The sequence below is a fragment of the Panicum virgatum genome, chromosome 5N (assembly GCF_016808335.1).
Source record: "Panicum virgatum strain AP13 chromosome 5N, P.virgatum_v5, whole genome shotgun sequence".
In the NCBI taxonomy this organism is placed as follows: Eukaryota; Viridiplantae; Streptophyta; class Magnoliopsida; order Poales; family Poaceae; genus Panicum; species Panicum virgatum.
Genome location: NC_053149.1, coordinates 56,943,730 through 57,010,770, shown reverse-complemented (window position 1 = coordinate 57,010,770; position 67,041 = coordinate 56,943,730). Strand labels below are relative to the sequence as shown.

Here is a 67,041-nt window from a genome sequence, read left to right as displayed (position 1 = left end):
TCCGGCGAGAAGAACACTCGGCCGGTGGGCCCCGCGTGATGTTGCGGAGGAAGAAGATAAGGTGGCCAGCCAGGGAGAGGCAGGTGCGGCAGCCGGCTGTCCCAGCTGCTAGCTGCCTCGGCAGATTAAGAAGAAGGGCTTTGATTATGGCAGTGCCTGGCCTTTGATTAATTATCGCGGGGATGGTTTGCGTGTGGTCTCTGTCAGGCGCCAGCTATTTTATCCCGTTTATGGCGTAGCTTGCCGCACCTGCCGCGGGTGCGCGCATCAGCATCAGCTCATGTGCTTGTAGCCAGCTAAACAGGCAAAGCATGAGGACGCCTACGCAAGCATGACGATACCGGCCGCTATATTAGGCGCGTTGGAAAAGAGAAGGTAACCTCATTATTAAGCGTTTGCATGCAAGTTAATCTTTTTTGGTGAAGCTTTGAAAGTTATAATATCTTAATGCAAACTAGCACTTCAACTTACTAATGTGCAGACGTTAGCAAAGTTTTACAATAAATGACCAATATACTGTGATTTATGATTTTATAGTCAATGATAGTTGATAGGCGCGTATTATCATTACTATATTTACTATAATAAATTAACGCCTTACACAAAGTTATTTTCTTGGTTTTCCTCATGTTCACATCATATATTCACTATATGTTTGTGACTATATATCGTGGCATAGTGTTTCCTTTTCTACCATAATCTGGAAGAAAATATTGGAGGTACCTTGAGTTTAAAATCTTCATAATGGTGGGTTCGAGAATTTGGAAGCATGTATTTAGGAATTTTTGGTTATTTTTTCATGATGGTGGAACGAGTAATTTAGAAAGAGGTATTAGATGTTCTTTGGGTTACCATTTTCTGATGACAAATTATTTAGAAACATAATAGATCCAAGGGTTTTGTTGTTATGCTAATTAGAGTCCATAAAGTTAATAGTCAGATAATATGTTTCTAGAGTCCCACGTATTTTGCTAAGAGTTCTTGAACTTTGGAATAGACTTCTAATCAATATAACGTAGCAACAATAATAAAGCATGGCCAGTATGTGGCTTTAAAAGAAAATACAGTGCAGCATGTTGTGGGTACATAGTTAAGCTCCCTTTAATTTGTAAGCTACTCACTCGTTTCAAATTATAACTCATTTGACTTTTTTTATTCTAAGTTTGATCACTCATCTTATTAAAAAAAATTGTGTAAACATAGTCAAATTTAAGTCATTCTTGAAGAGCTTGTATTAATAAAGCAATCCACAATAAAGAAGTGAGATTTTGTACAAATTTTGAATAAGATGAGTGGTCAAATTTGAGGTAAAAAAAGTTAAACGAATTATAATTTGGAATGGAGAGGGTATTGATACTCCCTCCGTTCCAAATCAGTAGTTGTTTTGGTGTTTTCTGAATGCATAGCAAAATCTATGCACCTAGAAAAGCTAAAACGACTAATTATTTGGGATGGAATAGTTCATTACGACAGATGCGACAGAGCGAGGAGGCTTCAAAATCATGGTAATTAAGATTCGAGATGCCTTTACAACTCTCGTTTGGACAAAAGGAAACGGCGGCCATGCATGAAGCACATCATAATCACATCCTCCTCCAAAAGAAAACAAAAAAAGGAACATAATGATCACATCGCACATTATTACTTATTTTAGAGATTCCGATATTGGTGCACGTGGGAACTATTACGTCAAAAATATGTTTGCAACCTGCGCTACAGGGAACAGTTCAGAAGCTTATTTATCTAAGAAATACTTGTCCACCATCAGTGGTGGATCTAGGGTAATTTTTGGGGCTTTCTAAACAACTTCATTCTCTCTTCGCAGTGCATCCATGATAAAATATATATGTGCGTTGGGGAGAGAGGGGGCTTCATGGGTCTGGCGGTAGTAGGAGGGATTAGAACCTAAAATATTATACCATCATATATAGGACAACTATAAGCAAAAGTTGCGTAAAAGAAAAGAAAAAAGATAACAATGTGACTAAAGAGTTTTACTACCACCCAGGCACATGTGGTGGTGTAGTTTTCGAATTGAGTAATTGACTGTCACTAGAGTACAGTGTATGCGCGCCTCTATGCAGTCTCCAGATGACCGTGTGTATTCTGGTTGTACAGATGCCAGGAGTGCTCAAGATTTTGTATCCATTTGATGTAGTTTCTTTTGAAAATCAATGAAGCTACCTTCGTCTTGGAAAAAAAAGCTTAGTCTATTCTAACATCGTATAACAAAAGTTAGTACATTCTAATGCTCCTATGTGTAGTTTGAGTCATACTATTCCAATGCTCTTCGTTTCCTTTTCTGGTTGTACACAGATGCCAGGAGTGCTCAAGATTTTGTATCCATTTGATGTAGTTTCTTTTGAAAATCGATGAAGCTACCTTCGTCTTGGAAAAAAAAGCTTAGTCTATTCTAACATCGTATAACAAAAGTTAGTACATTCTAATGCTCCTATGTGTAGTTTGAGTCATACTATTCCAATGCTCTTCGTTTCTTTTTCTTCTTCTCTTCTGCATCAATACATCACACTTCGATTGCATTGCCGGTGCCCAAAATCTAGACACTAGTGCAACATTGGTGAAAAAGAGCGTTGTCGGTACCCTGCAACTGGGGTACCCACTCCTACTGTGCCAATACTCGCGTAGTTATCCGTAACTACGCCCTAAGCAGCTAAGCAGCCGGACCCCTGGGGTCCGACTCCATCTCACCGGACCAACGGTCCCGGACCCGCTTCCCGCTCGGGGATGGGTCCGGTGTCACCACGTGTTCTAGAGGTGGAAATGCTCAGTACCTGTGGCCGAGGACCCGGACCCCCGCTGGTGGGTCCAGGACCTCCACAAGCCATCCGGACTCCCGCAGATGGGTCCGAGACCTCCACGTGACTATCCGGACTCCCGTGAGCTCTCGGCTCAGCTAGCTGCTCAGGAGGGGTCCGGAGCCGCCACGTGTCACGCAGACGCGGGCGCGGGCGCAAGCCTTCCGCTGGAAGCTCCCTCACCCACCCGCATTAAGTGCGAGTGGTCGAGGGAGGCTCTGCTGCCTCTGGGCACGGGGCAGCTTTTGTCAGTCCACACTGTGGATCGCCAGTTACCGAGGCGGCTTGTCAGTTACCAAGACAAGCATTAAAGACTCAGCGCCGTGCGCATGCGCGACGAGTCATGATGACCAGCTACTGACTGAAGCAACAGTGCACACTGCTACAGTGGACTGAGTCAGTAGTTCGGCGCTTCATCATGGCCTCGACGCGCGGCTGCAGAGGCTAGACTCTACTCTGACAGGACAGCTCAAGACCATCCCGGTCAGAAGCTACGCACGGAAGCCGACGACAAGATTCCCGGATCTGAGGCATTGAAGGCCAAAGTGTAGTTTATAATACATCGCCGGGTCCACATGTCGGGGCCCCGCTCAGTGTACGTGCTCCCATTGGACATAAAAAGGGGGGGAGAGAGACCTCAAGCTCTACACACACCAGCCCTGCTGAGTTCGCCCACTCTCGTGGGAAGGCAATACAACTCACAGTGGACGTAGGGTATTACGCTCCGGCGGCCCGAACCACTCTAAATCTTGCTGTGTTCATCTTGTTCTTGAGTGAGATCGATCTAAGACTAGCTAACCCCCGAGTACACACCCTCTGGGCTAGGGCGGGTGCCTTCCGCCACCCGGCTGTGGTTTGCAGCACCACGACATTTGGCGCGCCAGGTAGGGGCATTTAGCTGGTCGCAGTTCATCTCTTCCTCGTCTCCATGGTTCGTGTGGACGACGTGGAGATGACAGAGGGTGTGGCGTCATCCGCGCCACACGCCTCTCGCCTTCCTGCTCCAAGGGCAACCGTGCCTATGGTGCAACCATCGTCGGCGACGGCGCGCGCTGCTCGCCGGCAAGAGTCAGGGCGCCCATCAAGGGCCCCCTCACAAGCTGCGAGCGGCGGAGCGCCAAATCCCAGCTCGCAGCATACCTCACTCATGTGAGGAAGCCCGCTTCGGCGGAAAGCCGACTCCGGTCGCACCAAGCCCGCTCCGGCGGAAAGTCGACTCCGGTCGTACCCCCGACTCTACATCTCTGTAAGTCCTACCCTTAGAGGCCCAGCAGGGAATAAAACATTTTCCTTTGTAACTAGGTAGTACTTCCGTGTGGTCCAGTCCGGTGAGCCTCCCCCGTGGAGGGGTCCGGACCTCTGCAAACCAGGTTCAGGGAAGCGTACTCACCCTCCGGGGAGGTCCGGAGCCGTGTAGCCGCTTAGCCTGGTTCCGTACCCTAAGCCTGCATGCTCTACCTCCCTAGGGCGAGTACCGTAGTACCTAAGACTGGGGGCTCGGAGGTCCGGACAGCTCCGGCCTCATAAACCCGTGTTCTGGCTTACATCGCACATCTCATATACATCTAGTTATAAAGGAAAAGTTTATTCTCAGTTCGTCTCTAAGGATGTTACATTCCAATTTCAATCTACGCATTATGTTTGCGCTAACCCCCACGTGGCTTCTTACTCTTGTGCGGTGATTGTGGTCCGAATTGAGTTGGCTAGTTAGTGATTTAGCTCGAGACCCCTCATGGAAGAGAGGGGTTCGGACCCCTGGGAACCTGCAGGTTCAGGGAAGCGCACTCATTCTCCGGGGAGGTCCGGAGCCGTGTAGCCGCTTAGCCTGGTTCCGTACCCTAAGCCTGCACGCACCACCTCCTGTGAATGAGTGCCGTAGTACCTAGGACTGGGAACCTGGAGGTCCGGACTTTCTCTTAACCTAAAGGCTGGCCCCTTGAGCTCCGTTCACTGAACCTAGCTGTCTATCTCAAAGGATTACAGCCAACAGGATTTGGGACCTGTGGGCACGCTACTAAGCATCTACCTTGAGTCATGTGCAGGTCCAAACGTGATGATGCAGCAGGTGACCCAAAGGATGGACGATGCAGGACAAGACCCTTGCGGCGCGCACCGCTGGGCGCCAGAAGCAGCCAAGTTGCTCACATTAGTGGCCCCACCTGCGGGTTCGTTGCCTCTCCCGAGGCGGGCCCGGGGGCCTCTGTCGGTACCCTGCAACTGGGGTACCCACTCCTACTGTGCCAATACTCGCGTAGTTATCCGTAACTACGCCCTAAGGAGCTAAGCAGCCGGACCCCTGGGGTCCGACTCCATCTCACCGGACCAACGGTCCCGGACCCGCTTCCCGCTCGGGGATGGGTCCGGTGTCACCACGTGTTCTAGAGGTGGAAATGCTCAGTACCTGTGGCCGAGGACCCGGACCCCCGCTGGTGGGTCCAGGACCTCCACAAGCCATCCGGACTCCCGCAGATGGGTCCGAGACCTCCACGTGCCTATCCGGACTCCCGTGAGCTCTCGGCTCAGCTAGCTGCTCGGGAGGGGTCCGGAGCCACCACGTGTCACGCAGACGCGGGCGCGGGCGCAAGCCTTCCGCTGGAAGCTCCCTCACCCACCCGCATTAAGTGCGAGTGGTCGAGGGAGGCTCTGCTGCCTCTGGGCACGGGGCAGCTTTTGTCAGTCCACACTGTGGATCGCCAGTTACCGAGGCGGCTTGTCAGTTACCAAGACAAGCATTAAAGACTCAGCGCCGTGCGCATGCGCGACGAGTCATGATGACCAGCTACTGACTGAAGCAACAGTGCACACTGCTACAGTGGACTGAGTCAGTAGTTCGGCGCTTCATCATGGCCTCGACGCGCGGCTGCAGAGGCTAGACTCTACTCTGACAGGACAGCTCAAGACCATCCCGGTCAGAAGCTACGCACGGAAGCCGACGACAAGATTCCCGGATCTGAGGCATTGAAGGCCAAAGTGTAGTTTATAATACATCGCCGGGTCCACATGTCGGGGCCCCGCTCAGTGTACGTGCTCCCATTGGACATAAAAAGGGGGGGGAGAGAGACCTCAAGCTCTACACACACCAGCCCTGCTGAGTTCGCCCACTCTCGTGGGAAGGCAATACAACTCACAGTGGACGTAGGGTATTACGCTCCGGCGGCCCGAACCACTCTAAATCTTGCTGTGTTCATCTTGTTCTTGAGTGAGATCGATCTAAGACTAGCTAACCCCTGAGTACACACCCTCTGGGCTAGGGCGGGTGCCTTCCGCCACCCGGCTGTGGTTTGCAGCACCACGACAAGCGTTGACTATGAGTTTGAATCAGTGGCAATGTCTTCCTCCATGGGCATGGATTGTCCCTAAACCTTGAATCGTCTAAATCAACTGGATGTTTAAGAGTTTAAGTTGAAATTGTGACTCCTGCAGTATGTGAGTTTAAAGTTGGAGGCTCTATAATATAAGCATTTCTAGCTATATACCAGATTCATAACATCTTTTATGTATTTGGATAAGTACTTGTCCAAATACATTAGAGATGCCATGAACCTGGACATCTAAAAAACATAGCTAGGAATGCTTATATTGTGAGGTGGAGGGAGTAATTTACACTATAAAACATTTGTGTCTGACAAATATAAACTCGAGCTGCGAACAGTTGATATTAGCCATGACAGTATTAGTATAAGATTGCAACTTTAAAAAATATTCAATATTAGTGTAGCTTTCTAACAATGCACATGGATCATTAATGAGTGCGTGAACCAAGCTGTGGCACATCCTACTTGGCTGTACTCTCTATCCCTAGGGGCCCGGCCGGTTTCTTTAGTCCCACTCCCACATGTAACTACCGTAGTTTAGATGAGTAGTACATGTGAGGGATCTGGTCTCAATAATCTTCCAAGTACGAGCAAAATATTCTAATCGACGCGTACGTACACTTGCAGCAAGGAGCAGTCCTTGCAAGTTTATTTACCGATCTCTGAAATCTCATTGGAACAGAGATGCCAGTTGGTACATGCTGCAAACAACGAGTGACTCACGATCGAACGAAAATGAAAAAAAAGAAACATTTACTAGGTTACTTTTCGAGTTTTTACTGCTGGAGTAAAAGGAAAGTGATACCAAGAAAATAAAAGCAACAATGATTAAATCACGTGAAAAATAAAACAAAACGATTTTTTAATTGCATATGACATTTCTAAGTTTTAACCTTTCAAATCGACGATTGCACTTGTTTTATGATGTATCCCTTCCATCCATCTATGCAATATGTTTTACTTTGACAAAGACTCTAACTTTATAGTTTTGACCAATAATTAGTTAATTAAATGTCATTTAAGTGTACAAAAGTTGTATCAATGAATTAATATCTGAACTATTTTCTGATATTATGTTGATTTTGTAGAAACTGATAATACAATGTAGATCCACCATACGGTGTTTTCTGTCGATTTCTAACTAATACTTATACGCATTTATGACATATTTTTATTTTCGATCTGTTCATAATATCGAGGCCATATTCATACATGATAATATCGTATTCCAATTCAATAAATGTGAAACCGACAACGATGTAAGTCTGTCCCGATCTTATACAACCGTTTTTGTCTCTGAAGTATTTCACTTTGATTTTTCGAAGCAAGAATATTTCAATTACTGAAAAGAACTTATGCTATTTGTTATTTTTATTTTTTAACTATTTGTTATCCCGAAAAGGAGGCCTGGCAACGTCTGTATGTATACGATCACGGACCAGACGCACAAACAGAGTACATGCATTCGTACATGCATTGTCTTTGGCAATAAAGTGTACGCGTATCCGCACATGCACGAAAAATGTGCGTGCACGGGCGGAGCGAGGGCAAAACAAGTCCATGATTGGCCCGGGCGGAGTGGTTAGGGCGGGGGCGGGGGCGGTCGCAGCCTCCACTAGTTTAATCACGGCTCCCCATCCGGCCCGGCACCAGGACGTCGCTCTCCGCCTCCGGCCCGCCACCCCTGACCCCTCTCTCTCTCGTCTCCCTCCTCTCCTCTCCTCTCCTCCCCACCGAGACGCAACACTGATGAGAGCGATCCGATCCAAAACGAACACCAATATCCAAGGCCGCGCCAAGGAAAAAAAAATATCCCTCCGCGCACCCGGCCTGCCTGCCGCTGCCCGCTCTCTCCCTCGCCCGGCCGCCCGCCCTGCCCCGGTGCTCCCCGATGACAGCAGCGTCGCCCGCATAAAAAAGGCGCCCACTAGCGCGCGCACCCGCATATACAAACACGAGGGGGAGGAGGAAAGAGAGAGAGAGAGGGATCATTGAAAACTGCACCCATCATCGATCCGCCCCGGCCCGTTTGTTCGCCACCATTTCTCCCCCCTCGACGAACCCCTCCCTCCCGTCCCTCGCTTTCCCCCTCGTCGGAGCAGGAATTTTTATGCGCGCTTTGGGAAAGCGCGAGTTAGTTTTGCTCTGAAGCAGCCTGCTTTTTATCCATCCGGAGCCGCGGGCGTTGGGGGAGGCGAGGCGAGGCGGAGCTCCGTGCGCTGCTCCGGCCGGGCGGGCGTGGGCACCGAGGAGGCGGCGGCGAGCGAGCGAGCCAGGGATCTACCCATGTCGTCGGCGGAGGACGGGTACTGCAGCTCGGATTCGCCGCGGGCGGAGTCCCCCGAGGAGTCGCAGGCGGCGGCGGACGCGGAGTCGCCTCGCACCGGGGCCAAGCGCGAGCGCGACCTCTGCGACATCCCCGCCTCGCCGTCGTCGCCGCTGCCGGCAGCTAAGCGCAGGTACGGACGGGATTCATCATCTGTCATGTCTCATGTGCGCCTCCCTCCTATGTTAGTGCATCTGTGCGCCCGTGACCCCTGCTGTGCGGTGCCGCCGCGCTACGGGAATCTAGAAATCGGGGCTACTACGAGCGCAGATCGCTGATTAGCTGTTTGTCCCCTTGTGTGCGAGCAGCCGGAGATCGGTGGAGAAGCGGGTCGTGTCGGTGCCGCTCGCCGAGTGCGGGGACCGGCCCAGGGGCGCCAGCGGGGAGGGGCCGCCGCCGTCGGACTCGTGGACGTGGCGCAAGTACGGGCAGAAGCCCATCAAGGGCTCCCCCTACCCTCGGTAAGCAGCCGCCGCGCCACCTAATTTCCCTGCTGATTACTGCTCTAATTCGTCTGTTGATTGCTGGTTTGATTTCCGGTTGGTTAACCTGTGATGCTGCCTGGGCAGGGGGTACTACCGCTGCAGCAGCTCCAAGGGGTGCCCGGCGAGGAAGCAGGTGGAGCGCAGCCGCGCGGACCCCACCGTGCTGCTCGTCACCTACACCTTCGAGCACAACCACCCGTCGCCGCAGCCCAAGAGCCACAGCTGCCACCAGCAGGGCAAGGCGTCCCCACGGCCGGCGCCGAAGCCCGAGCCGGCGGTCGAGCAGGCTGAGCTCGGTCCGGAGCATGAGCTGAAGACAGAGCCAGAAGCGCCGGAGCAGGAGCTGGAACCGGAGCAGGAGCAGAAGGCCCTCGCAAGTCTGGTCGAGCCGGAGACGGCAACAACCGCAACGGTGGCTCCGGTGGCCGAGGAGGACGAGAGCTTCGACTTCGGGTGGTTCGACCAGTACCCGACGTGGCACCGGTCGGCGCTGTACGCGCCGCTGCTGCCGCCCGAGGAGTGGGAGCGGGAGCTGCAGGGCGAGGACGCCCTGTTCGCGGGGCTCGGCGAGCTGCCCGAGTGCGCCGTCGTGTTCGGCCGCCGGCGCGAGCTCAGCCTCGCGGCTACCGCGCCGTGCTCCTGATGGCAGCTTCTTCTCCTTTTCCCTTTCACCTTCCTTCTGGGTTTTTAGTTTTACTCGGAGCAATTTGGAGGTTCTAGTACATAGGTCGATGCGCGGGGGGATTATCTGTTCGAGGCCGGCTCCTGCCTTGCTTTCTCTCACCGTGTTGGTTGGGTGCGCGCGCGCGTGCGTGCGTGCGTGCGTTCGTTCGCCATCCAAAGATTGTCCCGTTTCAGAAGTGGCTTGCGATGTGATTCCAACCCAGAAAGCAGCGAAAGGTTTGGCATTTTTTTTCTCTCCCCGGGCGCCTCGTCTCGCCATTTGTGATCATCCGATGGGGACACGGCTCGCGACACCACGGCGTGGTGCGCTCCGCCTGCGCTGCCGGCCGCCGGCAGCGCCGAGCGCGAGCAGGCAGGCCTCGTCCGATGCGGAAGCGGAATCTGGCCGCCTGATCCTGACGGCAAGTGGTGGCGCGGTGGCGGCAGGTGGCGACGCGGTGGTTGGGGTTGGGGGCCAGCGGGGGAAACACGCGCGCGCGATCGAGGCCACGTGCGGCGCGGAGGATGCGGGCGCCGCGACGGAGCCACCCCCAGCTCTCCCTCCCCACCTGCGGGGCGCGTGCCGTCCAGCCCCTCCTGCCGGTCGCGGCCGGCAGCTCGATTTGTTTTTGGGAAAATTGGATTCTTACCATCAAAAGAATCGATATTTAGATATATACCATCAAAAAATTTGATGTGAAATATATACCATGGAAAGATGCAACATTATAGCTATCTACCATTTTCCTTGCCTCCTGTCAGTTTTGCCGTTACCGCTGTGCTCTTTCACCTGGTGACTGCCACCGCCTCGCCTCGCGTCCCCCGCAAGTGCCGGCGTCCTCCCGGCCAGGGCGGGGGCGGTAATCGCCTCGTAGGCCTCGGCGGCGCGGCTGAGCGTCGGGTGCGCTCCCTCCCCGCGCCGGCGTCCTCCCGGCCAGGCGCGCTCCCGCGCCGCGTCCGTGCCCCCAACGCGCGCCGCGTCCGCCCCTCCCGTGCCCCTGCACGCCACTTTCCCGTGGTGCTTCTGGCACAAGCAGCAACATGGATTTGCAATGCAAGTGACACGAGCTGCAGCCGATTCTACAGCATGAGCTCACCTCGTCGATTTCGAGTCGTAATTTGTTTCTGGATATGGTTTAGAAGAAGTGTTGCTCTCAAGTGCGGTTCTGGGCTCCTGGCAATTGGATTGGTGAGCTGAGCTAGCTGGAGAGGGGAGAGGAATAATGCCTCCTGATGCGATGGATGTCAGGAACTGTGGAGGAGCGGCGCGTGGGGGGCGGCGCCGCTGTCGCTGCTGCTGCGGGGAGGTCGGGTCGAGGACGGCGGCGTGGCGGGCATGCTTGCGGGCCGCGCGGAGAGCTCGGACTCGGGCTCTGCTGCCGCGCCGGCGGGTGTGGGAGGCTCGCCGGCCATCAGTGAGTGGGGAGGGGATGGCTGGCGGTGAAAGAGCGACGGTGGCAACGGCAAACCTGACGGGAGGCAAGAAAAATGGTAGATAGCTATAACGTTGCATCTTTCCATGGTATATATCTCACACCAAATTTTTTGATGGTATATATCTAAATGTCCGTTCTTTTGATGGTAGTTTTTGCGCCACGAGCGCAGAGCCGGCCCGGGCCGGCACCCCGCACCCGGCAGCAGGCCGGAGCGAAACCGCGGCGCGGCAGCGGCGGCAGGCTCCTCCCGATCGCAGCGGCTACCGCGCGGCAGTGATCGGGATGGATGGATGCGTCGGTCGAATTCGGCCTGCGTCTCTCTGCGCCGCGTGGGTGTCGCGTCGCACACGATGCCGTCCGTGCACGGCCTTCCGAGAGGGAATTTGCGAGCACGGCGGACAACGACGTGGAGATGAAATCTATCCATCCGGTGTGGAAAAGGAAACCGGAGGTTGCATCGAGTTCTAGCCTTCCTTTGGATGGGGCGGAAAAGCGAGCTCTTGGAGTCGCGCGTTCGTTCGCAACTCTCCACTTTCTAGGGACTAGCTATGGTGGATGCAGATGGAGTAGCGTCCCATAGGACGATGATTAGCTAGCTATCTTATCTTGGGAGCCAGGACGAACATGTACAAGTGGCTGGCTGGCTGCTCTTCATCTCTTCTACTACATCACACCCTTTTGCTGCAAGGAGAGATTCCCTCACTTGTGTTCCTGTAAAGAAATGCTCCAGCTGAGTATTTCTCCATCACATGGTAAGGAATCCAAGTTCCATCCCAGTGTTACAGTTACTCATGTAATATATGGAAGCATCATGTGTCACTCATGCAAACTTGCAGCTGGCGCCACATAATCTCTTGTCAGCATCCTATGATAAGATGTCTAGAAGTTAGTGTAAAAACTTAAACATGAGAGCTTTTAATAATATAAGCTAATATATATATGGCATGCGGTTTACACTGTAGGGCTCGCGATTTAAAATACTCTATCTTCTAGAAGGATAAACTAAATAAGTCGGTTTTAATTTTAAATGAGTAATACTAGCAGTATCCAACGAGTATAGGTGAGCGTGACACAAAAGATGAGAAGACATGTCAATAGGAATTTCCGGGATAAAGAGCTAAACGCGGGGGATATGATTGACAGCCTGACAGGTAAGATGTCATCTGAAACGCCATATCCAGCCAAAGCCAAGTTTGCAAAAAAAAAAAAAAAACAGATCGGACATATGAGGTTATCCTCATGTTTGGGGGTCTGTATCCGTTGCATAATCCTGCCACTCAATGGGAGGACAAGAGAGCAGAGGAGAGGGATCAAATCGGCAGGACAAGACACAGAAGTTGCTGTCATTGACGTCCCGAGAGAGAGACTTATCATCTGACAGGCCCGGCCCATTAATCTTTAGAAGCTGGGCTTGGGCCAGGCCGTATTTCCTGCACGGGCGGTGCATCCATGTAGGATTAGGAAGTACACAATTCAATGGAACTAAATGCTAAATGAAGAATATAAAACTCCTCAAGCCTTCCCGAGTCTTCTTTCCCCAGCTACAGTCTCCAGCAGCGACTCAGCGGCGATTTGCATTCCCCCGCCGATTTGGCCTCCTCCTCACCTCTGGCGCCCTCGCCGGCGTTGGAGGAGGAGGAGATTTGGCCGAATCGGTGGAGGATCTGTACAATCCCTACTGAATAGTATAGCTAGGTAGTAGGTTAGGTTACCGGCGGTGGCATTTCTTTGCATGCTGGTTCTTTTGTTCCTCAGAGCTGGCGCTGGAGTTTGTGGCGGCGGTGGAGTTGGCGGTTACATCATCATCACTGGTGCCTTCTTCTTCAGCGGTGGTCCTTTGAGGATAGGTTGTCCTTGGGCGTCGATGAGTTGCCGTCCAAGTTGTTGTTCCCTCCATGGTGGTGAGGTGGAGAAAGGCGGCGGTGACGCCTATTTCTCCGTCGATCCAGCTCGGAGGTTTGTTTTTCTCTTTAGTCCTGCTTCGTCGTTGTCTGGGCGAGGGTCGCCTGCGGTGCTTCAGGCGTCTGAGCCCGCATTCTTGGCGAAGTTATGGCCGTCGGCCATCAAGCATTGCTGGCAGGGGCGGAGACAGGGGGGCGGGCAGGGCCTGGCCCCCCTATGGTTCCCAAATTTACATTGAATATTTGAATTTTGATTAAACTTTTATATAAATTAGCATGGTTGCCCCTCCTAATAATGAAAAAAACAAATTCCTGGCTCCGCCCCTGCTTGCTGGAGCGTTCATCGATTTACAGGCACACCTTGTGTTGTGCTGACTCATGGAGCATCAAAAAAGGAAGCTTCTTCGTTGAGGTGGGTTCCGGCTTCAAGCTGCAACATCGGCGTTGGTCTCGACGTCGGGGGTGGCTCTGAGCTCCGGCGACGAAGACAACCGGGAGTTCTTTACAAGGACCAGGATGTAATTTTTATTTTTTTCAGAGGTGTCTTTGTAAGGATGTTTATGTAATCCTTAATAGGAATCAATAAAATCCTTCCCGGTTTTCTCAAAAAAAAAAATGCTACATGAAGAAATTTGTTTTAATTTAGAATATAGGTCTCCCAGTGCCGCTATACAATGGTTGTTGGTAAACAATGATGTATAGACATCAGGCATCCAACAAGACAACTTAATGATCAGACACCACTGTAAACATAATGTGCTGCATTTCCGCCGCTAGCTTGATCAACAGCCAGCCCTCTTTAGTGCAGGCACATCACCTTTCACGTTTATTGTATCCCCTCTGCTGCCTCCACTGTCTTCTTGCTCACAATTTGATAAGACTTGTGTCAAGACTTCTGAAAAGGCATTGTCCACATTGGTTGCATCCAGTGCAGATGTTTCCATGAAATAGAGAGACTTGGGCCAGCAAACATCTTACCGTCTTCAGTGGAAACAGCCTGTGCCGGAGATCGGATTTGTTTCCAATCAGCATAGTAGCAAAGCTAGGGTCAGTGTGATATGTCAGCTCTTTGCCTCTTTCAGCCAACACTCCAGACTGTCAAATGTTGTGCGACGATCGACATCGTAGACAAGCAATGCACACACTGCCCCCTGGAATTCAAATCAAAGGTTGGGAAATTTTTATATATACCAGGAAGTTAAAATGTGATGAACTGCTTGCAAATTCAGATCATTGCCATCTCACCAGCTGTTTCAGTTTAGGCATGCGCTCTGCAGATTTCAGGCTGTTCAGAAGGCGCTGTTCAGTAGTGTACTGCATGTTCCTTCAGAATTTCAGATAACGTAATCGTAACAAGGCGAAATAGTGACGGGCTGACGGCTATACAGAAATGAACAGCAACTGGCGCGAGCAAGCGGTGCATTTCACAAAAATCTCGGAGTAACAAGGCGAGCGAACAGCTCCGGCCGTACCGCTCGCGCCGCCGCCGCCTGCCCGGCATTCTCTTCCGCGGCTCTGCCAGTGCCTCTCGGAACTCACCTACCTGTGGTGCTAGGGCCTGGATCTCGCCGGTGTTTGAATGCAGCGCCGCTGCGGATGCGGCGGATGGAGAGCGGGGGGTTTTGATTTTTCTTTTTTCTTTTGAATTGCGTTGCTTCAGACTGATGGGGGTTATTGCACGCAGGGGCGGAGCTGGGCCAGCCCAAGGCCTAACACGACTCCATGGGCTGACAGTGCAACCTGGACTGGGCCTCCGTGCTACAGTACACGAAAATAGGCTGCAGACTAGGGCCATGGCCCTAGTTGCCCTAGTCTTTCCTCCACCACTGATTGCACGCTCCCTGCCGTAGGCTCAAACACGACCGTACTTTGCAGCTTGGTAGGTACAATTCAAACCTCTACTAGCATTTTCAAAGATTGAGTTAGCAAATTCTAGTAATTGAGGATTGACGAAGTCATCACAGATGTCTCGCTGTTGACAGAAACATCGTATAGCACTAAAAGCACAGCACATCTAATTTTGCTTATAATAATTTAACAGAACCACCGTAGAGCTGAGGTTGCTTGTTCTAGCGCGGAAAGCCCCCTCGGTGGACGATGGGCTGGCCGACTTCCAGACTTGCAGTCTGCCGATCCGCCATGCACCTACCAGTCTACCACGACCGCATTACCAGAAACGCCGAGAACAAGGCACGAGATTTAAACGTTTATTTAACTTCACAAAAAAATAAATGTTTAATACAGTAGCAGCGCTGCACAATACTTGATCATTTCCGACATTTTGTAGGTAACGGAAGACCGTGGATTAGGACTACGGACAATCGGACATGTTGGAAGTATGAACTAGTCGTACTCGCAGGTGCACAGTCAGTGTGCTTGGAATTTGACACTTCCAAACATCGATCATATCATTTGCTTTGACCGACCAGAAACCGGCTGGAGCAGACTGCGGAGAGACTGGAGATTTGGTTGGAGTTGGAATAGTATGTGTTTTCATTCAGCATGTGCGCGAAACACACAGTAGCATACGGCTCGCAAGCTCTCTGTGACTCCGGAAGCATGCGTTCGGGTGGTCAGTGGAGAGACCCCAAGACTCCACACACATGTCAGAAATTAGCACCAACAACGAAGGGAGTAGGAGGATCTGGTGTGGCCATCCAGCTCCGGTAAACAACAAGGCCTGCTCGATCAACCCGGCTTATCCGCCCGCTAAACAAAGCCCGTCCCGTCGCTGCGTTGGCAAACTCCATTTTCCACGCTCCAAACCAACCTACCTATTGCTACTCACCATTCTCCCGCCATTGTTTATGCCACGCATCGCCGTCGAAATGTCAACCGCGTGGGCACGGCATATCCACGGCTACGGAAGCATCTCTGCCTCCCTCGTTCCACCTGTCTGTCGACGTCCATCTCCATCCAAGAGTCGCGTTTGAACGCGGCGCCCCGGTGGGTGCGCAATGTTCTTCCGATAGGCGATAGCTAGCCTCACCTCCCTCCGCTCACCAACCACCTCCCGGCAGCGAGGGGCGAGCGCTCCCGCAGCCAATGGCCGTTTGACCTGCCGCGCTCGTTCGAGACCCACCTACTACTGCGTGTGCCTCTCATCCCATGCACGCGCTGAAGCCTATATATCGCGCCGGGAGCCGACTCATGTCGCGGCATCGAGTGATCATCAACCTTGAACCCCGCGCAAGCTAGGCAGAGCATACTCTCGCGCGTCTCGATCGGCAAAGCCACTCAAAGAGTTATTAGGAAGGAATGAAGATCACCGTGCAGTCGTCGAGGGCCGTCAGGCCTGACTACGGCAGCGGCGGCGCGGGCGCCGGCGCGGGCGCCGGCGTCGTGCCGCTCTCGGTGTTCGACAAGGTGAACTTCGACACGTACGTCTCCGTCATCTACGTGTTCCGCCCGCCGATGCCGCCCAACGCCGCGCTCGAGGCGGGGCTCGCCAGGGCGCTGGCGGAGTACCGGGAGTGGGCGGGGCGGTTCGGGGCGGACGCCCGGGGCAACCGCGCCATCCTCCTCACCGACGAGGGCGCGCGGTTCGTGGAGGCCACGGCCGACGTCGCGCTCCAGAGCGTGCTGCCGCTGCGGCCCACCAGGGAGGTGACGAGCCTGCACCCGAGCAGCGACGGCGCCGAGGAGCTCATGCTCGTCCAGGTCACGCGGTTCGCGTGCGGGTCCGTCACCGTGGGCTTCACCGCGCAGCACCTCGTCTCCGACGGCCGCGCCACCAGCAACTTCTTCGTGGCGTGGAGCCAGGCCACGCGCGGCGCCGCCGTCGACCCGGCCCCGGCGCACGACCGCGCGTCCTTCTTCGCGCCCCGGGACCCGCCGCAGGTGGAGTTCGAGCACCGCGGCGTCGAGTTCAAGCGGAAGCAGCAGCCTGCCCCGCGAGTGAAGAAGCCGGTCATAAGCGACGGCTACGGCGACGGCGACGGCGACGGCGAGGTGGTCGTGCACAAGGTCCACTTCAGCCGGGAGTTCATCTCCAAGCTCAAGTCCCAGGCGTCGCCGCCGGGCACGCACCGGCCCTGCAGCACGCTGCGGTGCGTGGTGGCGCACCTGTGGCGGTGCGTCACCGTGGCGCGAGGGCTCGGCGCGGGCGTGTCCACCAGCGTGTGCATCGCCGTGGACGGCCGGGTGCGGATGACCCCGCCGGTGCCCGAGGGCTACACGGGCAACGTGGTGCTGTGGGCGCGGCCCACGGCCACGGCGCGGGACCTGGTCACGAGGCCGCTGCAGCACGCGGTGGAGCTCATCAACCGGGGGCTGGCCCGGGTGAACGAGAGCTACTTCCGGTCGTTCGTGGACTTCGCGAGCTCCGGGGCCGTGGAGGAGGAGGGGCTGGTGCCGACGGCCGACGCGGCGGAGACGGTGCTGAGCCCGAACATCGAGGTCGACAGCTGGCTGCGGATGCCGTTCTACGAGCTGGACTTCGGCGGCGGCCGGCCCTTCTTCTTCATGCCCAGCTACGTGGCGGTGGAGGGCCTCCTGATCGTCCTGCCGTCCTACTTCGGGGACGGCAGCATCGACGCCTACGTCCCGCTCTTCAGCCGCCACATGGACAACTTCAAGAACCTCTGCTACTCCATGTCCCTCAACTAGCTCTGCGCTGCATGCTCTCTTGCTCGCCCTGCTGCTGCTGCTGGCGCCGCCGCAGCAAGTGATGTAGATGCACGTGTACTAAAAGTTGATTGTATTCGATTATAAGTTCTTTTTATGAGAGGAATGAAATTTTGTTGATCATCATATTCAATTATTCATGGACGTGCCACAAAGTTCTCAAGGCCAGCTGACGGGCACATGCATGCCCTCCCAGCCATAGACAAGAAGGCCGCTGCCGTCAACGAAAGGATCGGAGCTGGTATCATTCCCTGGAAACAAACCAGAAGGTCGCCACTCGCCACGCTACGTGTACCAGCCTGCAGAACAGTTAGGTCTCGTTCGGTTCTATCGGAACGAGACATATTCCACACGGATTGATTTCATCTGGTTTAAAATAAATCTGGTGCAACACAAAATAGCTGTTCAGTTCAGCTCGGAATAGAGCCGGCCTTGGTTTCATTCCAACCCATTTTGGCTATTCCGACCCCTTAGCCATCCCCACGTCTTGACCTCAGGAACTAATCCTCCTGGATCGAGTGACACGGTTGGTTCCACTCATTCCCCTCCATGCACGAATCCATTCCATGATTCAATCTGGAACAATCGAACAAAGCCTTAATCTGCTACCAGGAATCAAAATGGCCTACTGGTGCACAAGGAAATCGAGAAGGCTGACGGGGCCAATTTGGCACCGTGCTTTCAAGATACAAGAATCTCCAAACGGGGCCTAAAAGAGGGAGAACTTTAACGTGTGATGTTTGTACATTACACGGTATACATTCACATACAGGCACACAGCACTACATATCAACATTGTTTATTTTTATCTCAAGGGCGGGAAAGCCCCTGTCCCTACTCTCCTTCAGCAATCAGAACGCACTCCAAAATTGAGCTCTCACCTCTTCCAGTAAACTAAGGCTCCGTCCACTTCCCAAAAAGTTGCTACAGTAACTGTTACATCGAATTTTCGAACACATGCATGGAGCATTAAATGTAATTGAAAAAAATAACTAATTACACAGTCTAACTGATTAGCACGAGATGAATCTTTTAAACTTAATTAGTTCATGATTGGACATTATTTGTCAAGTAACAACGAACTGTGCTACAGTAACTTTTCAACCCAAAATCACGAAACTGAACGGGGCCTAAAAGTGCATAGCTGTATTTCGAGTTGTAACTGTTGGTATCGTGGACATACTGCACAATTCCTCGCTCATATATATGCACCATTTCTTTTATCTTGAAAGGCCAAAACTTTTGTACTGATACCGGATCCACGTTGAATGTGTCTTCCCAACAAGGCTGTTAATGCCACGTCCATACATGACAGTCCCGTGCAATCTTAGAGCACAAATATGAAATCAGTTAGCATGTGAAAGTAAGACGATTGTATCAATGCCTTGTGCAGGTACAGATTATCTTGCTCCTCTGGAACCACCAGGCATATAATAGTCTGCTTTCTGCAAAATCAGTGAGTCCAATTGTTAAAGTAACTGAAAACACTAAGAAATTTCCAAGAAGAAGTCCTATCTGACGTACAAATCTACTCATATTTTTTAGATCCTACCTACCACATTGAGTCAGCCTGTATCATCTTGATCTTCAGTATCATCATCAAGGATAACATATTTTGAAGTGCCATTGGAAGATTCAATATTTGTTCCAGCATCTTTATTGTGGTGGCCTTTTTTGAACCTCTTACATCTGCACACAGCACAAGAATAATCGGTAAATGCCGTTCATGCATTAGAAATAAGCATGTGTTTCCACTTCAAAGATTCAAAGTTGAAATTTTGTTTAGTCATTTACTAATTACGGAATTGTAAAAATAATAACATTCCCTCAAGTAATAACAACAACAACATGGAAATACAAATATACAGCATACGAAAGTTTCAACTCACTTGTACAAATTGAATAGACTGACGCCAAATATTATTATTGCCAGCCCAAGCGCCTTTAACCAGGTAAATGGGTCATTAAAGAATAGCACAGCAACCTGTATGTTTTTAATTGTAAATAAAGTCACAATCACATGAGTGAACTAGCATAGATGAATTGATATAAACTATCAAATTTTAGTTATACCAGAATAGTGACAGCTTCCTTCACGATTCCTGCAACGGTCACTGTTACAGCACTAGTCACAGAAACAAGAACATATTCTGTCAAAACCTGCAAGTGGAAGGATCCTGTCAACCAAGTTGTAGAGAATAATTCAAGATTGGCACATTGACAACAGGAATAAATGGCGACCATGTCTTAATAATAAATCAAAAGTAGAATCCATATAGAGAAGACTTGCTACAACTACAAGTATTGCTGGTTATTTTATATAATAATAAAAAAACTCCCTCAATAGTTGCACAACTACCTCATGCTGTCATGCAGACAAGGAGGCAGAGTTAACAGAATCAACCATGCTTCACCCCATTTCATGATATGTTTTAATCCCTCTACCTACTTCAATACTTCAAATCATTAAAACCAAGGGTACCAAACATAAAATAACACTGCTGGTTTCCTTAACAAACAGTTGCAAAATAACAAATTCCATTAGACTGGAAAGATATTTTGATCATCAGGGAGTAGTAGCTAACTTTAATAATTCCAAGTGAGAAGCAAGCATAAATATTATTCCCAGAAAAGGAGCACATGATACATACCATAAAAAAGGCCAAAGCACCACCTAGAAGCAGCAATAAGCTGCTCCTTATTATATGAGCAGTACTATCAAAAAAGTGACTTGCTCGGAAATCATGCCATGGATCCATGGCAATAGAAATAATTGCTGTTACTATTGCCATCACTGGGGTAACATGGCTCATCAAGGTAAAAGGATTTTTTAATCCTGCACAGTAAACAAATAAAACAAAATTATGATGCTGTAGAAATGGCAGTTAACATACTGATTGATTCATAATAGAATACATTGCTTTTGAAGTTATCGATTTTCATATTTCGGACCATAATGGTACAGATTCTAATGCAATGTATTCACAGTTTCACACAGATGTTAATGGAAAAGTTTAAGACGATAATGCAATAGCAGCAATAAATAGATCAGTAGTCATACTCCCAAAGAAATAAGTGCAAATCAGATGTATATGAATGTTTATGAACCTTGTATTCAGGCATGTGCCTGATGCCAGCACATGAATGAAAGGTGTAATAGTGTTCCTCTGAGTGAGTAAAATGCCAAAGATAGAATGCTTACCGTATTCCTCTTTCTTCAGCGGTTTTGGCAGACATAGGGGGGGGGGGGGGGGGAGGCAAAAGTTCAGTCACGGCTGGGATGAAATATTGAAATGAAAATACAACACAGATACACGAAACTAATAGGACCAGGTATCCTGTTATTAAAAAGAAAACAAAAATAAGAAAATTCTGAAAGCGTTATATTACAAACCTGGAGAAGAATCTGGGTCATCGACCAGCGGAAACCAGACATAACAGCAGCAAGCATAATAAATATAAATCCCCAAAGATTAAATTCTGTCTCTTTAGCAACTGCGAGGTAGAAAGTTAAACCCAGTTAAAGATGCTAACACAACTTTTGAACGTACATGGCATGCAGTTAGGAATTAAGATGCACTGTTAAGCCATAGATTGCACCAACCCTAAAATATAGCAAAACTCTAGTTCGAAGGCTATTTTCTTAGCCCTGAATATGTTGATGTAAGAATGTGTTACCTGTTAGTAGAACTCCAAACGAAACAATCAGCATGATTCCAAGAAGGCTAAAGCTGGGTTTCTCTAGCCTTCCAGAAAAAGAAAGTGAATTTCAGCTTATGACTTGAAAATTGAAAAATAATACAAAGCATAGCAGAAGTACAGGAAAAGATAATTCTAGACACAAATAACATATGAAAAACATACAAAGAAATTTACATATACGCAATGAAAGCAAGAAGCAGCTAAACTTGAATACAAAAAGGCATTACAACTAAAGGCAGAGTAGCAAGCAAAGTTACCTGAACATAAAAGCAAACAGAAGAATGAAAATTGGAGCAGCAGATTTGCACTACACAATAATATAAAAAGGAAAATTAGAATCTCAACTATTAATTAGTGGACCAAAGAAATAATGATCCTCATAGAAAGAATTATACCATTGTTGCAAATGTCACAGTAATGAAAACAAGTGAAATGTTGCTCAGGTTTATATCAAGAGCGGTAGCCAAAGCTGTTGGGACAACTGCAAAACAAATACTGAAAATATTATACAGCGAATGCAGAGTAAATATTGAAGTTACTATGCATTGAAACTTAAACAAGAAAATACAATCAAATAAGCATACGGAAATGTAAAAGCTAAAAAAATATTTCTCCTAGCTTTTTTAGTTGATAGAGTCAGAAGTGTTTCCAGATAATAGGCAATGGTCCAAATTAACTGAAATGTAATAACAAAGATACACGCAGCAAGCAGTGAGGAACCAAACTGTATTTTTCAGCAGATGTGGTTCTGTATCAGTTTCGATTCACATCATGGTCGTAAATGTGAGAGCGTGCCTACAACCTGTGTTTGATCCCCAAGCGGAAGCAGGGTGAGAATAGCCTTTTAGAAAAGGCAGCACAATTTATTGCACTTCTCCATCCTTCCTTAATCTGGCATATAAGTTGTTCTGTGTACACATTTGGCCTTACGGTTGTTTCATCACCAAAAGGCCTCTGTCCATCTTCAGTGCTCTTGTACCTGACCCCGAAAGAGCTAATTTCAACATGTGTTCCTCCATGCTAGTCATACTGTATTAAACACTCCTATTCAACATTAGTCCAAAATAGCCAAAACTGGTTTTGCTAATCATAAAGCACCGAAGTTTCCAATTCTCATGACATACTGCACTATATGTGAAGAGAACCGTCCTACTATCCTAACATCTGAATAGTATTTTACAAACAACAGATTACCCACCTCGTAAACTGTAATCCTTCCACGTCATTTTCCTGGCTCCTCCCTCCAGGCCAGGGCGCTGGAACCACACGATGGCCCTGGACGCCACGGCCTGCATCGTGAAATGCACCGTGTTCATCAGGAAGGGAGCCGGGAACTTCCACATGTGCTTCCCCAGCATTTCCTTGTTGTACCTGATCACACGCGCACGCGCACGGAATGAACACTAGCGACAAACGCATCCGCATACAAAGCTCGCCTGAATATCCGGATTGCAGTATTAACGAACAAAACGCGTTACTCACAGCGTCAAGCATGTGCTCAGCGTGTACCAACTCGCAATCAACCCGATGACCTTCGCAACCAACCACGGCGAGATCGACAGGCCCTCAGATCTCGCCGCCAGCCCCGCCTCAATGTCCATCGGTAAGCTGCTGTTGCCACCGCCGCCGGCAGCGGAGGGCAGGAGCGGCAGCTCGAACTCCTCGGAGTCGTCGCCGTCGCTGGTTGCCGCAGCGTCGAGGCCATTGGACGGGGCGGCGGCGGACGGGTCCCTGCACCACCGCGAGAACGACGGCTCCCTGCGGATCCCTCCCGCCTTCTTCCGCTGCCCGCTAGCCTCCTCCCGAGGCTCTCTCGTCCGCTCATCGAGCTCCGCGGCTGCCACCGGCGGCTCCCCCTCCTCTTCCTTCGGGTGCGGGTTTCCGCGCCCGTCCTCGACGGCGCAGTCCCCCATGGGACGGCGACGGCTGAAGCTTCTACAGGCGCCTGGATCTGGCTAGCGGTGCTGATCGCATCGGCGGCGTGGGCGCGAGAGGCACGGCGGCGGTGTCGGCGGCCGACGCGAAGCCGCGGACGAGGGGTTTTGCGGCAGCTTGGTTGGTCCGTTTCGATTTTTGGTAGCAAGTCAAAATCCAGCAGCTCGTCGCGGCGACTTCCGAGCGGGTAACTGCCCAACTCCGCGGCTGCTACCGGTAGTTTTGCTTGTGACCTTGAGGGTATAGGAGGAGGAGGAGCCCTTTCCCATTTTCTCTCGCCGCCCATGTGTACGTGCAGCGCGAGAACAATTCCAGTACTCCAGTGCTCCCAGGCTGATTTTAGTCCTACGATTAAATATTAAATATATGGACGAACGAGATCTGGTTGGTCCATTTTCTTTAAAACTTTATAGATAAGTTCTCTGGTGGAGATGTGATATTTCTATAAAGCACTTAAAGTAGTACACTTTTTGATTGCAGGTCCTCTCTATCACCTTCTGGATTATCACTGGTCTGTATCCTTATCCTAAGAAAGGGAACGGCGACCTCCACCGCCTGTGAGAAGTTTCTACCTGGATTTTTAGCTACTATCTACACCTTCAGCTCCTAGATCAATTCCAGTACTCCTCCAAAGCCTTCTGTTCACCTGCTTGCTCCCTCTCCCTCGTAGCTTCTTAGCAGCGAGACGGTCACGACCAGGGAGCGGCGCCACCCTTTGCCGGGTCTTTGTCGGGCCCTCCTCCGGTGATGAGCATTCACTAGGTGTGACTTCCCCGCTTACCTTCCTTTCCTCTTCTATTGTTCCAAACCGAGGTCAAACTGTAATGGAAGTTATTGCTTTTATACTAATATATTGAAAAAATCGGTCCACTATGATACTCCCTCCATATTTGAAAAGAATGTTATTTTGGATAGCGACACCGTCTCCAAAGCTTAACTTTGACTTTTTATTTTTATAAAAATATTTATCGCAAAGTGATATATTTATATTTTTATGAAAGTATTTTTCAAGACAAATATATTTATATGATTTTTGTATTTTGAAACTTAACAACTTAAAAGTTATTCATGATTTATGTCCCTAATGTTTGACCCAAACTTTATCCAAAACGACATTCTTTTCGAGTATGGAGGGAGTAATAGTGAAAGGAGAGCCCAATTTAATTGGTATAAAACGTTTTATGTAGTGCAGCTAAATAGAGTATTATTAAAAGATCAATTAATTTCATTATTTCATCTATTATATTAATAAATAAAAGGTGGTATAAAGTAAAAGAGAAAGAGAGGTAAAGAAATAAAAAAACATCACGATTAGCTGACCTGCTGAGCATCATAGCTCACCTCTATCTTTAAGTAGGGTTACCAGAAAAAGTTCAAAATTCACGAGATATTTATATTTAACTTGTCAAAAACTCAATTTAAACTAAGAAGTACTTGGAATCAAGCCAAGCTTGGATCTAACTTGGAGCTCGCGAGCTCCAACTACCTGAGATTGAGATATTCTATGAAGCTCGAGTATTTCGGTTTGCGTGCATATACTTGCACCCTTCTACCTCTATTAATTAAATTTCCAACCATAAAAAATTAAATAATATAGCTAGAGGCTAGAATCTTACATTAACTAGCGAGCTCCAACTACCTGAGATTGAGATATTCTATGAAGCTCGAGTATTTCGGTTTGCGTGCATATACTTGCACCCTTCTACCTCTATTAATTAAATTTCCAACCATAAAAAGTTAAATAATATAGCTAGAGGCTAGAATCTTACATTAACTAGCGAGCTATTGTGTTGCACAAGCTAAAATATAGTTCTTTCTCATCCTGGTACATTGAATAAGAAGAAGAGTCTTGCTTATCATCTCATTAATCACAACTCCTCATTTTAGATGTTATCGTATACTATTTTTTCCAAGAGAAGTTATTCTGCATGTGAATAGAATGAACATTCATACTATTCCAAGATATCAACTCAAGTGGGACTGTCATATCAAAAGAGAATAATTCAATTTTGAAAATGGAACTATCAAAAAAATTAGCTGGAATGAAGTTAGATATCCGGATATGCTTCTCCTAATATTTATTTATTGAGTTAAATCCTTCTTTTAGGCTAAGTTCAGTGTATAGTTTTGTTGCACTATTTTCAAAACTACACTCTGTTTGGTTGGTTTGTCAGTCAATCAGCCAGCAGTGTTTTTTCTCTTATACCAAATCAGCACTAGCCAGCCAGCAGTATTGTTCTCTCATAACAAATCAGCACCAGTCACCAGTCACAACTAAAAGAACAGAGTGTATAAACTTAGTAACTGAATCGGATAAGTGTTGTGAGAATGAAATTTGTCTCACGTTCCATGAAACTCCTCTCTCCTTGTAATGCCCTTGTCATATGAACAAATTTGTTGATTTGGCATAATATTTAATACTTATAATTTTTTTATGAAACTTCCACTGAGACTAGATTTATACACGCGCCTTCTTATCTTTCATCAATGTTGTTACCGAGAAATTATCGGTGGTTCTTCAGTTAGGTCAGCTTTAGTGTTTAATTTCGTGAAGGGTTTCATGATATTAAATATAGAGAAGAATGAAGTTTAATGAAATATGTGAAGAGTTTCATCAAAATAAAATATACCTAACGTAATTATTTAATTTTAATATAAGTAACTGTGAAACTGTAGATCGAGACTAGCCTTAAACATCTCGAGCTCGTGGTCAGATCGATCTCGGCTCAGAAATCAGAATCCTCTCGCTCGCTCGAGCTCGGCTCATTGACAGCCCTCCCGCTCAGAGGGCTCAGCCGCTCAGTGGCCTCAAGTTCATCTCCTCCCTTCTCTTGGACTCTCTCCTCCCTTTGCTCTTCCTTCCCTGCCGGCGGCGACTGGGCAAGCGGCGGCGCCATTTGTCCTGTCTTCGCCCAGCCCTTTGCCGGCGACGAGCGCATCCTCCAGGTACGCCGGCCCCTTCTCCTTCCTTCTGCTGTGCCAGACGGTGCACCCCCAAACCCTAACAAAACTTCGATTTTATTTGCAAGAATCATCGGGTGTACAAGTGTACACCCATGTCCTATGCTGGGTCAGCCCCTGCGGAATGGGCAACCAAGGTGCCCTGCCTCATGGGGATCGACGAGGCTGGCCGTGGCCCTGTCCTTGGTATACACTTCTGACTTCTCTCCCGACTCGCTGGTCAATGTTGCTTGAAATCTTTTGGGTTTTACAAGTTTTCAGTAGGCTAAAGTGAATTAAGATGAGCACTCGTGGAAATACGCAATGTTTCTTGAAATTGTAGTTTGTTTGAAATCATGGCATGCCATGAACAGGACACGTATTTGCAGGGTTTGAGCAGAAATGAAGTTTGCCGAAATTCACATCTTGTTACTGCTTGTGCAGGTCCAATGGTGTATGGATGCATGTACTGCGCGCGGTCTTACAACAATACTCTTGCCACCCTCAAATTCGCAGGTCATCTTCACTCCTTTTCTTCTTTATCTATTTTTTGCTTGGTGCCTTGGTGGCTATGTTAGTTTGCAAGGCACAGCTCAAAGCTTAAAGTTGTTTTAGTTCCAGAGACATGTAAATATAATTTAATTTCAAGTACATCATGAATGATTCTGTGACTGTGAGCCTGTATCGGAGAGAGAAATGGGCTAGCTTGGTAATAGTAACACCATATCTTTTCAAGTGCTGATGCATATATTTACGAACTTTTAAATTTGTGGACAACAAAATAAACACATGGGTAGGTGCATCAAACATATTTAGTCTTGGTACTTACTGATTTTTCTTCCAAACCAAAGGTGCGAGCTTGGTGCACTGCAGCCTGATTAGGTGCTGCTAAAGTGCTAACTGCAATCCTCTTCTTGCTTCCTTTGTTTGGCAAACATTCTTTTCTTTAATCCTCCCCCCCCCCCCCCTAAACTCATAAGTTGCAGCTGCTTCCATTGTGCATCCTTCTCGCTGTGCAAAATATCAGTTTTTGACATTTTAGAGTTGTGGTTGAGATAGCTCCTGTTTATATGTGGCATGCTGACATATTGCATGAATCCAATCTTTAGAGTAACCAAATCTTAAATCCATCTAGGTAGTTTGTGATGCTTACTATCGTAGGACGGTCCAGCTAAAAGAGTCGGCTGATATGTTACCGTCCATGGGCTTTGAAAAGTTCAAGAGTAGGTGTGCTATTAGGACATCGACTGATAACTAATGTAGCCTATTGGTCTTGTCTTCGTGGACAGATTCAAAGACCTTGAAGGAGGAACAAAGGGAGGAGCTATTTGAAAGTTTAAAGGTCAATAGCTCTATTGGGTGGGAAGTGGATGTCATATGTCCAAAGGATCTATCTGCTAAAATGTTAAAAAGGTATGTCTAGTAACCTTTGTACCTAGTGAACTGCAAAATTGATCTTTTACCTTAATTAATAGTCTCATTGTTTCAGATCGAAAGTAAATCTAAATGAAATATCACATAACTCTGCCATGGGCCTTGTTAGAAAAGTTCTTAACATGGGAGTACTACTGGCAGGAGTAAGAGCATATGTTCTTGAATACAAAAGGACCTCTTGTGCAGTTATCCACATAGGATTATCCACTACATTGTTTTGTAATTTATTCCTACTTGAAATGGTGTATATAGATACAGTGGGGGATCCTGAGAAGTATCGGATCAAGCTGACTGAAAAGTTTCCAGGCATTAAATTTGTGGTTGCCAAAAAAGCCGATAGCCTTTACCCAGTTGTTAGTGGGGCAAGTATAGTGGCAAAGGTTATGTTCCATATGAAATTTTCTCATGTGACTACATTTTTATAGGCTTAAATAGTTCTAATGTCTTAATGTTCAACTGCAGGTCACTAGGGACAGGGCCTTGCGAAACTGGGTGTTTGATGAAACAGCTCTAAATATGCACATGAAAACTGGATCAGGCTATCCAGGAGGTCATCCTCATTGTATGGGATTTTATCAAACTGTAATCATATGACTGTTTCATTAAAGAACATCCTAGTTTATGGTGCAGACCCTGATACAAAGCAATGGCTAGAAGATCACAAGCACCCGGTATTTGGCTTCCCGACCCTGGTTCGTTTTAGTTGGGGAACTTGCACACCCTTCTTCAAGGATGCAGTTGAGGTTACATGGTGTGTTCGAATTTTGAATTTTATGTTCCCATGCTTTCTTTGTTGAACAAATTTTTCCTCTGTGAATTGCAAAACGTGATTCTGATTGCTAGTATGATTTGTGCCACATGGAATGGACATGAAGGGAGTCCGATGAAGATGCAACTAACAATGGAAGAGCCAAGCGACAAGTCAAGCTTTCTAGCCTAGTGTAGCGAAAATGGCCTCTCATGCCATATTTCAATATAATGTTTTGGCGATTGATGACACACACAACACTTGGACTAATATGATTGTTAAGATGAACATTCCCAGGCTTTTAGGTTCAAGTGATGACAAAAAGAAGATAGGCGTAGCTAGGCCCGAAGGGCCGTCCCTACGGGGGTTCTGAAAGCTCTTCGGTCCAAAGGACAAGAATCGAAGAGATCGTGAAGAAAACCAAGTCAAAGAAATCAAGACAGAGACAATTTACTATCACTGGTTAAACCGACGATAGGGAAATTGTACTCACTGGTGCAACAGACTCAGAGAAGGCCAAATCAGCAGAGTACACCGGTTGAACCGACGCTAAGAAAATTACATACGTCGGTGCATTGACTTGGAGCACGTCTGGAATTTTGGTAACACCGGTTGAACCGACGTAAAGAAAGTTGAATACGTCGGTGCAATGAACTCAGCAGCTGAAGCAAAATCTATACACCGGTTAAACCGATGCTAGATATTGGTGAACGTCGGTGTAGTTGTCCAGAGAGTTAGTTTTTCAGCAACTACACTCACCGGTTAAACCGACACTGCATCGGTTGATTATGTCGGTCGATTGAGCTAGCCGTTGATGTTTAACGGCTAGTTGGAAAATGCACTCACCGGTTTAACGGGAGCATCGGTTTAACCGGTGATAGCACTTTTTGTCAGCCTTTTTCCAACGGCTAGTTTGGGGTGTGTGGGCTATATATATGCCACTCCACTGCTCATTTGAGAGTGCTGGAGACCAAGGAAGTATACAAGAGCCAAAGATCATCTCCAACCATCATAGTGCTTCATTGTACATCATATAGTCTTAAGCACACTTGTGAGAGTGCTTAGTGCTTGTAAATTGTAATAGGGATTAGTTCTTGCGAGAGCTCCCTTGAGAGAAGTCTTGCTGCGGCAAGCAATCCTTGTGATCTGTCGTGTGACCCTCCGACTTGGTGTGGAGTGGCAGCGACACTTTGTGCGGGGGAAGAGGAGACCCCCTCCTTGGTGGAGAAGTTCCGTAGTGGATTTCGGCCAGGTGACCGAGAGAGACGGTAGCGGTGCACGAGACTCGGTGTCTTGTGGGCACTTGCCTTTGCTTGCCGACATCGCCTTGGTGACGTAGTGCAAGACGGTGATCGGAAGAGCCTCGGTGTCCTGTGGACGTAGGCGTTTGTGCCGAACCACGTTACATGACCGTGTCTACTCGGGAGTTTGCATCCCCCTTGCACTTATCTTTTTACTTACCGTATTACGTTTCCGCATTTACTCTATCTTGCGTACCTTTACTTTCCTAGTTGGTTTGATTAGGTTTGACTAGGTTGCATGTCTTTTAGGGATAAGTAGAGAGTAGCATAGATAAACCTTAGTCATAACTAGCATGTGTAGTACGTGTTAGGTTTATCTTATGCAAATAGATTGAGCCCTGGGATAGAAAGCGATTAGCGATCATATTCACCCCCTCCCCCTCTAGAGCCGGACACCCCGGTTATCCTTACACCTAGGCTTTACTGGTTTCAGAAGGAAGACTGAAGAGATCGAATCGAGTGGAAAAGGCCGTTGCAAGTTCTTCCAGGCTCGCAAGCTTGAGCTGGTCAGGAAGTTCCAATGATGTGTGCTAACTTGGCATTTGGTTGTAGTAGAAAGTATTCTTCTGAAGTTTGATTTGAACACTCGCAACCTTCTGAAATCAAGCAGAAAGTCATGGATCATGGATCGAAACTTTCGTGGAGCAGCAAATGCTGGACAGGTGTTTGTCATGTATTGTAAGGAACTGGTAGGAATTGTAAGCTGAACTTGGCTGGGATGTGAATCAGTACTGGAAACGGATGGAATATATGGTCTTGCTCATAGCTACCTCTAACTTGTGCTCGCACGCAGCACCAGTGGGATGCTACTACTGCCTGCTAGATTGGAGAAGAGCAAAGATAAGAGTTTCGAGTGGACCATTCCCAGTAGATCCATTGTCGTCTAGTCCGGTTAGGATACCTGGCTTTCACCCAGGCGACCCGGGTTCAAATCCCGGCAATGGAATGCTTTTTTGCTCCCCGTCCCCCATTTTTTTTTTCTAAAATAGAGCCCCCATTCTTGTCAGCAGAAAATCAATGTTAATTGTTTCACCATCTCCCAGCTGCACAGTTTGACGAGCTGATAATAAACATGATAATTTCCGTGGGCATATCTAAGGATGCCATTAACATTGTACTTAATTTGCGTTTACAATCATCTGACATCTAGAAAGTGTATGCATATTTAAACAAGCTGCCCAAAAATGAAAGATATAATGTAGCAATAATGCGCATATGTGCACAATAATTTCCGAACAAGTTACCGTGGTGCTGTAGCAGCGGAGCGCGCATGCAGCAGGAGGCTCCGGGAGGGTGTGCGCCTCGCCGTCGGAGAGTCTCTGGAGCTGGAAGTGGCCGTTATTGAAGGCTTGAAGCAGACCCACGACAGCGGCGTGGGATCTGGACAAGCGGCGGCGGCGTGGGCGCTAGTGCATGATTTGTGAAATTGCAATTGCTTGATTTGTGAAAGTGGGATTTGCATTTGTTCATGATACAACTATCTTGCTACTAGTTTGCAGAATTTCACTAGCAGGTAGCACATTTTTCCCAGTGTTAGGGTCTGAACATGCACATAAATGTGCTAAATCATGCATTGTTTTGCATTGAATAAATTGGTACAATATAGATGTCTCTTCACTCTTGTTGATGGACAAAAGGAAACTTCAAGGATTTGTTTCCTATTGTTGTAATTGTCTGCTTATTGTATGGTGGATTTATTTGTATCATCAAGACTAAGAATTTTTTTTTGAACGAACGGGCACGAGATTGTGCCTATTTCATTGATATAGAAGGAGTGAAAATAGTACAAACGGAGTTAGTAGCAAAATTACAATCTCGCAACTACCGAGCCTAAATCTTTGGCTCCTGCTGTTATCCACAAATTAGCCTCCGCTTTAATTTTCTCCATCAACATGGTTGTCGAAGTTTCGTGTCGATTGAATACTCTGGCGTTCCGCTCCTTCCAAGACTTGATGCAAATCATGATGCAATTCACTTCTGCAGTATTTATTGAATTTCATACCACATCTAATGCTTGTTAGTGGGATATTTCGAAGGCATTCTCATTCTCTCGCCCTAGTTAATCTATTTGAGTTCATCATGCAAGTAATGTATCTAATCTTTTTTATTCTCATCTTTAAACTGGGATATTGATCCAATGGGTGGTACATCGCAAAGTGCCAGCTAACTGGTGTACAAATTGATGATGATCCTAATAGCAAATTGGAGGTAATTTATTAGAGCTATAACCTCATTTTATTCAGGTTGGAGAATATCACTTAGGACTTTGTTTTGCCATTGTGCTTAGATTCGAGAAGGGTTTGATGAAAATGATGCAGATGGCTATGAAACACCTAATGGGCAATGTGATCTGCCATATTGTGTAAGTATCATGTTTATTTCAATAGTTAGATTCTATTATGCAATTATTTAAGATTTGTCAATACTCTTCAGCGGGCAATCTACGAGCCTTGCAACCTTCAGTGGGTATGATATTCGATAGCTGGGAACAAGGCAAGTCATTCTACAAAGCATATGCTGATCATGCTGGTTTTTCAATTCGTACATGGACACAACACAAAGATGGTGATGTAGTGAAGTTGAAGAAATTTGTTTCTTCAAAGGAGGGCTGGAGGAAGGAGGGAAAAAAAAAGGAGAATGAACAAGTTGATCAGAAGCCCGAAAGAAAAATCAAAATTATTAGGGTTGGTTGCAAGGCAATGATTGAATTCAAGAGACAATCTGATGGTAAATATGAGGTTTCTCGGTTTGTTAAAACACATACTCATGAACTTGCCTCACCAAGGAGGAGGCATTTTCTTAGATCAAATAGAGAAGTGAGTGCTGAATTGAAAAGCACATTATTTTCATGTCATAAAGTACTTATTGGCACCTCTGCAACATTTCGACTTCTAAGCGTAGAGGAGGGGGGGGGGGGGGGGGGGGGGGGGGGGCGGCGAAAACATTGGATGCACAAAGCACGACCTAAAGAATTATGATCGAGTCAAGCACGCAATATGCCATGGGGATGGACAGATTTTGATTGACAGTGATATCTGTCCGTATCCGATTCGTTTACATTCCACGTGTAGATCTATGTTAGAGGATGTTTCCGTAGAGGATCCACTTCCATTAAGCAGACCCTGTTGTGGAGCAGCGGGCAGTTATGGGGCTACATACCTGCCTATGAGCCTATCTGAGCTGAGAGCGTTGTCATCAAGTACAGTGTGCAGCGCATTTGCATACGGCCGGCGTACACAGCACCCAGGCCAGTACGAAATAGAATACTATACGCATGTCACGGAGCAATGCATTGCGTTCATTGATACTGTACGTAAGATCTGCTACAATATTCCGGGTGTGTTTAGTTGGTGAAAAAGTTTGGGTTTTGGTACTATAGCACATTTCGTTGTTACTTGATAAATAATATCTAATTATGAATTAATTAGACTTAAAAGATTCAGCTCGTGCTAATCAAATAGACTGTATAATTAATTATTTTTTCAACTGCATTTAATATTTCATACATGTGTTCGAAGATTCAATGGGATGAGTACAGTGTAAAATTTTTTGGTAACTAAACAGGTCCGTCGCTGTGGAAACTGTTCGGAAGGCAGCCGGAGCCCGGATGAATACGATCACTGCCAACATCGAGCCGTCGACCGCCACCACAACTTGCACGAGGGCACGAGCCCATGAGGCGAGTACTGCTGCGGTCAAAGCAACGGGCCTACGCCTGTATCCCTGCTCACACAACAGTGTCCATTCTTGATGCGATTAGCAACTTACGTGACAATTTTTTCTCTGAACATTTGCAATCACGGAACTTCAGCGATCAGTCACGCATGGATGGCTTCGTGCCCCTCCCCGCGTCCACGAAATAAAACAGCAAGCGAACAAAAACAGAAACAGTAGCAATTTTTAGGACAAACTACTGTAGCAATTTTCAACCAAAAATTAGGAGGACTAAACATGATTTAATTGTAAATCTAATTACACGGATGGACAGAAAATCGCGAGACAAATCTATTAAGCATAATTAATCCATCATTAGAGATTGATTACTGTAGCATGACATTGTCTAATTATTGCATAATTAGGTACATTAGATTCGTCTCGCGATTTTGCCCGGAGTTGTGGAATGAGTTTTGTTAGTTATTCATATTTAACTCTCCTAATTAGTGGTTAAACGTTCGAAGTTACGTACAGAAAATTTTTGAGAACTAAACGGGCCAGTAAAACATAGGGAAACAGTGAGCCCAAGCCACATGTCAGTGCAGTACGCCGCGAACAGCAAGCACTGGCCACATCAACTGCTCACCCTTTCAAACAAAAGCCGGAGCTCGGCGGCTATTTGAATTCTAGAAACTGGAGACCTTGGAATCTTTCGCCATGCCATACATGCCGCCAAGTTACACGGCTGGAGCATTCGGATCCAAGTGAAAATAATGAAACCAATAGCCTTTGGCCGTGTTTAGTTCGGTAGAGTGTAACACAAAATTTTTGCGTTTCGAATCTTCCCAATTTGAAGCACTAAATGAAGTCTATTTACAAAATTTTTTGCACAGATGGGTTGTAAATCGCGAGACGAATCTAATGATGCTAATTAATTCATGATTAATCAATAATTAACGGATAGTTACTGTAGCATCACTGTTGCAAATCATGGATTAAGTAGGCTCATTAGATTCGTCTCGCGATTTATAGACCATCCATGCAAAAAATTTTATAAATAAACTTCATTTAGTACTTCAAATTAGTAAGATTCATTTTCACTTTAATTCGTTTACAATTTTTTTGCATTGGAACTAAACACAACCTTTGGCCTTTTTTTTGTCCCTTCCTTGCATTTAACTGACCCTGAAGCTGGGCTGGCAAACAGCCAAACACACATCACTCGAGAAACAGTTCTTCTTGAGCAGTAGTTTTTCACAGTAGCACATGCATAGTACAGGTACAACAGTTCCGTCGGCCAGCGCGCGCAGCGCAAGTCTCGCAAACAAGAAGGCCGCCTCAAAAGCGAGCGCGGCACGGTACCACGCCCCTCAGCTTTCCCCAGCCACGCGTGAAAAGGCCACGTCGGCACGTACGCCTTAAAAAATGCGTGGAAATCAGCGTCCACGTCGGCTCCGGACACGCCATGATGGATGCCGACACCCGCGGGGGCTGCCTGCCGATCTCGAGCTGCTGCTTCATGATCCTGCTGCATGGGCGTGCCTGTTGTGGTAGGCCGCTGGGCAGGCTCAGGTAGTCAGGTGCGCGGCGGCGGGGCGGCGGCGGCGGCACGGGAGGTGGCATTGTTGAGCTCGAACCAGACCTGGCGGAAGACCTTGACGATGCAGTCGTGGTGCTCGTCGGCGTTGAGCGACAGGTAGCACGCCAGCAGCGTCTCCAGCTCCTCGGGCCGCCCCACCATGCGCTTGCTCGCGATCATCTCCACCATCGACGCCCGGAACTCGCGCTGCGGGTCCCGCGTCCGCCGCACCACCGCGAACAGCTCCAGCTCCGACACCGCCGCCGCGGCGCTGCTCGGCCGAGGGGAGCGCACGCGCACCGCCGGCGCCAGGCGCGCCCCGGGGGCCCTCGCGGAGGAGAACGACCTCCTCCCGCTCACCACGCGGCGGTGCCGGCGCCGGCGGCTCCGCGGCCGCTTCTCCTGGTCCGTGTCGGACGGCAGCGGCGGCAGCACCGGCGTCAGCGTCCGCACCGGCGCCGGCGTCGGCGTGGGCAGCGCCTTCGGGGAGGCGGGGCGGGAGAGGGAGACGAGGTGGCCGAGCGGCGGGAGGTCGCTGTCGCCGCCGACCGAGTAGTGGCGCCGGCGGTACAGCTGCCGCGCGGCCGCGGCCTCGGACCCAGTGTCGTCGTTGCCCACCGAGCGGCGACGCGGGGCGATCTCCGCCGCCGTGGCCCCGGTGTCGTCGCGGCGCGGGACGATGTCAGGAGCTGCCTCGGCAGCGGACGATGACGAATCAGCCGGGCTGCTCCGCGACGCCGACGCGGGGCTGGGGCTCGTGGGCATGTGGAAGCACGACGGGAACGCGGTGGCGGCCTGAGCGGCGGTCTTCGCCGTGGGCGTCGCATGCCCGGGCCTAGCAGCGGCCGCGCCGTTCTTGGCCGTCAGCTTCGAGAGCCACGCCAAGGGCGAGAAGGACGAGAAGATCGCCTTGCTCTTCCCCTTGCCCTCTCGCCGCCGCTCTTGTTCTACTGGTGGCAGAGCCTCCCGCTGCTGTTGCTTACTGCTTCTAAGCCCCCACCTCATGGCTGAGCCACCGGTTTCCTGTCGAGCTGCGTTTGTGAGCTCGGAGGCTGGAGATGGAGAGTGAGAACTGAGGAGAGCTTGAGGGGCAGGGGCTTTTTAAACGGGAGGTTTTGGCGGTTCGCCGCGTGGGGAATGCGAGGTGGTGTGGGCCACTATTGGACATTTGCAACTTTCCGTAAACAAAATAAAGTAAAAAAGAAATGCGCAATGCAACTTTTTTGCGTTTGAACTTTGAAGTTCATGATCCATGAGAGCTTTCTGCCATGCCCAAAGAAGTAGGCGAGAAAGTGATTGTTCCCCTTTTCTTGGCGCTTCATGCGTGCCACTGGGCTACGCCTGATTGATTTCCGTGATTGGTGCTAGTGATTTCCCCAGCACGCACTCAGTGAGACAGTGTAGGAGCACAAGTGTACAACATGTTTGCTAATTGCTGCCGCCTCTCGCTTTTTCCAATAGGGCCATGCAGGTTAAAGAACAGGTGCCCGCAGTACCGCGAGTATGTGCGCGCGTGGTTTTCGGGTTTTCCAAGGCCCTGATCATCTTTACATCAATCAGATCAGGAGATTGGCTCACTGCCTGTGCATCACACTTGTTTAAGCTCAGCACTCGCACCCCAGATTCTATATTTCCGTGTGGTGTCTGGAGCTGAGCCACCAGAGATAGAAGAATGCCCCACGAAGATCCACCGATGCGCACCTGCTCCGGCTTCGGGAACAGATAGGATGCCGGGAGCAGGCGCGACGCGACCGGGGCTTTGGGTGCGTGCGTGCGCATGGATCTCCCGAGGGCCATACCGCGCGCTTCATCTTTGCGTGCCTGCGCGGCTGCGCCGGTTGCCGGCACCGGCGCGCAAAAAAAGCCGAGCAGCGCGCACGCCCCCACCGCGCGCCGGCCCCCATGCCGGAGCCGGACACAACGCAACGCACGGCGCGACAGAACCGCCCGAAGCGGCGAAAGTGGCAGACACGCGCAGGCGCGCAGCGCTGGAGACGGGTAACTCGGACAGCGCCGGGGGCAGGCGTTCTGCTGCTTGGTGCTTGCTATGCCGCCTGCTGGCTGCTGCCGCTGCCTTTCCTTGACAACCCGAGCGGCTCCCCCATGCTAACTGTTCCCGTTGTTTCCTGCCGCGCTCCGGCCGGGGCGGCGGCCTCTTTGTTTGAATTGAACGGCGTCCCCGCCACCTCGGGCTTTTGGACCGACGACACCACGGCGGCGCGCGGTGGACGCGTCCTGGCGACGGTGAAGAGTGAAAATGATCCGTCGATCTCTGGCACAGTGGGGGAAAATGTTCCTAGCAGATGCACCGTGTCAGCATGCCGTTTGCGATGTGAAAAAAAGTTGCATTGTTACAGTTTTTAGAAGAGGCCGCGTCTTTGGAGGAATAACTCAGCAATCCTTGCATTCCCTGCTGCTTGCTAGCGTGCGGCATTCGTCGAGGCACCTTTGATTGAACCAGCACTTGCGCTCCTGCGGCACAGAGGCATGCAGCTCGAGTCAGCTGGTCCATGCACCCCCAAAAGGGCAGCTTTTCCCTGCGCTCCGAGCGACTCCCTACCGGTGAAAGATCATTCATTCCTCTGCATTCCTAGCTACTCCCTTCCCCTGCTGATGCGAAGAGCTTCAATTCATCCATATCCATGCGCCAGACGCAAAACGATTTGTGCCTTCGCCTGGCTCGTCCATGTGCTCGGCCGCTTCGGTTCAAAAAATCGGGTCCCCCCTTTTTCTGCGGTAGCAAGCTGTAGGCTCACTTTTAGCCATGCCATACAGCGTGCCTCAAGGGCAAAGGCCTCAGCCTAGAGTTGGGGTCAGGGTAGAGACTAGGCCCTATTTAGTTCGTGCTAGAATTGTAGCGCGCTAGGAATAATAATAATTTTGACCACTAATTATGGTGTCAAACAAAGCCAGTTTACAAAACTAACTTCAGAACCCCGCGCTAGTGACCCTGAAGAATCTAATGAGGCTTTTGACCGCGCGATTAGAGGATGCTTACTGTAGTATCACTGTAGCTAATTATCGATTAATTACCGTCATTAGATTCGTCAAGAAAAATTACACCCATTCCTAAATTTTTTTTGTAAATAGACTTCATTTAGTGCAACATGCATGCGAAATTCTCTTCTCAGGAAATATGCACGCTAAGATTCTTGCACTTCCAAATAACGCCTAGAGAGAGGGGCACGCACGCAGCTGTCCTTCCCGTCCGGTTTTCTTCATGGCAGAGTACCATGATTTGAAATTTTGAGACGTGAGGACGTGAGGCGACGCAGGTCGTCGATAGCTGCAACCACGTAGTATAAATCTTTAGCTCGGAATACAGATAAGCTAGTTCTAGAGTAGCTGCTGTTTGTGCCCCTGTCTGTGTCAATTCGCCCGGCTCGTAGTTTTGATTTTCAGCTAAAAGTTCTGATTTGAAACGAAAAGCTGAAGGGAGTGACGATGCGACCTGGTCGGGGCTCGGAAATGTGCTTCTGATAATTGATGCGGTCCTTTCCCCAAGTCCTCCCTTTCAGGACAGAGTGGGGAGGCAAATTTTTACTTTCCCGGAAGAACATCGCGGTTTTTTTATTTTTTATTTTCGTTTTTTACAAAAATATATTTTTGTTTTCGAAATTTACAGAAACATACCCGGGCGCCCCGCTGCCGGGCGGCCGGGATCTGGTCGCCCCGCAGCAGGGGCTTTTCTGCAAAAATTTTCGCTGAGAATTTACGCTGAGGCCCTTGGAGGACCGGTCGCCTGGCAGCGGAACGACCGCCCCCCCTCCCGCCGCCGCCCGGCAGCGGGGCGACCGCCTCCCAGATGCCGCCGGCCCTCATTTGCTTCACCAAAAATTCAGAAAAAATTCTCGGTTTGTCGTAATACTATTCATATAACATATAATTGTCTAACAGTTCATTGGTACTGCAAAAGTGTACTTGCATTGCAAGGTAGCATAAACGAAGTTTGAGTACAAAATATGAAAACCAAGACGACATGTCCATAATAACAATAGAGAAATAAGTGGCAACAACTAACCATCCCTACCGTGCCGACCTCTCTTACGTTGTGCGTGTATGTGATCTGTAGGGTTGCTATGACGGTCCGGTGGCCTCACATCTCTGGCAGGATGACGTAACTGAGCCAGAGGTGTATGCAAGCTGGGATCATTGTCCTGGGCAGGCGTAGCAAACAACCGTGTAAAATCGTCGAAGGAGGCCTCGTCGTTGTCTTGAGACCACCCTACGGATAAAAAAAAAACCTTTTTTAAGCAATGTTAAATAGGTGAATGCAATTTCCGTACAAACGATTGTGTACCCTACGCTTTGCCTCTCCCTCACCCCTCCTCTCCCTCCCTCCCTCCCTCTCTTTTTTTTCTAGATTTTTAGTGATGCAAATGAGGGGGTGGGGGACAGCCAACCCCTTATATAGGGCCGGGGGAGGCGGTCGCCCCGCTGCCGGGTGGCCTGGGGGGCCGGCCGCTCCGCTGTCGGGTGACCGGTCCTCCAGGAGCTTCAACGTAAATTCTCCGCAAAAATTTTTGCAGAAAAACCCCTGCCGCCCCACAGCGGGACGACCACCTGCGACTGGGATATATTCCTGTAAATTTTGAAAACAAAAATATATTTTTGTAAAAAACGAAAATAAAAAATAAAAAATAAAAAAACTGCGAAGAACATCCCTACCTAAGGCCCAATTGTTCTGCTGGCCTGGTGGGCATGGATTCAAATGCACGGCCCATGAATACCTTTCTCCGTTTTTTCTTTTTAGTACGTGGGCCATTTATGATGTAACGCATGCCATCTCTTTTTCCTACTGCCTAATACCTCCGTCTCAAAATAAATACAATTCTAAAACCGAACACATAAATCAATGCTAGATGAAAATTACTAAATTGCCCCTTATCTTTTGTAACAAAAATCTAAACATTGGCTTGTCTTTTGTACAAGAAGTTTCCGGAGACTCTTGTCTTTTGTGGTTGATAAGTCAAAATTGTATTTTTTGTGGGACAAATTTTGAACCATAGAATTATATTTATTTTGGGACGGAGGAGTACTAGTATACGATCAACCCGTCAAAATAAGTACACATGCATTTATGATTGTACACGTAAGCTCCGAACACACGGTCCAGGGAACAAAAACGTGCGATGTCTGAAACCATCATCCTCTAAAGTCTAAACGGACCCGACAAGACACGAAATAAAAACGAAGACTTGCCTGCCAACGGTGCAGCCTTTACCGTCAAAATAATGCGGTCTGACCGGAGCCCTTGACCGGAGATTTTCGCCTTTTAAAATACGCGTAGTATCTTTGAAACTTTCGTGGTACACATACTGGCAATGCAACAAAAGCCCGGAGCCGTGGATCGACGAACACGTCAAGATCCGACGGCAACCTAGGTCTGCGTGCAGGCGTGCGTGCAAGTGCAACCACGCGGTCGCCACTCGCTATATCGCAGCATGTCGCGCGGCTCATGGGCTGGCGCTAGTCGCTAGATACGCGCAAGTTGCAAGTCTAGTTCAACCGTTTCGCGGGGGAGGATCAGCACGTCTGACTTGGAGTGGGAGAGCATCATCCCAATGGTCCTGGTCCAATCCCATCCGTGCTGTTTCTTTTCTTCATTTCCTACAGTTGCGCTGCCCGAGCCTGTTTCCTTGCGCCGACGGTCCGCCGTCGAAGCTGCAATCGCGTTACGACGTGTTCCAAAGGCATCGTATTTTACAACGAACCAGTTCTCTGCAGCGAGGGCATGGCTTTCCAAACAGAAACCACCGAACGGGGCGCCGGCGAGCAGTGGCGTCGAGGCCCCGTTTGGATGACACTAGCACAACTAGCACAAAAAGGAATTTTGTTTGCATAAAGCACTAAACGAAATTTATTTGCAAAACTTTTTTATGGATGAGTGTAACTTTTCGCGACGAATTTAATGACGGTAATTAATCGATGATTGACTACAATGATGCTACAGTAATCAACCTCTAATCGTGCGGTCAAAGACCTCATTAGATTCGTCTTGCGAAGTAACGCATGGATTGTGGAATTAGTTTTGCAAACTGACTTTATTTAGTACCTCTAATTTTTATTAAAATTTATGCTACCCAGGCTACTGCAGTACCCGATGAGAAGAGGCCGAAACCATGGCCGTGTTTGGTTAAAACAATGAAATACTGTAGCACCTTTGACCACTAATTTAGAGTATTAAATAAAGTCTAATTACAAAATCACCTTCACAACCCCCGTGTAAATCGCGAGACGAATCTAATGAGGACTTTGACCGCGTGATTAGAGGCTGATTACTATAGCAAATCACCCCCTGATTACCGTCATTAGATTCGTCTCGAAAAATTACACCCATTTCTAAAATTTTTTTTGCAAATAAACTACATTTAGCACTCCATGCAGATGTTCGTCTTTTTGTGTAAATTTGACATGACACTTAACCAAACACGGCCCATGGCGGCCACAGGGAGCACGAGCGCGCAGAGGGAAACCAAAAAATCCCCGCCGCCGTGCCGTGGTCCCTGCAATTCTGGAAACCATAACCATCTCAAACACTGCCAAAAAAAAATCTCGCGCACGGCGTGAAGAAAAGAAACCCGGAGCCGCCGCGCGGTTCCTGTCCGCAGCGCAGCAGGAGCAGATACGCGCGTTGGACGGACGCGCGTCGCCGTCTTATCGCGAGCCGCCAAGGTCAAGGTCAAGGCCCGAACCCATCCGCACCAGATCGCGCCGGTGGCCATGCCCGCCGGATCCGGAACCATCCGCCCCGCTTTCCGCCGACGGCGACGCAGCCCCGGCGCGGGGGCCTCGACGCCTCGTCGCGTACGCACGCCGAGGCCATTCGCGCGCAGCACGTTCGATCGATGGCGATCCCCGCAACGCATCAAGTGTGCGCGCAAAATCTCCCCAGCTTGTCGCGTCCCCTCCCGGCGCGCGATACGAGCACCGCCGCTTCCGGTGCCACCAGTGCCAGCTACGGCCCGCCCGCCCGCTCGCGGCTGCCCCGACGATCGGGACCGGGACGCGACGTGACGTGACCGTCCGATCTCTTTCCGTGTCGTATCCCCGCGTGATCTTACCCGTTCGGTGCGTGTGTGGCGCCGGCATATCATCTTGCATTGCGCCCGCCGACCTTGCCCGGATAATCCTGGCTCCCTCGTCTTCCAGTGGTGGATTGGTCAAGCCCCACTCGCTAGTACATGTGGCGTAGGCGTGGCGGGGAAAGCCGGAGGTATCTTTCGCCAAAAGAAGAGGCCGGCTTCTATTTTGTCACCAGAATAATATAGCGGTGACTTTCGCTTCTGCACTCCACGGCATGTGGGGGGCATTTGATTCGATCGCGTGCGGGCCAATCGGCAACCCCCCGGCTAGAGAACTTGTTCCTTCGCCGTCCATTCAAACTAGTTGGATTCGTTCGTCCACATGGGACATGGCTCGGGGGTGCAGGCGCCGGCCACGAGAACACGAGAGGCCCTTGCCCCCCTCTCGCATTGTTAAGGGCCAATCCCTGTACACGTACGGCTACCTGAAGGCCTAAGGGTTCACGGCGTGTTTAGTTTCCAATTTTTTTTGGTTTGCCCCCCTCTCGCATTGTTAAGGGCCAATCCCTGTACACGTACGGCTACCTGAAGGCCTAAGGGTTCACGGCGTGTTTAGTTTCCAATTTTTTTTGGTTTTGGCTACTGTAATATTTTCGTTTTTATTTAATAATTAGTGTCCAATCATGAACTAATTAAGCTCAAAAGATTCATCTCATCATTTACAGTTAAACTGTATAATTAATTATTTTTTAAACTCCATTTAATACTTCATGTATGTATCCAAAAATTCGATGACAGGAAATTTTGAAAAATTTTAAAAACTAAACAGGGCCTCACTTAACGAAGCAGAAAAAGGTGCGGGCCGGCCAGGATGTGCAGGATCCGGCCACGCCGCTTTCGCGAGATCCAATCGCAAGTGGGGGATGTGCGCGCCACTCGTGTTTCCTTTTTTTTTCTTGGGGGGAAGATTTCCTTCGATTTTCCCTTTGGAGTGCTCCTGAAGCACCAAAAGCAAGAAAACAAAAGGGCTAAAGGAACACGAGGTCGACGGGTTCAGAAGCTTTTTTGTTCCTCGGCACCTGCAGGCGGCTAACCAACCAATTGGTATAAGATAACAAGTACATGGTTTTCATTAAACATGAGGGCGCTAGAGCATCTCCGGCAGTTCCTAATCCCCAATAATCTTCTACTATTGAAAAAAAGATATACTTCAGCATATATTTTTTTTCTCAATAACTATTGGGATGTCCCAATATTTCACCCCATCTCCCCTCAAATAAAAGGAGAGTTCATGCTCTCCCAATATATTGTTGTATAGGATAAAAGTATTGGAAGACTTCAAAAGCAACTCCCCCAATAATCCTCAAATTGGTATTAGAAAATCTCCTAATACCTATTATTAGGAAAGGATTATTGAAAAACTGTTGAAGATCCTTTGCTAAAAGCTCAAGGAGTAGCCAGAAGGCAGCAGCAAAGGACCTCGTGCTAGTCGCACAGTGGTGTGCGGGCTTGCAGCGCTCGGACGCGAAGCAAGCGACCGGAGAGGAAAGCGGCAAACCCATGACCATGAGCACGCCCGCTCGGCTTAAAGAAAGCGTCAGTTGCAACGACGGCAAAGCAGCCGAACCGAGGTCCCAACCGGTTGGTTGCCAATCGGCAGCCGAACCACTTTGCAGGAACACATATTTGCACGGTGGAGTGGATGTATCGAGTTATGTCCATCATCGTTTGATTTATTCTTGGATGCTGCATAAAAAAATCTCCTCACTAGAATTGCTAGGGTTTAGAAGATTTTCTCGACTAAAAAACAATTGAGTTTCTTCTTAATATAATACCGTTTGGCCAGTGGCGGAGCCAGGAGGGTGCTGGGGTGCTCCAGCCTCCCCTAGTGCCTAAAATGCCATGGAGCCCCCCACAGCTCCCCTAAAATTTTAGAGGCCAATGATAAAAGAAGGAGGATCAAAAAAGAAGAAGGGTCACCGGCCCTCTTGTCTTCCATTCCTGGCTTCGCCCCTGCGTTGGGCGAACTTTCCCCTACTGATCGAGTTTTTTTTTGGGACAAAAGCAGCCGAGCCGCCAGCCCCTTGGAGGGTTCTTCCCGCGAGATGGCCATTAACCAGTAACCACCGCCGCACCAGGGCGCCGAGGAGGCGATTAAAGTAGTTGGCACGAGGACCGGCTCCCCACTGATGCTCCTGGCGACGTGCCTCGTGCTATAACGACTAGCCCGAGAGAACACAAGTTGGCGTGTCTTTGTTTGGGGAATAATCAAAGTTTAAGTCTCCCGTGATCGGTGATGTCCTTCACTATCCCTATTTCCCGATAGAAGCACCCTCCACTAATAAAAAATATATGTCGTGATGTGCATAAAGTAAAACTTTGAGTAATAATTTATACGAAATTATGACATTTCAGATAAATGTAATCAAACATTTTGAAAAGTTCTTCTCATAGTGAACGTAATTGTCGGGTATCATGAATAGAGACATCCTAACTAGGGGACTAAATCACCCATAAAACGCAAAACACATGCGGGCCATCGGGCACACGAAGGCCTACACGCCTCCCTCCAATCCAAAGGAAAGGAAATCACTCAAAGAAGCCCAATCCACGGTCCAAGTACAAAGTACGGCCCATCCGCACTCCCTCGAACCCGCGGGGCAATCTCTGCCTCGCTCGAGGGCCTCCCGCCGAGACGCTCGAGGGCGCCCCGCATCTCCGCCTCGCTTGAGGGTAGCGAGCCAACCCTCGAGAGAGCAGACTGACTCCGCCTCGCTCGAGGGTGGGGAGCCTACCATCGGAGGAGCGGATCGTCTCCGCCTTGCTCGAGGCCACCCCTCGACGGAAAGGACAAACGACCCTTCCGCTCGCCCGCTCGTCGTACGGAGGCATTAAATGCCAATCACTCCTCCACAATGCCCGGGTCAGACGACGTCTGGCCTCCACTTCGCACAGTGGCTGTGACCGGAGTCCCGTCCGCCAACTCCGGTCACTTCTCCGTCATTCCGGGCACTGTGGCGACACTGTGAGAACTTGTGACGCTGTGCGAGACGTGCTCGGCACTGCTCCAACTACTGTGCTGCCAACTCCCCGTACTTCCCTCGTGTTTTTCCCTCCGCGGAACCCTCGAACGGCATGGGCACGGCCCTCGGAAACGGCCCCGACCTTGACTAGGACAAGACCCCCGCCTGCAGGACCCTCGGAACGTCGCCACACCACGCCTGAAGGACGGTACCCCCTACAACAACCACCACACCGCCCGCTGGAACTACAAGGACGCCGGCGCGATCTCCGCAAGGCCAAGGACGACGCCCAGGACGACTGCCACGCCAGGCGCCATACCCCACAGTGCACTTTCCACAGAGCTTGATCACTGCACCCCCGCGATTCGGGGAGAAGACGACGACTTCCGCGATCTCCCCGTACATGTACGCCGCCCCTCCTTATGTCTATAAAAGGGGAGGCGGGCTCTATCTTATCCATCCGGGCAGAACATTACATTCAGCATCACTCACAGAGCACACACGCTCTTGAGCCCCGATATTGGCACTCGTCTCAATCAACTTCTCCTCTAGCAGAGACTTGGGAGCTTCCCTCCCTCTCTCGCCTCGCTTGTACCCTCTACTATAGGCACCCCAGTGCAATACAGTACAGTGCTCTCGCACACTCCTTTGCTGGACGTACGGCCTCGCAGCCGGAACCAGGATAAACCCGTGCGTGACTGTGTTGCCTCCTGCATCAACCATCTGGGACGAGGAACATGCAGCATTATCACTAGTTGGTGCCGGGCCACCGGGTCAGGACACCGACAGTTGGCGCGCCAGGTAAGGGCCGCTGTGTGACATTTCTCTTTTGTTGCCATTTAATCTCCAGGGATGGCGAGCAGATCCAACCTATTTTCCATGGGTGCCTCGGATCTGCTCCCAGCGGGATATGAGATTTGGCTCGGGAGTCTTGTGTTCAGGGCAACCGGCAACGGTTGCCGGTTACCTCGTGGAGCTCCTCTCGCCCAGACACAACCCCGACACTCCGACTTCACTAGCCCGGCGCAACAGGCGCTCGGGCCAGCGCTCGCGACAAGCCCGCATGGAGCGGCGCAGGGCGGCACGCCTCAGCTCCCCCACGTGGGTTGAGGTTGGCATGTCGCAGCTCAACGTCGCGGCCGACGGAGCCACCACTTCGTCATCACGTGCTCCGGCGCCATCTGCGCCGGCACCACCATCGATTGCAGGCCCAGTGCCTTCTAGGGAGGGCGCGACTGCGCCGTCGCCCTTTCCCTTTGGGATGCGCAACGCTGCCACCTATGCCTAATCATCCAGCACCAACTTTACCGAGTACGAGGATCTGCCGGGTCATCACCTCCTCTCGATCCGCAACCTCATCGCGTCATCTCCTGACGACTCCTACCCCGAGACGGCGGGCTCGATCGCCGACGACATCAACTTCTTCATGGACAACTTCACGGCCGAGGAGGGCGAGGACTACTCCGGGGTCTGTGACCTCGACGCTTTCCGCTCGTTCCAGCTCGCGGCGGCGTACTGCTTCACCTGCTCTGAGGACTCCAGCGAGGGGGATTATGATGCCACTCGAGAGTGCTTCATGGTCAAGCTCGCGGACGGGCAAATCGACGACGCTCCGGGCGATGACGGGAATGGCGGGGCAGACCCGCAGGCAAACCAAGCGGTGGTGCCTGTCGCGACCCCTTCTTCTTCGTCAAGCTCGGCGGCGCAGTAGGCACAGCTGGTGCAACTCAAGGAGCTTCAAGCCAGGCTTGATGAGCAGCCTCGGCAGACGCAGGAGCTGCGCACTGCGCTCGAGCAGCAGCGCACCGCGCGTGGCGCGCAGGCCCGGGCGGCGGGGCGCATCGCCCGGGAACGGATGCTAGCCGACAACGTCGATAGACCACTGGAACTGAAGACGGCCAGCGAGAAACTCGTCGCTACGGCCTACCTACTCCAAGCAATGCCCGAGCCATCTACGACTTCGGGTCGCAACCTGCGCCACGAGGCACTGGTGCTCATCGAGCAGGCTGCTGTGCAGCAGGCCGAGAGCTCTGCGTCTCGCATGCGCTTGACAGTCCCGAAGACCGGAGGTGCAGCACACCTGGGCCGCGAGGCCTCGGTGCACTCTCCCCCGGAAGGAAAGGGCAAGGCAGCCGCAGCGGACAGTGCGAAGGCACCCTCGGTGCACGACCACATCGGAAGGACTCCCGCAAGGGAGCGACTCCACGACACGCGCGGACACGCCGGCGACGGCGACGCCCGCAATATCATCAATGGCAGGAAGTACACCCCTCGACGGGGTGGTCGCTTCGACCCCGAGCACGATAGGGGCGAGTCACCAGAGCCTCCGGGCACCCGTGTGTTCAGCCGGGAGATTCGTTCCGCTCCCTTTGCCCCGCGCTTTCGACAGCCCACCACCTTCGTCAAGTACTCGGGCGAGACCGATCCCGCGGTCTGGCTCAACGACTACCGCCTAGGATGCCAGCTGGGCGGTGCGACAGACGACACGGTCTTCATCCGCAACCTCCCCCTTCACCTCGCCAACGCCACACGAACGTGGCTCGAGCACTTGCCCGCGGACCAGATCCACGACTGGGCCGACCTAGTCAAGATCTTCGTGGGCAACTTCCAAGGCACTTACGTTCGCCCTGGGAACTCCTGGTACCTCAAAGGGTGTCGGCAGAAGCCCAACGAGTCCCTGCGCGACTACGTGCGGCGTTTCTCCAAGCAATGCACCGAGCTCCCCAGCGTCACCCACGTCGAGGTCATCAACGCCTTCCTCGAAGGAACGACGTGCAGGAACCTGGTGCACGAGCTTGCGCGAAGCCGTCCCGCCCGTACCAACGAGCTGTTCGATGCCGCCACTAACTACACCGCCGGCGAGGAGGCAGTTGGTGCCATCTTTGACGGCAAGGCGAACAAGTGTAAGGAAGATGCGCCCGCAGAGGGCAGCAGCGCCAAGACCAACGCCCCCGCCAAGAAGCAAAATTGGGGAAAGAAAGGAAAGAAGCCGGCCCCACCGAACCAGCGCGGGCCGGGACAGATGGAGGACTCCGTCGAGGCCTTCGTCACTGCCCCGGACCGCAAAGGACCTCGAGGCCCCCCTCGAGGCGGTGGCGGCCTGTTTGACGACATGCTCAAGAAGCCGTGCACTTACCACAAGGGCTGGGTCAACCACACCCTCGAGTAGTGCGAGATGCTCCGGAAGTACTACAACCGCGTCGCGAATTGCGACGAGCACAAGAAGAAGGACGCTGGCGACAAAGGTGGAGACGACGAGTTCCCCCCGGTGGAGAACGCCTTCTTCATCTTCGGCCTTCTTAATCTTCGGAGGGCCGACGACGAACATGACCTCTCGGCAGTGCAAGTGTGAGCTCCGGGAAGTCTTCTCCGTTACCAAGGCCACGCCATCCTACCTCGACTGGTCGGAGGACACAATTTTCTTCGGCCGCGAGGACCACCCGCTTGTTGTCGACCCCATCATCGGCAACACTCGCTTCTCCAAAGTGCTCGTGGACGGAGGTAGCAGCCTCAACATCATGTACGCCCACACCTTGGAGCTCATGGGGATCGGATTGGACAAGTTCCGCCCCAGCAAGTCGCCATTCCATTCCATTGCGTTGCGCCGGGGAAGCGAGTCGAACCCCTCGGCCAGATCGATCTACCCGTCTGCTTCAGTACTGCAGCCAACTTCCGCAAGGAAGTGCTCACCTTCGAGGTGGTGGGGTTTCGGGGAGCCTACCACGCCATCCTTGGTCGTCCCTGCTACGCCAAGTTCATGGCCATCCCCAACTACACCTACCTTACGCTGAAGATGCCGGGTCCAAAGGGTGTCATCACCGTCGGCTTCTCGTTCGAGCACGCCTACGAGAGCGACGTCGAGTGCGTCGAGCACGCGGAGCCTCAAGCGGAGGACGAGGCCCTCACAGCCACCCTCGACAAGATGGCAAGCGAGGCCTTGGACTCCACGCATCGGCACATGGGCAGCTTCGAACATGCCGAGGGTATCAAGAAGGTGCCCCTCAACCCGAATCACCCCGACGATAAGGCGTTGCAGGTCAGTGCCACCCTCGACAGCAAATAGGAAGTGGTGCTCGTCGACTTTCTCCGCGCCAACGCAGACATCTTTGCGTGGAGCCCCTCGGACATGCCTGGCATATTGAGGGAGGTCACCGAGCACTCCCTTGACATCCGACCCAACTCCAAGCCGGTGAAGCAGCGCCTGCGACGCTTCGACGAGCTCAAGCGCCGGGCGATTGGCCAAGAGCTGCAGAAACTTCTGGCAGCCGGATTCATCAAGGATGTATTCCATCCCGAGTGGCTAGCTAATCCTGTATTAGTGAAGAAAAAGAATATAAGTTGGAGGATGTGCGTAGACTACACTAGTTTAAATAAAGCATGTCTGAAGGTTCCCTTTCTTTTGCCACGTATTGATCAAATCGTTGATTCAACTGTGGGATGCAAACTTTTATCCTTTCTTGATGCTTATTCTGGTTACCACCAAATCAAGATGAAAGAGTCCGACTAGCTCGCGACCTCTTTTATCATACCATTCGGCATGTACTGCTATGTCACGATGCATTTTGGCCTCAGAAACGCCGGAGCTACATACCAGCGGTGTATGCTTCATGTATTCAGGGACCATATCGGGCGGAACGTAGAGGCATATGTCGATGACATCGTTGTAAAATCCAGGAAGGCGGACAACCTGGTCGCTGATCTCAGGATCGCGTTCGATTGCCTAACGGCCAAAGGGGTAAAACTCAACCCGAAAAAATGCGTTTTCCGGGTACCTCGAGGCATGCTTTTGGGTTTCATTGTCTCCCAGCGGGGCATCGAGCCCAACCCTAAAAAAGTTGAGGCCATAACATGGATGGGACCGATCCGAGACTTGAAGGGGGTACAGAGGGTCATGGGCTGCCTCGCAGCTCTCAGCCGTTTCATCTCACGCCTCGGCGAAAAAGGCTTGCCTTTGTACCGACTCCTGAGAAAAACTGAGCGCTTCACATGGACCCCCGAGGCTCAAGAAGCCCTCGATAGGCTGAAGGCCTCACTCACTCATGCCCCCATTCTCACACCACCCATAGACGGCGAGCCCCTCTACCTGTACGTTGCTGCGACGACCCAAGTGGTCAGCGCGGTGATCGTTGTCGAAAGACAAGAGGAGGGCCATGCTCAGTCTGTCCAATGGCCGGTGTACTACATCAGCGAAGTGTTGTCCAAAACCAAGACACGCTATCCGCAGATCCATAAGCTGCTATACGCGGTGGTCTTGACACGGCGTAAGCTGTGCCACTACTTCGAGGCCCATCCCGTCACCGTGGTCTCGTCTTTCCCTCTGGGAGAGATAGTCCACAACAGGGAATCCGAGGGTAGAATTGCCAAGTGGTCCGTGGAGCTGATGGTAGAAACTCTCACCTACGCGCCTCGCAAGGCGATCAAGTCCGAAATCTTGGCCGACTTTGTCGCTGTGTGGACGGACACTCAGCTGCCCCCACCGCAAATCCAAGCGGAATGCTGGACCATGTACTTCGACGGGTCGGTGATGAAAACCGGCGCCGGCGCCGGCCTCCTCTTCATCTCACCCCACGGAGAGCACATGCGCTACGTAATTCGCCTACACTTCCTTGCGTCCAACAACATGGCGGAGTACGAGGCCTTCCTCAGTGGCCTCCGCATCGCCATCGAGCTCGGCGTCAAATGCCTCGGCGTACGCGGTGACTCTCAGCTCGTCATCGACCAAGTGATGAAGGAGTCTAGCTGTCACGACCCGAAAATGGAGGTATACTGCAATGCAGTACGCCGCCTCGAAGACAAGTTCGACGGCCTAGAACTCAACCATGTCCCACACAAGCACAACGAGGATGCCAATGAATTAGACAAGATCGCGTCAGGGCGGACCACCGTCCCCCCGAACATCTTTCCTCGCGACATCGCCAAGCTCTCCGTCAATTTCAAGGATCCGGCGGAACCGGGCCCCTCGAACGCCAAGCCCCCCGACGGGAACCCCTCGGTGGATGAGGCCAAGCCCATGGAGACCGAAACCGAGGCACCCTCGGAGGACGAGGGCGAGGCAATGCAGATCGATGAGGCTCCACTTTCGCAAGACTGGCACGACCAGTACCTCGACTGGATCAACCGAGGGGTGCTACCCTCGGACCGCGCACAGGCGCGATGCGTCGTTAGGCGAGCCAAGTCTTTCGTCGTGATCGACAGAGAGCTGTACAAGCGCAGCCCCTCGGGGGTCCTGCAGCGATACATCCCCATCCCCGAGGGTAGGGAACTGCTCCGAGACATCCATGCCGGAGTATGTGGCCATCACGCGGCGCCACGCACCCTCGTGGGTAACGCGTTCCGACAGGGTTTCTACTGGCCAACCGCAGTCGTCGATGCCACGGGGATCGTACGAACCTGCGAGGGCTGCCTGTTCTACGCCCGTCAATTGCACCTCTCGGCTCATGCTCTGCAGACCATCCCCATCACATGGCCCTTCGCCGCGTGGGGACCGGACCTCGTCGGGCCACTGCTGAGAGCGCCCGAGGGCTTCACCCACTTGCTGGTAGCAGTGGACAAATTCTCCAAGTGGATCGAGGCCCGACTCGTCGCCAAGATCAAGTCCGAGCAAGCAGTGCAATTCTTCACCGACATCGTCGCCAAGATCAAGTCCGAGCAAGCAGTGCAATTCTTCACCGACATCGTCTACAGATTCGGGGTTCTGAACTCGATCATCACAGACAATGGCACCCAGTTCACAAGCAAGAAGTTCTTGAAATTCTACGATGACTTCCACATACGTGTGGACTGGTCGGCAGTGGCACACCCACAGATGAACGGCCAAGTAGAGCGTGCCAACGGCATGATCCTAGAAGGTCTTAAGTCAAGAATCTTCAACAAGCTGAACAAGTTTGGCCGAAGGTGGCTCACGGAGCTACCCTCGGTCATTTGGAGCCTGAGAACAACCCCGAGTCAGGCCATGGGGTTCAGCCCGTTCTTCCTAGTCTATGGCGCCTAGGCCGTCGTCCCCACTGACTTGGAGTACGGGTCCCCGAGGCTAAAAGCCTACCAAGAGCACCAGAACCAGCAGGCCCGCGAGGACTCGCTGGATCAGGTGGACGAGGCCCGAGACGTGGCGTTCCTTCACTTAGCACGATATCAGCAGTTCCTGCGAAGATACCAAGCGCCTAGAGTTCGACACCGAGACCTTAACAAGGGCGACCTGGTGCTGAGGATTCGACAGGACAACAGAGGACGCCACAAGATTCCACCACCGTGGGAAGGCCCATATTTCATTGCTGAGGTGCTCAAGCTCGGCACGTACAAGCTGGCGAACGAAAACGGTGAAGTCTTCGCTAACGCTTGGAACATACAGCAGCTACGTCACTTCTATCCTTAAAATTCTAAGTTATTTGTGCATCGTTTGTATTCGTATTCAAGATTCCCGAAGCAATAAAGGAGTATGCGTTACTTATTTATCTTTGGGAACTTTCCGGACCCTCGGGGGCTCGGATACGCACGAACACTGAGGTACGCCTGACTTTACCCTCGGCAAAGCCAAGCCTCCCTCGGGGGCTACTACGGGGGGGGGGGGGGGACCCCGAACGTCCCCAAAAATCGCCAACATTTTTTCGTAAAATTTCTGTGTCTAAGGTTCTCGTATACTTAGAAAGCTAAACGCAAGGCGCAAACGACTATGGAATGGGATCGGCCGAGCCGTGGGACCGCCTACGCCTCCGGGATACGGCATCCCCACTCACCTCCCTACGCCTAAGTCATTTGTGAACGCGAACTTCCTCGCTGAAAACTATCTGAGACGCATACGAGAACATGGAAGTTAAGTAGGAAAAGGAGAAGGCTCGAACGCACATGGCCTCGATGGGCCACACTGTCGATTTACAATAACAAATTTCTTAAATCCAAAAGTACTATTACAACAAGTACTAACTTATTACATGGGCTCCGAGGCTCAGACTTCCTACAGGTTATCCTCCCCCCTTGCGGGTCTTCAACGACATCGAATTCAGCTATGGGGGGATGCCAACTTCAAGCTTCCCGGCTAGGACAGTGGCGAACTCCTCAGCGGCGGCGGCGTCATCCATGATGGCCGACGCAGCATCCGCATCGGCGTCGGTTGGGATGACGTACCCCGACGATACCCTCTGGAGGTCCATAATGTAGTGCGTCGAGGCCATGGCGAGGGCTCGCAGGACACCGAGGCGGAAAGTGCTCTTGGTGTGCTCGGCGATCCGGCCACCTAGCGCTCGCAGGCGGCTGACCACCGAGCTACCAGACACGGCACCGTCCTCCTCGAGCTCCTAGCACACGCTCACGGCGGTCCGCTCCAGTTCAGCGTATTCAACCTGCGCCGCCATGAGCGCGGTGTTGATAGCCTCATTCACCGCAGTCTCATCCGCCACTTTCTGCCTCAGCTCTAATCAGAGGAACCAAGATAAGTTGCGATAAACTCAGATCAAATGACAATGAAATTTCGAACACTTACCCGCGATATTTTTCTGCGCCTCTTCCAGCTGGACCCGGGCGGCCTCCTCGAGCGAGGACAAGGAGTCCTCCTTCTCCTTGAGGGTGGCCTCCGCGTTCCGGACGGCCACCTCCTTTTCCTCGAGGGCTCTGCCCTTCTCCTCGAGGGTCCCGATCAGCGTAGCGACGGTCGCCTTCTCGCGCTGGAGCTCGGCCTCCTTCTGCTCGAGCGCCATCCTAACACGCTGCAGCTCTGCAGTCTGCGCCTCGCCCTCCTGAATGTTATGCTCCGCCGCGACCCTCTGGACATCGCCCTCGGCGGCAGTCGGTGCCAGCTCCTCCTCTAGCGCCCGCTTGCGCGCCACCAGGTCTGTCATCTTGGTGTTGGCGTCGATGTTCCGGAGCACCAAGTCGGCGATGTGCTGCCCGAGCCAATGCATCTGAGAGTACATCTGGGTCAGCTCGGCGCTCTTTTTGTGCGAAATATCCCTCAACCGCTGCAAATAGAAGAGCATGAGTGAAATGCACAAAATCAAGACCAAATACGAATGATTCCCGGGAGAGAGGCACCTACCTGACTGATCTGGAGGTCCGTCGTCCGGAGAAGCCCTAGGGCGCGGTCGAGGTGGTCCTAAATCTGAGAGCCGACCTCAAACTGCGCTTTCCAGACCGCTTCCTCGTCCTGCTCGTTGCGGAGAAATTCCAAGGGGACCCCGGACTGGATGATCGCCCCATGACGGGGCCCCTCGGACGTCCCCGCGCCGAGTGCCTCCTCGGAGGCCAACGCGAACTCGGCGATCTTGTCGGCAGCGCTGGCCAACGCAACGGGGCTGACCTCTCTCGAGCCCTCATACTCCTCGCTGCTCTGCGGCAGCTCCACAAAGGGCACCACATTCTCCGGTGCCGTCTGCGCCATCGCCGCTGCAACAACACCCTCGTCCCCGGCCCTTGCAGGCTTCGGGACGCAAGTTTCCTCCACTGCCGGCGCCCTTAGCACCGACTCCTCCTCCGTGACACCCTCGACCCCAGCCCTCGGGGGCTCGGGGGCGGGGGTCTCCTCCTCTCTTCGGCCAGCGGGGCGCTCCGGTGCATCCCCACTAGCTCCTCCTCTTGCGACCGGCTGGGCGGCGCTATTCGCGTCGCCCCGACCGGCCTCAATTTCGACGTCCAGCTGGGTGGCGTCATCCGCGCCGCCCCGGCCGGCCCCCTCCTCGGCGTCAGCCCGAGCGACTGTTACAACGCTGCTCTGGCCGGCGTCGCCCCCACTCTCCGGCGCTCGAGCCAGTTGGGCCATCTGGGCCCCTCGAGCCATCGCCTCTTGGAGCTTCGCGGCCTCCGCCGCTATGTCCACTACGGACAGGGGCTGCGGTGGCGTGTGCGGCATTGTGCACACCCCGGTCTTGAGGGCCTTGGTCGGCGCAAGCTGGGCCGCATCCCTAGCGATGGCTCCGGAGCTGGGTAATCGGGGAAGAAGCGGTTAAGTCAACAGGACTGGAGGGTCGATTAAACAAATGTGAAGGATAAAATCAAGATCACTTACCCTGACCGAACGCTCATGCTGCGCTTGCCCGTGCTGCTCCTTCGGGCCCGCGGCATACTGACACCTCCCGCCCGCTGCCGACACGGGCGGCCTCCGCCCCGCCGTCGGCGTGGGCGACCTCTGCTCCGCCCTTGCGGGGTGCGGATCGACCAACGACCCCGCCGTGAGTCTCGCTTGGCCCAACGCCACCGTCGAGCCCTCGCCACCGGCCCCTCGATAGACCGGCGGGGAACCCGCACCCGTCGCCACCTCGTCGTGGTCGGACTCCGAGAAGTTGAGCCCACCATCTGAGGGATCTTCCTCCTTGGTGGACTCGGGTGTGGCGGGACGTGGGGCACCCTCCGCTAGTGCAATCTTGCATGCCTTAGCGTGCTTCTCCTCCCTCCCCATCTTTCCTGGCGGTGGTTTCCTTCGCTGGGTCTTTCTTCTTCTTCCTCGCCTCTCCGTGTAGGCGGTTGGCTTCGCGTTCCTCCGGGACCGGGGGCTTCGAGACATGGCCCTTGCGACTCACCCTCTGCAAACACAACCAAGTCAGGATCAAGGAGCGGGGAGAAGAGTAGCATGAATCAACAACGAATTGAAACTTGAACTCACCACAGAAATGTACCCCGTCTCGGGGCGCATCTTGATCTCCCAGAGATCGTCTGGGTTCTCGGGGAACTCCGCCACCGCACTCTTCGCTCTCGGGGCAGCGACATCACGGGGGAGCAGCACATTCGATGTCCTCGAGCCCGCGTACGGGGCCTCGGGGGTGAGGTCGAAAATTGGCAGGTCCCTCTCTGTGAGAGGAATCACCCTCTGCCGATGAAAGTTTGCGATGACGGCCGCCGCCGTCAACCCCTTCCTCGCCAGTCGCTGCAACGCGTTGGTGAGCACCTCGAGCCTGGCCTGATGCGTTGGGGGCGATACCCCCCTAGTTCCACTTCTCCGGCCTCTCCCAGAGCACCTTGTTGGTGAACGCCGGGAGCCGGTTGCCGTAGTTGCCCAGATAAAACCCCCGGGACCACCGGGCTTTGTTCGTCATCATCTTGCTGGAGATGTACAGGTGCGACCTGTGTCCACGCACATGAAGCATGAGGCCGCCGGCGCGAGCGTACCTCTTTGGTTGGCCCCGCGCGTTGTCGATGAAGAGCTCACCGCGGAACAGGTGGATCCACAGATCCCAGCGCGCTTCAATTCCCAGGTACCCCTCATAGAGGGCGACGAAGACCTCCGCCTGCGAGATGGAGTTGGGGCTGAAGTTGTGCAACTCCACTCCGTAGTAGTCGCACAGCGCCCACATAAACCTGCCGACGGGGACTCCGAATCCCCGCTCGTGGAGCCGCACGAGGCTCACGACATAGCCGTCGGGGGGATTCGGCTCGGTCTCCTCCGGCCGCGGGGGAATCCACGCCGGCCGCTCCGAGTTGTTGTTCACTGGAAGCAGCCTCTCTGCGACCAGCTGCTTCAGAACCGCCGCGGTGGCGGTGGACTTCCCCCACGACAACGGCTCCTGGACATCCGACATCGCTTCGAACCGCCGGGAATGCGAGGAAGCAAGCTCTACGATGGCTAAGGTGCGCTCTCGCTCTCTCCTTCTTCCTCCTCTCGCTCTCAACTCTGGGCTTAGGATGCAAGGGAGGCGGAGAAGGCAGGGGAGACGAAGGCAAAATGGCCAGGTGAGCCCAAACAATCCCCCCTTCCTCGCTTTTATCCATCAAGACGGGCGGATTCGCCGCCGCAGCCCAAATCCACCACATTGAATGCGGTAGATTTTGCTATCACTGACTGCTGGGCCCCACGACCGCGTAGTCCCTCACGCGCACACTTGGCAATAATTACGATACGGTAACCAACGGGCGTGGCACGACTGTAGCACTTTTCCATCTGTCAGCTGCCGCCAACGCCTCTCCGCTTACCCAAGCCAGCCACCTGAAAAGGCATGCCCGAACAACCCGCGCGTATTGGGCCACGTCGCCCACGACTACAGGAGACCCGCGCGCACAACCAGCGTCTCCGCGCTGTTTTAGCGAACCGTCACGGAATATCCCCCCCCCCCGAGGATTCCTTACCGTCGAAGGAAACCAATTTCGAGGCCTTACTGATCAGGGGTTCGAAGCCTGGTCCGTTGAGGGTTCGACAGGCGCCCCAGATCGCCAGAGTCAGGAACTGCATGGATGTGCCGTATAAGCTACCCTCGAACGCGGAGTTCGAGACATCCAACGCAGTGTTCAAGGCCAGTCAAGGGTGCCTAGCAGGGGGATCCCATCGAGGGAGAGCATCGAGCCCTCGGACCTTATCAAATGGGTCCGAGCCCCGCCTAGCGAACCTTTGCGAGCGCTCTATGTGACGTGCCCACGGACCACAAGCCGACCCTTATCGAATGGGGCACGGACGTCCACTTGAACCACCCGATAATAGCTCACTGAAGCAGCCATAGCTCGCGGCCCAGGCATGGGTAGCATGGTGCGCTTCACCCCTCCTCCCTGCGGAAGGGCGACGAGGGTCGTAATAAAAGTCGAGGGTCCCCTGAACGCCTTCACGCAGGCCAGGGCTCGGGGGCTCCTCGCACGCTGCGGCTCGGGCCGCACCCTCGAATGGATCGATAACCATCGATTGTGAAGTTTCACGTGTTTAACCAAACCCCCCGCTCTTAACGCGCGCGCCTGCCAGATGGTTCAACAGGACCACGAGTCACTGCGCCAGCATGAAAAATGCCGAGGCCGGCTGAAAGGAACGCCGAGGCCGACTGAAAAAGACGCTGAACAACTACTCCAGTCAATCAAATATGCAAGGCAACACATATAGCCCTTGGACGAGTGCTAGCACTCCTCCAATGCCTCGGGGGCTACACCTGCGGGTGCGCTGACGCGCCCCCATGGAGAAAGCTTCACACATTCAAGGATCAAATCATCCACAGGACAGTTCAAATGCCCTCATCAGCACAACGGCGACATCCCCAGCGGCTAAGCCATGGTGCTCGAGGCGACTATGATCTGCATTGACAAGTCGGAGTGGCCTCCTCATTGCTTCTCCAACGAGAAACCCCTACCCTGGATCAATCTCCTTCGACAATGCTCTCCGGAGCACCGTCGCGCCCCCGCCAGGTAGACTAAGATACCCACGGTCAGCGCCCGAGTCACGCCCTCGAGGGGTCAAGCCTCTGCAGGGCTGATGCTCATCCCCACAAAGGCTCGGGGACTACTGCCGGGTACCATGATTAGGGGCAACATAACCAGGGGACTAAATCACCCCTAAAACGCAAAACACATGCCAGGCCATCGGGCCCACGAAGGCCTACAAGCCTCCCTAAAATCCAAAGGAAAGGAAAGGATTCAAAGAAGCCCAATCCACGGTCCAAGTACACAGTACGGCCCATCCGCACCCCCTCGAACTCGTGGGGCAATCTCCGCCTCGCTCGAGGACCTCCCGCCGAGACCCTCGAGGGCGCCCCGCATCTCCGCCTCGCTTGAGGGTAGCGAGCCTACCCTCGAGAGAGCAGACTGACTCCGCCTCGCTCGAGGGTGGGGAGCCTACCCTCGGAGGAGCGGATCATCTCCGCCTTGCTCGAGGCCACCCCTCGACGGAAAGGACAAACGGCCCTTCCGCTCGCCCGCTCGTCGTACGGAGGCATTAAATGCCAACCACTCCTCCACAACTCCCGGGTCAGACGACGTCAGGCCTCTACTCCGCACAGTGGCTGTGACCGGGTCAGACAACGCCCACTATAGCAAGAGAGGTAATAGGGCTCCAATAATTGGGAAAATATGCTTTAAAGGCTAAATAGCTATTGGATCTAAACATGTCAAGAGCTATTTTATTAGAGGACTATTGGATCTAATTAGCTCTAGCCTTTGAATTCAAACACGGCCAATGACAAACCGCAAAAGTATGCCTATGGAATGATCTAATGGGGATCGAGCAATCATCCGGATCATATTCGAGTGAGGACCCTTTACCTATTTGGTTCCACCCAAGCAGCACATGAAGAGCGCTAGAGTTTGACTGCAGGCAGTTCGATGCTGAAAGTTGCCTTTGGCTGCAAGTTCATCATCATGCCAGGAGGCAGCGGCGGGCCGGGGATGCAAAAAGCGTGACACGCTCATATCCACATAAAATCTGGGGATATGCCCTGGGCAAAGTTTTTTTTTAAGAACCCCTGGGCAAAGTGCAGCCGAGCTAGGCTGCTTGCTCCATTTCCATTTTCTTATTACCGCATTCTTTTGCCCGGGGGACGTAGACGACTTTACTGGTATCTTTGTTGTTACTAGAAAAAGCATGGCTTTTTTTTAGAAAAAAGCTCGCGTGCAACTTATCTGGACAAGCCGGCGGCACGGCGGCCTTTCGGTTACGCGCAAGTGGAATCTCCTCATCTGATGAAACAGGATCCGGATCAGCTGCAGTGGCTTTGTTTGGTTCGGCGCCCTAGGATCCTAGCGCGTCTCTTCTAGTCTCCGCATGAAAGATCAAATAAAATCTATTTAATTTTTTTTAGGGATGAGTGTAATTTTTCGCGACGAATCTAACGACTAGCGCAGTGATACTACCGTAACAATTCTCTAATCGCGCGGTCAAAGTACTCATTAGATTTTTCATGGTCACTAGCGCAGGGGTTCTAAAGTTCATTTTGTAAACTGGCTTTGTTTTGACACCGTAATTAGCGGTCAAACAATCATTATTCACTAGCACAGCACAAACCAAATATCCATGCAAACCGATTGGCCTCTAAAACATTTTAAAACCGCGCAATCACTTCAAATCAGACTGTGTTCCTCGAATTTTGTTTACTGTCTCTCTCGGTTTGCAAAACCTTCAGATCAGACTTCTTGGGCTCTTGGCAGCCTGGCAGGGCCGGGCTCACCTGTTGGCGTGCACGTGAGTACGTGATCATGTGAGCCAGATATTTTACTCGCAAACTAACAGTTAGTACGCGTACTAGCTGCACCTGTGGTCGACCGGAGTACCCGGAGTACAGCTTTGCGGGCACGGAGACCGGCCCCGCAGTCGCCGGCGGCGCTCGGCTGGCGGCTGCCCGGCCGGACCACGCACCGCGCGCGCCGTGCGGTCCCGACTTACCCGTCCGACCTGGCGTCCACGCAGAGAACAGGATAAGACAGCTTTGAAATGCTTTGCATGCAAGCCGCACATCGAGACGGGCGCCTGTTTTTTTCTTTTAGGGGCGTTTAGTTCTCAAAAATTTTCGCTTCCAAATTTATGCCTTTCTTTTTGACACATGCATGAAACACTAAATGTAGAGCCCGTTTAGTTCCCAAAAATTTTTATTCGCTACAGTAACTTATAATGTTTTACCATTAATTTGGAATATTAAATGTGGATAATTCGCAAAACCCATTCCACAACCCCTGGGCAAAATCGTGAGACGAATCTAATGAACCTAATTATGCAATGATTAGACAATGGTGTGCTACAGTAACCAACCTCTAATGACAGATTAATTAGGCTTAATAAATTCGTCTCGCGATTTCCCGTCCATCTATGTAATTAGTTTTATAATTGAATTACGTTTAGTCCTCCTAATCTTCGATTGAAAAAGTGCTACAGTAAATTTCCCAAAAAAAATTGGGAACTAAACGCGCCGGTAGTTAAACAATAAAACTAATTGCACAATTTGTATGTACACGACGAGACGAATTTTTTGAGCCTAATTAGCGTATGATTAGTCATAAGTGCTACAGTACCTAATGATGCGGTCAAAGACCTTAAAAGATTCGTCTCGCGGTTTCCAGGTGAGTTCCGAAATTAATTTTTAAATTAGTGTCCGAAAAACCATCTGAACATCTAATCAAACTATTGATGTGACACTCAAAATTTTTGATTTAGAAACTAAACGGCCCCTTAATCCTCCCCTGGATTCTAATCGTTGGGAGGGTGGGCTGACTCGGTGCCTACGCCGACGCAGCAGCTCAGCTATCGGGCCGTGCTGTGGCCTGTGGGTCCCGTTTGTTTCGTGCTATTCAAACTTATGCTGCTAGAGAATCTTGTATGCATGAAACACTAAACGAAGTTTATTTACAAAACTTTTTTATGGATGAGTGTAATTTTTCGCGATGAATCTAATGACAGTAATTAATTAATAATTGGCTATAGTGATGCTACAGTAATCATCTTCTAATCGTGCGGTCAAAGACCTTATTAGATTCGTTTCGCGAAGTAACGCAGAGATTGTGGAGTTAGTTTCGTAAACTGTTTTATTTAGTATATCTAATTATTGATCAGAGTTTGTGTTATTTGTGCTGCTCATCAAACCAAACAGGACCCACGTCACGCACGGCACGCAGGCGCACAGCAGCCTGCACGCCTTGGCGCCGCCGCCGCCACGTGCTGCTGCTGTCTCTGGTCAGCCAGCCGTGGCGCCAGGCGGCCTCCGGCTCCCGCGCGGCCGCGCCCCGCCCCGCCCCGCCCGGTCAACACGTACGACGACGGATCGAGCTGCCGACCTGCCGGGTTGCGACCAGCCAGGCGGACCGCACCAATCCGGGGGATTCCGCTGAACGACGCGGATCCAGCCTCCGCCTTGGAAATCCTGTCGCGGCCGTCGTCGTCCCGGACCAGCAGCCGCAGCCAGCCCCTCGTTTGGAGGGTCTCTTGACAGCATCAGTTCCGGGCTTAAATAAACAAAAAAAACAAACAATCGTGGACTGGAGCCTAGGACTGCTCCGCTAAGCACCGTCTATGCGTCAATTGCCTGGATTATCTCCGGATTACATGGACTGTCCTTTGTTCCATCGCGCGTCGCGAATTTGGTGCGCCGCACCCGGCTGAGCGCGCAAGGCAGGCCACAGTTTGGATGCATCTGTTTGGGTGGTGAAAAGGACAAACGCAAACACCAAAACGATTTATTCTCCTCTGAAGAAAAACCAAAGCGGTGAAAATGATGCCGCATCGAAGTTACAGGCTGCGGATGCGGGACGAGGCTTTTTGGACTGCGGATGGGACGGGAGCGCAGGATCAGATAGATCTTCGCGATGGCCGGGATCGTTGGGTCGTTATCCGAAGCAAGAAATCCGACACGTCGGAATCGTATACTTACTGGCCTTGGACGTCTTTAAAGTATCCGCTCCGCACATTATCGGAGAATTTCTGATGTCTTTCTTCCTTCCAGAAAAGAAGACAATTTCTGGCAGTACTATTGCTGGCATTTGGCATGAAGTTAGAGAGCTAAGCTTGTCTTTTATTTCTTTTATTTGTTCACATATTAACCGGGAAGGCAATGAGCCTGCACATGTGTGCGCGCGTAGGGCCTCAATGTCTTCTCCGGTGCTGTCCTGGATTGGTGTTCTCCCAGACTGGTTAAGGGAGGTCGCCATCAGGGATTGTAATGGTGTGATGCAGTAATATGATTTGCCCTCAAAAAAAAGAAAAGAAGAGAATTTCTGATGAGCAAACAAATTTTGATTTATTTCCGTGCAGGGTACAAAGGCGGGGGGTTGGACTTGGATAGAGCAGGGGCCGGGGGACGTGGGGAAGAGTCGCTCCCCGGTCGTCACACCTGACGTCACGCGAGCACGCGGACGTGGCAGTTCCTGTACGCGACACGTTTTTCTCGCCGCCGGGAGGGCGCCCACCTCTAGGCGGTATGCCACGGAAAAGACGAGGGAGGGAAACTTCCAAATGCACCCCGCGGAACTGATGGATTTGGCAAACAGGTTCTTTGAAGTGGCCCATCGCCCATGGCCGTTCGAACCACCAACCCCCCCAGGCTGATCCGAGCCGTTCATCGACCAGGAGCAAACAGAACTGCTCGTATCTGAACGGTCCGGTGCGGGGGGCCGCGGGCCCTACGGAAGAAGGTGGGGCGCGTGACGCCAGCTGGCACCGGAGGGGGGCGGGCGCAACCTTATCCTCTTTTCCCGAGGCATTTCGTCCCTAGGCGCGGTCCAAGGATCCATAACCCACCGGCAGAATGTGGGTCAACATGTCAGTGATAGGTGGTCCAGGAAAGGCCCCGCGCGCCGAGCCCAACACGCCGTGGAATATACGGGCGCGTCCTTGCCTTCCTCTCCCCTACCCCTCTCTCCCTCTCTCTGTCTCTCCTCGCCTCGCCTCCGGTAGCGAAGACGCGAACCCACCACCTCCCTCCCTCGCCGCCTCCCTCAGATCAGATCAAAGCGGAACACCGAACTCCTCCGCTTCATCCGCCTACTAGGGTTTGGTGAAACCCTCCGCCCCGTGGATCGGAAGGGCTAGCTAGGGTTTGATCACCTCTCGCGCGAAGCTTTCTCTTTCATCTGCTATTCTGCTCGGTGTTTCAGCCATGATGTCGCGGTCGTATACCAACCTACTCGATCTCGCGGAGGGCAACTTCGCGGCGCTGGGCCTGGCCGGCGGCGGGGCGCGGCGGAGGCAAGGGTCGTTCGGGCTGAAGCGGATGTCGCGGGTGATGACCGTGCCGGGGACGCTGTCGGAGCTCGACGGCGAGGACGAGTCGGAGCCCGCGGCGACCAACAGCGTCGCCTCCGACGCGCCCTCGTCGGTGGCGGTCGACCGGATGATCGTCGTCTCCAACCAGCTGCCCGTCGTCGCGCGGCGGCGGCCCGACGGCCGAGGATGGTCCTTCTCCTGGGACGAGGACTCGCTGCTCCTCCAGCTCCGCGACGGCATTCCCGACGAGATGGAGGTGCTCTTTGTCGGCTTCCTCCGCGCCGACGTTCCCATAGCCGAGCAGGACGAGGTGTCGCAGGCGCTGCTCGATCGATTCCGCTGTGCGCCGGTGTTCCTCCCCGACCACCTCAACGACCGCTTCTACCACGGCTTCTGCAAGCGCCAACTCTGGCCTCTGTTCCACTACATGCTCCCCTTTTCATCATCCGCGTCCGACGCAACCACCTCTTCGTCGCCCGGCAACGGCAGATTCGACCGTAGCGCTTGGGAGGCGTACGTGCTCGCTAACAAGTTCTTCTTCGAGAAGGTCGTTGAGGTTATCAACCCGGAGGACGACTACGTCTGGGTTCATGACTACCACCTCATGGCGCTGCCTACCTTCCTCCGCCGCCGGTTCAACCGCCTCCGCATCGGATTCTTCCTCCACAGCCCCTTCCCCTCGTCAGAGATCTACCGCACCCTCCCTGTTCGTGAGGAGATATTGAAGGCCCTGCTTAATTGTGACCTCATTGGGTTTCACACTTTTGATTACGCCAGGCACTTTCTCTCGTGTTGCAGTAGAATGCTGGGAATTGAATACCAGTCAAAGCGTGGGTACATTGGATTGGATTACTTTGGCCGCACTGTTGGGATCAAAATCATGCCAGTGGGAATTCATATGGCTCAATTGCAGTCAGGTCTGCGCTTGCCTGACAGGGAATGGAGGCTTTCCGAGCTTCAACAGCAATTTGAGGGGAAAACTGTCTTGCTTGGTGTGGATGATATGGATATCTTCAAGGGGATCAATTTGAAGCTTCTTGCCTTTGAGAATATGCTGAGGACCCATCCCAAGTGGCAGGGCCGAGCAGTATTAGTGCAGATTGCTAACCCAGCCCGTGGGAAGGGTAAGGATCTTGAAACCATCCAGGCTGAGATTGAGGAGAGCTGCCGGAGGATTAATGGGGACTTTGGCCAGTCAGGGTATAGCCCTGTTGTTTTCATTGATCGTGATGTGTCAAGTGTTGAGAAGATTGCCTATTATACAATAGCAGAATGTGTTGTGGTGACTGCTGTGAGGGATGGGATGAACTTGACACCATATGAATACATTGTCTGTAGGCAGGGTGCCCCAGGATCCGAGTCCATATCAGAGGTGAGTGGGCCAAAGAAGAGCATGCTGGTTGTGTCAGAGTTTATAGGGTGCTCACCTTCGCTGAGTGGTGCTATTCGGGTTAACCCATGGAATATAGAGGCAACCGCAGAGGGGATGAATGAGGCCATTTCAATGCCTGAACAGGAAAAACAATTGAGGCATGAGAAGCATTACCGTTATGTCAGCAGCCATGATGTTGCTTACTGGTCAAGGAGCTTCATCCAAGACTTGGAAAGGGCTTGTAAGGACCACTTTAGGAGGACTTGTTGGGGCATAGGGTTGGGTTTCGGTTTCAGGGTGGTGGCCTTGGACCCTCATTTCACAAAGCTTAACATAGATTCAATTGTTAATGCTTATGAAATTTCGGAGAGCAGGGCTATTTTGCTTGACTATGATGGAACTTTGGTTCCTCAGACTTCCATCAATAAGCCACCTAGCCCAGAAGTAGTCAGTATTATCAATACCCTTTGCTCAGATAGGAGAAATATTGTTTTTCTTGTCAGTGGGCGAGACAAGGATACGTTGGGAGAGTGGTTTGCCTCATGTCCAAAGCTGGGGATTGCAGCTGAACATGGTTACTTCTTAAGGTATGTTCTTTTCCATTTTTGCACAATTGATACTTGTTTGTGAAGTACTGGCCGCTGGATACTATGCCTTTTCTATAAATAGTAAGAGCAATACAACCTATCCTTACCAAACATTGAACTTAGTTAGCAGCTATGGTTTTAAGTGGCTTCACTACTTGAATGTAACATTGAACTTAGTTAGCAGCTATGGTTTTAAGTGGCTTCACTACTTGAATGTAACATTGAACTTAGTTTGTGATATACAACCTTTTTTTCCTGTCCCTCAGAACCATAATAGAGGCGGTTGCTTTTTTTGTCCTTAATAACTTTTGGTCAAGATAATATTTGTTAATTTTTTTGGGGTTAAGTTGGCCCTCTATATTTGGCATCTTTAGGACCGCTTGGAATATTAACTTTACTTTAACCTGAAGGTCTCATATGAACATGAATGTTATGAATCGATTTTAGGCTATTGTTTTTTATTCATTTAGCAGCAGTAATTGGTTTAACTAGCTGCTATAAGAATGTCTAAACTAGAAAGGGTCTTTGAAATAAGATTTCGAAATTTGTTGTAGGTGGTCTAGAGACGAAGAGTGGCAAACCTGCACCCAGGCTTTGGACTTTGGATGGATGGAAATGGCAAAGCCAGTGATGAATTTGTACACAGAAGCAACTGATGGATCCTCCATTGAGACCAAGGAAAGTGCTTTGGTGTGGCACCATCAGGATGCTGACCCAGGCTTTGGATCATCACAGGCAAAGGAATTGCTTGATCACCTGGAAAGTGTACTAGCAAATGAACCAGTCACTGTTAAAAGTGGCCAGTTCATTGTTGAAGTCAAGCCTCAGGTTCGTTCATCTATTAGTTTCCCAAAATCTTTCTTGAAAGATCTGTGCCTTTTCACATATAAGTCCATTATTTGTGCCTTTGAAAAACACATTTGGTATTTTATTTTTTATGTGTACATAAAGTAATTATGAACTGTAGACCACTAGCTAGCACCTTTGTGTTTCTCACAGTTGATATGATCATCAGTTTCAATTTTTAAGCACCCAGTTCTTTTTTCCTGATACAATATATTAGCATAATTTTTATTCACTATTAGGTTATTAGGTCCACTCAGTTATAAAATACCTCATTAGTCCTGTTTTGGCTTCTATCTGGTTGTGGGAATGCTTTCCGAAACAACTTTTGAAGAAGCAATCTGGTGACACTGTTCTGTGGTTTTAGTATTTGTGCTTTGTAGCTGTTGCTGAAAAGCACATTTTTGTTTGCCTTTTCACCTATGGGACCTTAGGTACTTAACCTTCTGTAATATTGAAGTTCGAGTTATGTCATATGGCTTTTACCTTGCATGATCAACCTTCACTTAAGATTCATTCCTTTTGTTTTGCTAATCTGTAGGGTGTAAGCAAGGGAGTAGTTGCTGAGAGGATACTTGCATCAATGAAGGAGGGAGGAAAGCAGGCTGATTTCGTACTGTGTATTGGTGATGACAGGTCCGATGAGGACATGTTTGAAAACATTGCCGATATCATGAAGAGGAATATGGTTGCTCCAAGAACACCACTGTTTGCGTGCACTGTCGGACAAAAACCAAGCAAAGCCAAATTCTACCTGGACGATACATTTGAAGTGGTCACCATGCTGAGTGCACTGGCAGATGCCACAGAACCTGAACTGGAGACTGATTCGGCTGATGAATTGGCTGCATCTATTTCATCAGTTGACATTGGTGATGAACAATCAGAATCCACTGATGGACCAATTGGAGGATCTTAGCGCACTTCCAGAATATGATGATTGATTCAATAGTCTCTTCTGCACATTTTTCTGATG

At 51.2% G+C, this 67,041-nt stretch overlaps 6 protein-coding genes and 1 non-coding gene across 9 annotated transcripts in view; 5 read left to right on the top strand and 2 right to left on the bottom strand.

Moving 5' to 3' along the window:
- Positions 1-7,892: 7,892 nt before the first annotated feature.
- On the top strand, positions 7,893-9,862 carry LOC120674232 (probable WRKY transcription factor 65). Its single transcript, XM_039955375.1, has 3 exons — positions 7,893-8,589; positions 8,765-8,917; positions 9,026-9,862. The coding sequence occupies exons 1-3, from the start codon at positions 8,417-8,419 to the stop codon at positions 9,582-9,584; spliced, it is 885 nt and encodes a 294-aa protein (XP_039811309.1). The 5' UTR covers positions 7,893-8,416; the 3' UTR covers positions 9,585-9,862.
- Positions 9,863-15,929: 6,067 nt separating this feature from the next.
- Positions 15,930-17,703, top strand: LOC120672225 (agmatine coumaroyltransferase-2-like). Its single transcript, XM_039952549.1, has one exon. It carries the CDS (start codon positions 16,200-16,202, stop codon positions 17,547-17,549), a length of 1,350 nt encoding a protein of 449 aa, XP_039808483.1. The 5' UTR covers positions 15,930-16,199; the 3' UTR covers positions 17,550-17,703.
- A 733-nt stretch (positions 17,704-18,436) lies between these two features.
- Positions 18,437-23,448, bottom strand: LOC120673831 (probable sugar phosphate/phosphate translocator At1g06470). 3 transcript variants are annotated; one of them, XM_039954851.1, is made up of 12 exons: positions 22,752-23,448; positions 22,468-22,640; positions 21,665-21,750; positions 21,527-21,576; positions 21,246-21,313; positions 20,962-21,062; positions 20,770-20,782; positions 20,219-20,403; positions 19,641-19,727; positions 19,457-19,551; positions 19,120-19,256; positions 18,437-19,012 (listed from the first exon to the last, which is right to left on the bottom strand). In XM_039954851.1, exons 1-11 carry the CDS (start codon positions 23,180-23,182, stop codon positions 19,133-19,135), a joined length of 1,413 nt encoding a protein of 470 aa, XP_039810785.1. In that variant the 5' UTR covers positions 23,183-23,448; the 3' UTR covers positions 18,437-19,012; positions 19,120-19,132. The 3 variants fall into 3 exon arrangements, 2 of the variants coding, with proteins under 2 accessions (XP_039810785.1, XP_039810784.1); XM_039954850.1 differs by having other exon boundaries at positions 18,452-19,012; positions 19,124-19,256; positions 22,752-23,447; XR_005674881.1 differs by lacking the exons at positions 18,437-19,012; positions 19,120-19,256 and having other exon boundaries at positions 19,496-19,551; positions 19,641-19,744.
- A 2,470-nt stretch (positions 23,449-25,918) lies between these two features.
- LOC120675717 (ribonuclease H2 subunit A-like) lies at positions 25,919-28,637 on the top strand. Its single transcript, XM_039956925.1, has 8 exons — positions 25,919-26,150; positions 26,234-26,351; positions 26,589-26,660; positions 27,434-27,557; positions 27,634-27,958; positions 28,041-28,128; positions 28,209-28,329; positions 28,454-28,637. Exons 2-8 carry the CDS (start codon positions 26,261-26,263, stop codon positions 28,521-28,523), a joined length of 891 nt encoding a protein of 296 aa, XP_039812859.1. The 5' UTR covers positions 25,919-26,150; positions 26,234-26,260; the 3' UTR covers positions 28,524-28,637.
- A 1,862-nt stretch (positions 28,638-30,499) lies between these two features.
- Positions 30,500-30,573, top strand: TRNAE-UUC. The gene has a single exon. It is a non-coding gene; the product is annotated as a tRNA-Glu (tRNA).
- Positions 30,574-34,433: 3,860 nt separating this feature from the next.
- Positions 34,434-35,982, bottom strand: LOC120672095 (transcription repressor OFP1-like). Its single transcript, XM_039952389.1, has one exon. The coding sequence runs from the start codon at positions 35,863-35,865 to the stop codon at positions 34,858-34,860; it is 1,008 nt and encodes a 335-aa protein (XP_039808323.1). The 5' UTR covers positions 35,866-35,982; the 3' UTR covers positions 34,434-34,857.
- A 26,922-nt stretch (positions 35,983-62,904) lies between these two features.
- LOC120673670 (probable alpha,alpha-trehalose-phosphate synthase [UDP-forming] 7) overlaps positions 62,905-67,041 on the top strand; it is a 4,551-nt gene continuing 414 nt past the window's right edge. The window contains exons 1-3 of the mRNA XM_039954631.1: positions 62,905-65,222; positions 65,777-66,050; positions 66,607-67,041. The exon at positions 66,607-67,041 is cut by the window's right edge and continues 414 nt beyond it. Coding sequence (XP_039810565.1) covers positions 63,157-65,222; positions 65,777-66,050; positions 66,607-66,984 — 2,718 coding nt within the window. The 5' untranslated portion in view covers positions 62,905-63,156 and the 3' untranslated portion in view covers positions 66,985-67,041. The remainder of the gene's footprint in view (positions 65,223-65,776; positions 66,051-66,606) is intronic.

Bases quoted from the DNA above. Each gene is read 5' to 3' on its own strand.
- LOC120674232 (XM_039955375.1), top strand. From the start codon at position 8,417: ATGTCGTCGGCGGAGGACGGGTACTGCAGCTCGGATTCGCCGCGGGCG. The intron at 8,590-8,764 runs GTACGGACGGGA...GTGTGCGAGCAG, and splicing joins CTGCCGGCAGCTAAGCGCAG to CCGGAGATCGGTGGAGAAGC. The intron at 8,918-9,025 runs GTAAGCAGCCGC...CTGCCTGGGCAG, and splicing joins AAGGGCTCCCCCTACCCTCG to GGGGTACTACCGCTGCAGCA.
- LOC120672225 (XM_039952549.1), top strand. From the start codon at position 16,200: ATGAAGATCACCGTGCAGTCGTCGAGGGCCGTCAGGCCTGACTACGGC.
- LOC120673831 (XM_039954851.1), bottom strand. From the start codon at position 23,182: ATGGGGGACTGCGCCGTCGAGGACGGGCGCGGAAACCCGCACCCGAAG. The intron at 21,751-22,467 runs GTGGGTAATCTG...TTTGTTTTGCAG, and splicing joins GAAGGATTACAGTTTACGAG to TTGTCCCAACAGCTTTGGCT. The intron at 21,063-21,245 runs GTAACACATTCT...TCTACCTCGCAG, and splicing joins GTTTGGAGTTCTACTAACAG to TTGCTAAAGAGACAGAATTT.
- LOC120675717 (XM_039956925.1), top strand. From the start codon at position 26,261: ATGTCCTATGCTGGGTCAGCCCCTGCGGAATGGGCAACCAAGGTGCCC. The intron at 26,352-26,588 runs GTATACACTTCT...CTGCTTGTGCAG, and splicing joins TGGCCGTGGCCCTGTCCTTG to GTCCAATGGTGTATGGATGC. The intron at 28,129-28,208 runs GTCATCCTCATT...TTTATGGTGCAG, and splicing joins TGGATCAGGCTATCCAGGAG to ACCCTGATACAAAGCAATGG.
- LOC120672095 (XM_039952389.1), bottom strand. From the start codon at position 35,865: ATGAGGTGGGGGCTTAGAAGCAGTAAGCAACAGCAGCGGGAGGCTCTG.